At 34.9% G+C, this 72,089-nt stretch overlaps 3 protein-coding genes and 1 pseudogene across 3 annotated transcripts in view; 3 read left to right on the top strand and 1 right to left on the bottom strand.

The window, feature by feature from the left end:
* Positions 1-1,872, top strand: part of LOC149821285 (short-chain dehydrogenase TIC 32 B, chloroplastic-like) — a 5,656-nt gene extending 3,784 nt beyond the window's left edge. Inside the window, exons 5-8 of the mRNA XM_089983740.1 lie at positions 14-92; positions 762-846; positions 931-977; positions 1,529-1,872. Of these exons, the coding sequence (XP_089839866.1) occupies positions 14-92; positions 762-846; positions 931-977; positions 1,529-1,693 (376 nt within the window). The 3' untranslated portion in view covers positions 1,694-1,872. The remainder of the gene's footprint in view (positions 1-13; positions 93-761; positions 847-930; positions 978-1,528) is intronic.
* Positions 1,873-43,209: 41,337 nt separating this feature from the next.
* Positions 43,210-43,839, top strand: LOC149821284 (histone H2B-like). Its single transcript, XM_089983004.1, has one exon. The coding sequence runs from the start codon at positions 43,242-43,244 to the stop codon at positions 43,686-43,688; it is 447 nt and encodes a 148-aa protein (XP_089839130.1). The 5' UTR covers positions 43,210-43,241; the 3' UTR covers positions 43,689-43,839.
* Positions 43,840-44,945: 1,106 nt separating this feature from the next.
* On the top strand, positions 44,946-45,486 carry LOC149821283 (14-3-3-like protein 16R pseudogene; annotated as a pseudogene).
* A 22,313-nt stretch (positions 45,487-67,799) lies between these two features.
* Positions 67,800-70,293, bottom strand: LOC149821282 (actin-depolymerizing factor 2-like). Its single transcript, XM_089983741.1, has 3 exons — positions 70,048-70,293; positions 68,478-68,743; positions 67,800-68,340 (listed from the first exon to the last, which is right to left on the bottom strand). Exons 1-3 carry the CDS (start codon positions 70,048-70,050, stop codon positions 68,190-68,192), a joined length of 420 nt encoding a protein of 139 aa, XP_089839867.1. The 5' UTR covers positions 70,051-70,293; the 3' UTR covers positions 67,800-68,189.
* Positions 70,294-72,089: the final 1,796 nt, after the last annotated feature.

The following is a 72,089-nucleotide window of genomic DNA, read 5'->3' as shown; positions in this document are numbered from 1 at the left end:
CTTCCTGGATCAGATATTCTGACAAGAAAGCATATGGGCAATCCAAATTAGCAAATATATTACACGCAAAAGAGCTATCACGCCGTTTACAGGTAAGTAACAAAGTCTTGCTATCTTGATCATAGGTTGGTGGCAGTTGGTCAGAATCCTTTGTTGCCTCTTCTTTATATTTCTAGCTGGATATTTAAATCGGTAAGAACATAGCCAAGAGATTTAACATGAAAAACAAATTTAAGTGCAATTTTGTACAAAAAGAACCAGAAGATCTTCAAACATTATACATCCTTTTAGAAGCATCTCAGATCCACGGTGCTTCATTTATATGGATCCTACCCGGTTGAGATGATAAATGAAAGCGATATTGCCATAACCGTTTTTTCCAATTTATAAAGCTGTTCAAGTGGAATTTTTTTTGGCCTCATGAGTACATCTTAATTGGTTCAATGAATGAGGCACCAAGTTATGTGGGTGAAAATTTTAATTCTCCATATACATCAATCCAATGGTGAGGAATGCTTAATGACCAGTGCAAATGATTTTTTTTTTCGATGAATGACTATTACAAGTGATTGTTTCTCGTCATCCAAAAGTTATAGGACCTTTCTTTCTTCCTATAGCTGAACTATGCCTTGAAATGAGCTGCTTGATTTCAAGCCCAATTATATTTTGGCCATATGCTTAATGCTCTTTGCAACATAAGCCTTGAAAGTGAACTATTTTGTGGTGGAGACGCTTTATTTTATGGTTGTTTTCATGTGCAGGAGGAAGGTGCAAATATTACAGCAAACGCTGTCCATCCAGGTCTGATAATGACAAATTTGATGCGGCATTCTGCCATTTTAATGAGTATGTTATCTAGTCTTGTGAAACTTCATACAATAAATCCATGAAACCTACCAGGTTACTAAGATCAACCAATCTTCCTTGCAGAATTTATAAAATTATTCACGTTTCTCTGGTGGAAGAATGTGCCCCAGGTATCTATCATTCACTTGTAACAGAAAAAAAAGACTATATATATATATATATATATATATATATATATATATACATAGCCTTTTTCCCGAGAGAAAAGGAAACCAAAAGTTATTTCTAGTTCACAATCAACTGTTGCTTTCCTTCAACATAGGAAAGCTTTTCTCACTATTTGTTTTTCCGAGTTTTCCTCCCACAGCCACAGGCTCAAAGTTAAGAGGCCACCTACTCTATACTGGGTCACAATCAATCTGTTTTTCAAGAATTGACTGACTAATCTATGACAGAAAATAGACATTGGAGAGCAAAGCTTTTAAACGTCACGGTTATTTTGTTGCTTGGTCACAATCGATCTGAACTTTCATCCTATTGAATGGATGATGCTTTCATCGATTAATCCGATGGGTAATTTTTATCAGAAAGAAGTGAATTTCTGATAAGCTTAAATGTTGGAAATCTGTTTGCTTGTGAACAATGATCTGGTACAACTGCTAATTGAATTTATGGGGATATCATGGATGAATGGTGATTGAGTTCTCTATATGGTTTTCAGGGAGCAGCCACAACATGCTATGCGGCGTTGCATCCAAGACTGAAAGGAGTAACAGGAAAGTATTTCGTAGACTGTAATGAGATGGTACCAAGTGCCTTTGCAAGAGATGAAGCACTGGCCAAAAAACTGTGGGATTTCAGCAATAAGTTGGTTAAGTCACTGTAAGCTGAACCAGTCCAGTAGCACATGTAAGGAAAGTTAATTAGTGGTGTGTGCCCAGTCAAGAAAAAATTAGAACTACAGAGAATGAAGCATGATCCAAGAACACAGGATCCTTGGACATGTTTCAGTGAAATGTGTTGCTTTCTATTGTAAGCTTCTTAGTAATAATCTGTCCACTTCTCCTCTCCTTGTCTTGGCCAGCCTTTTTCCCAAACTTTGTTCAACCACACTACAACATGTGAAACAATAACATAGAAAGTTCTCTAAACAAATTCATCAATATAAGAGGTATCAAGGAGCAGAATACACAGGCTGCAAAAAAAGGAATATATCATGCAACATCCATGTTCCAGTAATTCTGGATCAAAGAAAACTTATTGAGAGGGTAAGTAATATTTGCAGCAAAATATCAAGACATGTTTAGATGGAAAAAATTCCAAAAGAACAAAAATGAGTGTCTCACACACTAGGGTTGTACTAACCGACTCCTAGACACCAAGATGATGAAAGAATCTTCTTAACCAACTGGGATTACATCCCTTAGATGCAAACCCAACCTTTTAGACACCAAGAGAGTCTCGGCTTTTAATTGGAGCCTATAAAACTAGCAACACAGCAATTTTTCCACCATAGTGTTGTTCTTGGGAAAGTGATGCTCCAAGCGGAGGTATGTGAAAAATAGAGCTCTTTGGACATAGCATTTTGCAACCCTGGTTTTCCATCTACCTATACCAAAAATAGTCTAAAGAATTCAAAAAAGAACCTAATGCTAAGGAATGTATAGAATCACATGAAACAAACAAAGATAAGGATGAGAACAGTGATGTGCGCAAGGGATGTATGTCAACCGAGTTGAGAGGAAAAGAAGCCATTTCAGGACAGGTATTGTTCTCATGGTCTGTAATTGACTCATTGTTGTCAATTGCTAAAACTTTGCTAGGACAAGTTTTCTCTTGAAAGATAGAAATAATTCAAGTCTCAGATCAACAAAAAGCTAGAAGAGGTGAAATGCAAAAGGGTGGTGTAAAAGTTGCTGTCTTTGAGGACCTACTAAAAATTTCTTGAGAGAGAGAATCTGTCTTCATTCATTGTCCTCTGATTTGGTGTCACAAAATTTAAAAATACAAAATATCCCCCACATTGCATTCTATCAGTAATTGCTGATCACTGTTTTAATGCACTAGGGGGGAGACAGCTCAGGAAACTAGTTTAGGCTCATAAGTTGATCACAATAACACAATGGATAAAGACGAGGAATGATAACGATGTTGGTATTTCACTCAAAACATTTAAACCTTTTATGCTCCAACAATGATGGAAATAACCATTATTATTAGAATTATAATGCTTACAATAATAACAAGCAATTTCTGGATTATAAGAAAGGATACCAGAACTTGAACCTCTAGAACAGGTTATAACATTCATCAGTGCATTCTCAAGCAAATGCATTTTGAATGATGAGAAACTATGATAGAATAATAACTTCTGTGGAGCATGTTTCCTCATTAGGGAAAAAAGAATGAGACACTGCTTTAGAGAACTGATTGTGTCTGTCTCTATGTCAGGGTGAAACTGTAACATGGAAAGTTCATATAGTACAGTTACGGTTCTCCCAAGCAAATCAGGACAAACATTTTTTGCGCAATAGTTGGGTTCATAAAATCACACTATTTTAGCCAAGTCAAGAAAACAAACTTGCTCGTATTTACACTTTCGATCTCATGGATCCACTTTAATATTCAGAAAGAATACAAGTAATATATTACATACAGTCTGAAGGTAGCATAATGTCACGCTTGTTTGGAGATATGGGAGTAAGAATTGAAAATCACTTTCCAAAAGAAAAAGATTTTTCTACCTCAAGTATGAGTACCATAAGCCCACCTAGGGCCACACATAAGTAACCGTTATAACCAACATGGTGTGAAAAGAAATATACGGGCTCAGCAAAAAAAATGATTGCTGTCTAAGCACTCTGCCACATCTTTAACTGAGCAAAAGCTGCTTCCTGTACCACAGTTCATGTGTTAAAATGCAATCTTCTGCGTAATGCAATTCTCACAGCAACCCCAAGAAAATCAATGTGGGAAATTAGCATAGATTTTTATGAAGAAACAGGTGAAATATGATACAATGTCAAAAAGCATACAAATCAAAGACAACATAAGCCAAAAACAAAAGACGTCACAAACATTTAGGGAAAAAAAAAGATGATACACATACCTGGTTTTAATTCAGTGAAATGAGACAAGCTGCACATATTACAGCGGTGAAAAGTAAAAACAGAAAACATTACTGCATGTATCAGTGAACATGTTTCATTCTCAATTACATAATCTAACACAAGAAACTGAAATCCTATGGATTTGTGGAATATACAAATTTCAATAGCAGGCATTCTTGAGCTTTTGACATATGAACAAGAATTGTCAAGATGTGAGGAGTTGCAGTCTTGGGAGTTGTGATCTAGATGACGTGAGGAAGAAAGGAGGAGAAGGATGGCAGCAAGTTGGGTTGTTACTCAAATCTCTCATGAGAGGGCGCCCCAAGTATCATTAAATATAAACTTTGTGGACAAAAATTCCAAATACAAAGAAAATGCAACGTGGAAAAGGATTAAACTGCCCTTAACAATGTGAAAAATATAAACTGACCGACACCGATCTCCCTCAAACTGCAGTGACTGTTTGTTTTTCAGTTTCAAATATGGAGATAAGGACAATGGCTTAGTGAAAAGATATGCAAGATGATTCTCTCCTGAAACAAACTATAAAGAAAGAAAGCCTTCAAACAAGAGCAAATGTCCACCAAATAAGCTAAAATGGACAAGCACAAAGAGCCCCTATGGGCACACAATAATACAACAACAACTACGCCTTCATCCCAAAATAATTGGGGTCGGCGATATGAACCAAAAAAGAAAATCATTATGGGTCTTCCACATGAATCCTTCTCCTCCAAAACGCACACAATAATGCTCAATATAAAATAATATTTTATTAACTTCACAAAATCTGCAAGCATACATTACAGATGGGGAGATCATAAATGGGACAATCCATAAGCCAATCAATGGCAAACACATGAGATCATAAAAGACATCAAAGAGCATACACAAAACAACATATAAAACATAAAAAAAACATTAACTTTATTGACATAGAATGCTTATGAAAGCATTACATTTAATGGTACAAGAGGTCCCTATTTATATACAAACAAGAGGGTCAAAATGACCCATATAGTTGGGAAAAACTGCAACAACTAAAAATATAGTTGTTGGAGATTTTCAACAACTATATTCACTAAAAGACTAACCTGAATATAGTTGTTGAAGATTCTCAGTAAAGGATAAAATAAAAAAGGTCAGTTATGCCCCTAAAGGTCAACGCCTATTATATGTATAAAATTACCATTCTATCTCTAATGGACAGAGCCTATTATATATACAAAATTACCACAATACCTTTAATAAGTATTACCTATTACAAAAGGAATTCAGTGAAGAATCCTTGAAGACTAGTGTGCAAATGTTTAATTCATTAAAAGTCTTAGATTCATGTAAGAGCCTTACTTAGAGTGCATATTTAGGTTGCATTTCACATTAAAAGTCTTTAGAAAAACTTTTCTAAAAGAAACTCTTTTGAAAATCTTTTTAGAAAACTCTTTTCTTAAATTTTCATGTTTATTAGTCGACCAATCGATTTATCAGTCGACTAATCCTTTCGCACCATATTTTCTAAAAAGTCATTTTTGTCAAATTAGTCGACCGAAGGTTTTATCAGTCGACTGGACAGAATGTCTGTTTTCTGGAAAATTAGCAGCAGTCGACTAATGGTTTTTCAGTCGACTGAACAAAACATGTGTTTTCTGAAAAAATTTAGCAGCAGTCGACTAATGCTTTTTATCAGTCGACCGAACAGAATGTTTGTTTTTCAGAAGTTTTTAGCAGCAGTCGACTAAAAGGTTTTTTCAATCTACTGATGATATTATCAGTCGACTAACTTTTCTCAAGTCGACTAAGTTTCAAAAGTTCAGATTTTCAAATGGCTCGATTAACAGATAAGTCGACCGACGATAACTGTCAGTCTACTAATAACTAACTATTAGTCGACTAACTGATGTTTCAGTCGACTAATTTTGCCATTTTCCTGAAACTTCAAAAAGGCGTGTCTTTTCATTTTTTCAAACGTTTTGATCGTTCAAAATAGACAGTTTTGACACCCTTTCATACTCTCAACGTATGAAATATTTTAACTATAAATATGAGTGCATTCTACACTCAAAAACATCAAATTCAATAGAATTATATTGAATTACTTCTTGCTTTTCACTCCTATTCATTCAAGTATTTGTTTTCTCACTCACGTGATATTTTCACTTCAGTTTTTCACTCAAATCACTTTGAGAGATAGTGAATTCGTGAGTAGAGTGTTTCAACAACCTCAAAAGCCAATTGCATCTCATTTGCATTCAAAAGGAAGGCTCATAGGTTGTATTGTAAGTTGTTATTTATTTTCTGTAAAAAGAAGGACTCCTTAGTGTAAAGGAGTTGTTTGCTTTCAGTGGGATTGTTACTGAAAGTGAGGCCGGTTATGGTCTGTGTGATCTTGTAGTTTACAAGGTTGATAGTGGAAAATCTCAAGCGGGTTTTGCTTGGGGACTGGATGTAGGTCGGGTTTGACCGAACCAGGATAAAATCTTGTGTTCTTTGTGTGTTTGCTTTGAGATTTGCAAAATCATTCAATATTCCGCAGAAAGTTTTAAAAGCACTATTCACCCCCCCTCTAGTGCTCGTTGCCTCGATCCTAGTGCACTTTCATTTGGTATCAGAGCACAAGTTTGCTATTACTTTGATTTGACCATCATCTAGCATGTCAACTACAACATCTCAGCACAAAGAAGGAAGCTTCTCTGTTTGTCCTCCTCTCTTCGACGGAATAAACTATGGATACTGGAAAGTAAGAATGACAATATTCCTGCAATCCATGGATCTCGATATCTGGAGAGTTGTTTCAGAAAAGTACCAAACTCCATCAACTGATTTCAGCCGATGGACCGATGATGAAAAGAAGACTGCTTCGCTTAATGTCAAGGCAATGAATGCCTTATATTGTGGCGTTGACAAGGTAGAGTTCAATCGCATCTCTCAATGCTCTACAGCTAATGAAATCTGGCATACTCTTCTCGTAACCCACGAAGGTACGTCAAAGGTAAAGGAATCTAAATTTGCTTCTTTAGTTCATAAATTTGAATTGTTCAAAATGAAGCAAAATGAATCTATATCAGACATGGTAACTAGAATGACCGATATAACTAATACTTTGAAATCCCTTGGAAAAGAATATTCACAAGTGGATTTAGTCAGAAAGATTCTAAAGTGTTTAACTTCTGAATGGGAGAGAAAAACCATTGCTATTGAAGAAGCAAATGATCTCAATACTCTCACTCTTGAAGACTTAGTTGGTAACCTAATGGCATATGAGGTCCAACTTCAAGACAGACAAGAAGAAGAGTCTAAAAAGAAGTCTCTTGCTTTTAAGGCTACTTCTGACTCAGAAAATTCTAAAGAAAATGAAGATGAAGATATTGCCCTCATCACAAGGCAATTCAGAAGATTCATCAAAAAGAGAAGATTTCAAAGAAAGCAGATTCTTCCATTCCCAATGAAGTAAAGTGCTTTAACTGCAAAAAGGCAGGACATATCAAGAAAGATTGTCCTCTTCTCAAATTCAAGCCCAAGGACCAATTCAAAAAGAAAAAGGCATTTCAAGCATGTTGGGATGATAGTGACTCCTCTTTCGATGAAGAATCAAATGAAGAAGTCGCCAACATGTGTTTTGTAGCATAAGAGAATTCGGTAAGTCAATTTGACTATGATGAGTTATTTGAAGCATTTAATGATTTATATGCTAAATTTAAGAGTCTTAGTTCTAAAAATAAAGAGTTAAAAACTGAAAATTTAACTCTTGACTCTCAAAATAAAGTGTTACTTCAAGAAATAGAAGATCTCAAGAAGGAAAATTCTTGCCAAGCAATTAAGATAAAAGAAATTGGAGTTAGAACCAATCTCTTACAAAAGGAAATATCTAGTCTTAAAGAAAAGTCAAATGATCTTCTTTCTATAGTAACCAAATTCACAAATGGTCAAGAGAATCTAGAAAAACTTCTTGGTTCTCAAAGATGCTCGGTTAATAAAACCGGATTGGGATATAGCTTCTTTGATACTCAAAATAGACCAAACTATATGGTGAAAAATCAAAGACATTATTCTCAACCTTTTGTTTATAAAACTAAACTTTCTAGTTCTAATAGAAATGCATCTAGAAATGATTATTCTAGACATGTTTATTCTAAATCCTTTTATAGAAAGAATATTTATTATCAAAGGAAACCAAAATCCAAATGGATATAGGTTTCTAAGACTAACTCTCATGGACCCGAAAATAGAAAGGGGTCAAATGCTCTGTTTTCTGATTTTGTTATAGGTACAGAACATAAGGAGCAAATGGATATTGGACAGCGGCTGTTCCAAACATATGACTGGAAGGCCAAAGTTATTTTCCACCCTCCAAAATAAGGATGGAGGAACCGTCACCTTTGGTGACAATAACAAGAGAAAAGTGATAGGTATTGGTAATATTTGTAATCCAAAATTTCCCTTGATAGAAAATGTTCTTTTAGTATATGGTTTAATGCATAATTTAATATCTATTAGTCAATTATGTGATAAAGGTTTTCATGTTTCTTTTGAAAATGATTTATGCTTAATTTCTGATTTTCAATCTAAAAAGATCATTTTTAAAGGTAAAAGAAGAAACAATGTGTATGAACCATATCTAGATGAATTACCCTCTTTTAATGAAAAATGTCTTATTGTTTCAAATGAAATTCAATGGTTATGGCATAAGAGACTTGGACATGTTAATTTTAAAATTATTTTAAAATTATCCAAGAATGATCTTGTAAGAGGCCTACCTAGAATACCATATAAAAAGGATCACTTATGTGATGCTTGTCAAAGGGGTAAACAAATCAAGAGTTTTTGAACAAATTCTTCTTCCAGAAGCACCTCACTGCCCTCCTTTCAAAAATACTAATCTTCAAACTCGTGCACGCATTGTTGGACGAATCCTTACCTACAATGTTTTACCCAAAACTGGTTCTTTTGATTATTATTCCACAGATCTATCTACGGCTCTTTATGTTTTATTTGGAAATATTTCTGTCAACTGGGCCAATGTGTATTTTACAAACTTGTGGAAACAAAAACCATTTCTTCCTTATGGTTGTCTTTTAACCCGTATTTTTAGACATTTTAAAGTTCCTTTAACAAATGAAAAGTACATTGAGCAAAAAGAGTTCTTTGATCAAACAATTTTTAAAAGAATGAAAATTAAATATCTGCCTCCCTTAAATGTTGATCAAACTGAACCATCTGATCCTAATGAACCATCTATTTCTAAACCTTCACCTTCTGCGACACCTTCATCTCATGCAAAAAGAAAGAAATTTTCGACAAATCAAGACCATGATGAAGTTATGCAGAGACTGGAAGCTTTGGAGCTGCATCAACACACCTTTCGTGAAGATGTGACTCAACAACTTGCTTTAATTCAGAAGGATGTAACTGCCATTAAGGATTTGCTAAACTCTCTTTTCTGATCTTTGATCTTTGAAAAACATACTTTATGGGTTGTAATATTTTAAACTTATCTCTATTTCTGCTTATGCTATTTTTGCCCTTACTCTTTTTTATTCTGACAAAGGGGGAGAAAAAGATAAAGATAGCATTACTTTGAAATTGCAAGGAGATCTTGAGAAAAAGATGATAGCAATTACATTACAGGAGATCTTGCATGAGAAATGCAAAATTAAGAGAAAAAAAAAGCTTTGAATGAATGTATTTCTAAATACATGAATACATGATGAATGGAAATGCAAACCAATCAATATGTGATATATGTGCTTTAAATGTGCTAACTTTTAATGTTTTGCAGCATATTGATAGGGGGAGTAAAATCTCCATCTATGCATCTAAATGCTTCATCTTTGATTAAGTTTGTCATCATAAAAAAGGAGGAGATTGTTACGACAATGAAGCCATACATGATACTTCAAGTACAAGGTTTTGATGATGAGCAAGTGAAATCAACTGCATTTCAGCTAAGGCTATAAAAAAATTGAAGAATTCAATGAAGATTAATCCTTGAAGACTAGTGTGTAAATGTTTAATTCATTAAAAGTCTTAGATTCTTGTAAGAGCCTTACTTAGAGTGCATATTTAGGTTGCATTTCACCTTAAAAGTCTTTAGAAAAACTTTTCTAAAAGAAACTCTTTTGAAAATCTTTTTAGAAAACTCTTTTCTTAAATTTTCATGTTTATTAGTCGACCAATCGATTTATCAGTTGACTAATCCTTTCGCACCATATTTTCTAAAAAGTCATTTTTGTCAAATTAGTCGACCAAAGGTTTTATCAGTCGACTGGACAGAATGTCTGTTTTTTGGAAAATTAGCAGCAGTCGACTAATGGTTTTTCAGTCGACTGAACAGAACATGTGTTTTCTGAAAAAATTTAGCAGCAGTCGACTAATGCTTTTTATCAGTCGACCGAACAGAATGTTTGTTTTTCAGAAGTTTTTAGCAGCAGTCGACTAAAAGGTTTTTTCAATCTACTGATGATATTATCAGTCGACTAACTTTTCTCAAGTCGACTAAGTTTCAAAAGTTCAGATTTTCAAACGGCTCGATTAACAGATCAGTCGACCGACGATAACTGTCAGTCTACTAATAACTAACTATTAGTCGACTAACTGATGTTTCAGTCGACTAATTTTGCCGTTTTCCTGAAACTTCAAAAAGGCATGTCTTTTCATTTTTTCAAACGTTTTGATCGTTCAAAATGGACAGTTTTGACACCCTTTCATATTCTCAACGTATGGAATATTTTAACTATAAATATGAGTGCATTCTACACTCAAAAACATCAAATTCAATAGAATTATATTGAATTACTTCTTGCTTTTCACTTTTATTCATTCAAGTATTTGTTTTCTCACTCACGTGATATTTTCACTTCAGTTTTTCACTCAAATCACTTTGAGAGATAGTGAATTCGTGAGTAGAGTGTTTCAACAACCTCAAAAGCCAATTGCATCTCATTTGCATTCAAAAGGAAGGCTCATAGGTTGTATTGTAAGTTGTTATTTATTTTCTGTAAAAAGAAGGACTCCTTGGTGTAAAGGAGTTGTTTGCTTTCAGTGGGATTGTTACTGAAAGTGGGACCGGTTATGGTCTGTGTGATCTTGTAGTTTACAAGGTTGATAGTGGAAAATCTCAAGCGGGTTTTGCTTGGGGACTGGATGTAGATCGGGTTTGACCGAACCAGGATAAAATCTTGTGTTCTTTGTGTGTTTGCTTTGAGATTTGCAAAATCATTCAATATTCCGGAGAAAGTTTTAAAAGCACTATTCACCCCCCTTCTAGTGCTCGTTCCCTCGATCCTAGTGCACTTTCAATCCCGATGACATATAATGTTATAGTGAAAACAACTATTGCCGGCGATATGTTATCGTCTCTCTTATCCCATCGGTAATATAAATAGGAAGACACAGAAGATGGTAGAAAAGAGATATTGTTGATGATATTATCATTGACTTGAAATTATGACAATAATTAATTATTGCCAAAAATCTTTTATAATTACGATGGTAATTAATCATCATCAATTATCAGACGACGTTCATTATCGTCGAGTTTAAACTAACATAGCCGATGGATATTTATCACCGGTATTAAGAATATAGCCGGCGGATTTTATCATTGGTTATGTCCACTATTTTTTTTTTGAAACTAACATAGCCGACGATCAATTATTGTCACTCTAAGAAAAATAACTAACAATTTTTATTGTCAGTTATATCCATTTTTTTATTTTGAAACTAGCATAGCCGGTGCTAAATTATTATCGGTATAAGGAAAATAGCTGACAATTTTTATTGTCAGCTATGTTAGTTTCAAAATAACAAAAAAAAAATTGCATATAGCCGACAATAAAAATCATCGGCTATATTTCTAATAACGACAATAATGAATCATCAGCTATGTTAGTTTCAGAATTAAAAAAATGAATATAGCCAATGATAAACATCTTTGGCTATATTTCTTATATCGATGATAAATTATCGTTGACTTAAAATCATATTGATAACAATATTTATCATTAGTTTTAAACCAATATAGCCATCCATAGATTACATATAATCAGCATATGGATGATGATAATTATCATTTTCAATTGATTATAAATAATCAACATAATTTATTTCATTAAGTAACTAAGAGTAATTTTAAATGGAAAATGACTGTATTATATGACAAATATCACTAAAATAATATGCACACAATGTTTCTATAGAAATCACTAATTTCACATGATATCCAATGAAAAACTCTCGACAATCCTTGCAAAAATCCCTCACGTGTTTCACAAATATAGTACTAAAATTATGATAATCATTGTGAAAATCCTTTATATGTGAATTCCATCAAGAGTTTCACATTAGTAGTTGCGAAAGTGTACTTTTGATGCTGAAATCATGAAAAAATTACAAAATTGATGAACTTTTTGCATGCATTCGACTTTAAGAGATTTGTAATTCTGTTTTAGCATGTGAATTTACTTGTATATAAGGTTTGTGTTCATTTTTTTTCATTTGTATATGGAAAGAGTGGTAATGCTTTCTATCTAGAACTCTATCCCTTTTAATTGTACACTTGTAGCGATTTTTGTGAGTTTTTTTGCTCCATTCCATCGTTGATCGACTTCTGATTATTTTTTCACTCTATTCTAACGTTGATTAACTTTCTCGGTTAGTTTTTTTGCTTTATTTCTGCAATTTCCTTTGTTTCTAAACTTTTTTCTGTAGATATAAGCAATTAATGGCCCTGTAGTGCTTTTGTTTGGTTGTTGTTGTAGATGTATTGTGCATGTTTCTCTGTTGTGAATGTTTTATTTATTTAAACCTATGTTTTATTTAATATTTGACACATGAAAATTATGTCCACCTGCATAGATGGTATCTTGGTGAGTTATATCCCTCAATTAAATTCACCTGCATTCCACCATTTTAGAAATAAACCTAGTTATAACAAAAAAAATAGATCCATACAAAAAGAGAAAATAAAGTATAAGGGTCTAAGAAGAGAGTCCTTGCATGCATGAGTGAGCCATCAAAGAGGGCAGAATCCCTCCTCAACATCCTCTGGGTCTTTGAAAGCCTTCCTGACCTCCATGATATCCTCAGTATTTAGCTATTACTTTTTAATGAGTATTCTATTACAAAATTGCTTTGTAATTTATTTAGGGTTTTCTAATGAGCTTCTCCAATGTCTTATATATGTTGTGTATATCTTAGGTATCTCACAATGTCTATTACATATAGACGTGGCACAAGAAAGGCCTACAAGCGTAGCTCACCAGCCCAAATGCCACCCCCAAGCAAAGTTTTAATTGAGGTGGCTAAGGTATAATTATTAACGTCTCGAGTTATGTATATATACAACCACTAGTACATGCATGTAGGTGATGAAAGTGAAAAAGGTATGCAAAAGCCAAAAATTAGTGAAGTGCTTTTGTTAGGATAAGAAACATTATTGGTCAGTGAAGTTACTATATCACATGTTGTTTGGTTATTTGTTATGTTTGTATGTGGATTCATTTAAATCTAACATCAATGTATTACTTATTTTAATGATGTAGCACCAAAAAAGTTTTATAAAGAGAATCCAAAAGTTGCACATGGAGAATTCTAAAAATGATGCACGACTACCAAAGACCATTTACCTTACCCCATATTTCTTTGCCAGTCTCGAAAGTGATATTTCTATTGTTTTTTTTTATTGTCTAATAGAAACTAATCGATAAACATTGAAATTTACAGCAAATGCTGAAGAAAACAAAAAATCAAGAAGGGGCTCGCAATTGTTTGAAGACTGGCCATTTGTCGTGTCCATTTTGTTAATGTGATAAGGTATGCTTAACGTTTACGTTTACATAATATAAAATTTTAACTACACAATGACCTTAAACTCAATTTATGTTGCAGATCTTGATTTCTTCAATAGGGGCAATTATCATTAAGATATTTAGAAAATGTATATGAATGCAAAAGAGTTTAGGTTGTATAATTTCACTGGGTCTATAGATCTTGTTGATCAGAACCTTAGAGATATTATACAATAATATTACTTATTTAATAATGTGCTTATGTTTCTCAAGTACTCATCGAGTTAAATGTTGTATTGCATATTCATTTTTTTACAAGGTGGTTTGGCAACGACGTTTACACGGATTGAAAGGCTACTGTCGTACAAGATATGCCTAAGCAAACAAACTCGTAATAACTTTGCACATGTTTGTTAACTCATTGGATATGTGCTCATGTTATTGACTTGCTATATGATTGTTACAATTATGATTGTAGAATATTTGTCCTCATGTACATGCAATACTTGGACTTTTGCAAAGAATTAAATTTCACCCCAGGTTGCTAATAACTCTTATTTTATTGTGGCTTATGCACTGATTGTGAAATATTTGTTGTTTTATTTTATGTTTTAAGTTATTGTTAGAAAGTTACTAATATAACTTTTATAGTAGACTGATGCACACATATAGGAAGTGGATGATGAAATTTTATAAACGTGAGAGGAAGAAGGTCTGACAACCAGTAAGCCAAAGTGATGGCTGAGATAGAGGAAAATAAGAAAGGCAACAATTGTAAGGAAGATCATGTTGAGGAGGAAGAGAGGGCCGATGGGAAGGAAAAGAAGGTAGACACCAACCTTAATGAAGATCATGCTCAGGGAGATGAAGAGAGGTCACGTAATACCTGCAATTTTTTGACAATTATTAAATTGTTATTTATATATTATATTTTAGAAATTATAAATTTATCTTATTTCCAAATTGAGATTTAAATTATAAATTGAATTGATTAAGTAGTTGAAATAGAATTTAATATTGAATTTTAATTCACATGAAATGAGAATTTAATAATACGTAAGAATTTAAATTCATTTAAAAGAAATTTAAGATGGATTTAGACCCTCATTAGGATGTGGGTTTTACTAATTAAACATGGATATGGATCTGATATGCTTTACTCTTATTGGATCAGATCTTAATTGGATTTAAAATCTAGTAAGAAAATCCAATAAATATTAAATTAAGGATAAAGAATAAATTCTAATTAAAAAATAAAATTGATATAATTATGGATTTGGAGTCTCATAAGTTGGACATCCAATGTGGACTCCACATAGGGTCACGCCACTTGGGAGGAGGATAAATGCAAAAAAAAATTTATGATAACAAAAAAAATAAAGAGATAAAGAAAGAAAGAAAGTAGAAAATTAGTTTTTTAGTTAATAGAAGATAAAGGAGGGTGAAAGTCCAAATGACTTGGACTTTTTGAGAAGCCTAGATACCTAAGGACTCTAGAGGGGTGTCACCTTCTTATAGACCTAATTAAATAAATTAAAAAGAAAAAGAAAAAGAATGTGAGAAAGAAGAAGAAGAGAGAGTTACATTTTCCCTTCTTCTTCGTGACATCTCCTTCCTCTAAGCCATTAGGGAAATCCAAACCTTCATTAGAGACTTGCAACCACCTTGGTGAAGGTCTAATCCAACCCAAAATAAGGTGCGATTGGAGGAAGCAGTGATGGTGTCATTGCGGTAAGCGTGTTTTCAGTAGGAAATCTCTATTTTTATGATGGTCTATTTTGGGATGCATTAGCTTACCCTTTTTTTATTCAGGACTTGGATCTATATGTAATTTAGGCCTAGAACATCTATGGCTATTAGATCTATATAAAAAAGATTTTTGAAAACCCAAAATGATGTTTTGGAAGATCAATTTTGAGAAAATGATTTGAAAAAGACTAGATTCAAAACTCTCAAAAGTGAAAATCATGTGAATAGATAGATTTGTACTTCATTGAATTGTTCAACATGTATAATGAATATAAAAGCATGTTTTGAGTACTTTTTCATAGATCTTGATGCTATAAATATGTCTCTTGCATAGATCTTGGTTAAAAATACATGAAAATTATTTTGAAGGTCTTTGCCAAAAATACTTTAGAGTTTTAATGTTTTATGATAAAGAAAACTACATGATATTGCATAAATAATCTATGATTTCATATTTTTCTATGTCTCTTGAGATTCTTGCATAGATGAAATTGTATTTGAGATATTTCATGACGGTTTTGTGATTTTTGAATTATAAATGTTAATGTTTTAGCAAGATTGACATAAATATGATCAAATATGCATTGTATGATGTTGTATATATGATTAGAGCATAAAAAGTCATGATTATATAAATTTTACCATGATTCTTGTTCTTGCTTAATAGATCTTGCATGAGTTTGAATCTTGGTTATTCTGTCATCGTTTCTAATTTTGACTAGTTTCTGAAAAAAAAATGTATATTTATATGAAAATAAGGTCAATAAATAAAATAAAAATATTAGAGTATTTTACACATCTAGGGCTTGAATTTAGAATCATGTTTCATCCCATTTGATTTAGTTTTGAAACCAAAACATCTATTGCAATATTGCACAGGTTTTCTGCCCTATCAATAGGACTGTTTCGACCAAAGATTTTTAATGCTCTAAAACCCTAATCAAAACTTATCAAAATAAATTATGAAAAAAATGAGTGAAAGGTAACATGTATAACAAGATTCTGTAAAAAGAATTTTGTCAAAATATTTTTTTATAAATCTTGAGAAATTCCTCAAACGAGATTAAATTTCTATAATTAACATGATCTGACGATATTTTTTTTAATAGGGTTTAGTCTTAGAATTTTTTTTATTTTATTACAACAAATTTTGAAATTTTGTTTTTGGACAATGTTCCTAAGATGATGGGGCAATCCTAATAAAAGTTTGAGAGTTAAATTCGGTTCCTGTATTTTTTATGGGTTTTCTAAAATCATGTTAATAGAGATCTCAACTACACAATATGACATGCATTGATGGCGGGTTATATTTTACTTTGTGCAGTGTGTTTGTTGATGCTTAAATAAAATATTTGGCTGATATGCACATTAATTGAATGTATTTCATTATTGATTGAATCAGATATGCATAAATATTAATGATTAGCCTACCTTGACCATGTAAATGTATAGTGATTACATTACTATATTGATTTTATGCTACAGACTAATCAAAAGCATGCATAGTGTGCCATGAATATTGTTGCATATGAATCCTGAATGTGGTTGCATGTTTGTATTGGCATGATTAACAAGAGAGTTAACTAAGAAATTACAATAAAATTAATTCTCTTGGGACTTATTGATAGAGTAAGCATGATACTGACGGTTATGTGGGATATTTGGCTTAGCATAGAAGGTTGTTTTTGTCTCCCATCCGTAGAACCAATAATCAGAGGAACTATCATGATTTGTCTGTGGTATGGTAGGTAAGACTCATGAGAAAAATCTAATATATCGAGATTGCAGGAGTTGAGAACTCTCTCTATAAAATTATATTTCATCTCCAAAGTATGCATATTTGGGGTGTCACGCAAGTTAATAAGACATAATTGTTTAAAAATACAAGCCTAACTCATAGAGTCTTTGTTGTACCCCCAGACATATATTGGCAAGTGAAACAAGATTATGAATTTCATGTAGATAGAATATAGCATACATCATTTATACAAGAAAATAATAAGTGAAGATAAGAAGTTATTCATGCATGAAGGAGTTACAACACTAGAATGGTAAGTTCAAGCATCTTGTATATGTTCTGGCATTTGGTAAATATTCATGTGGGTGCATAAATTATTGTATTGATGAAAATCTTGGCATGAATAAATGTGCATTAAATTGAACTATTATTTTGTTGATAGCATGATTTTATGTTATTGCTTACTATGATATGTGTTACATGATTGATATATGAGGTTGTGTTTGAATGTATTCTGATATCATACATTATGCAAGTATGTTATTGCCTACTCAAACTCAGGTTGTATGATCCCTTCACTTGAATAACTTTTAGGTTATGAGGAACTGAGTGATCCTACATTATTCAATTGTTCATGGACTTTGCATACTGCCTGTCGAGGTGGTGGTTTTGGTTTTTTGTGTTATAAGGGTTTGGTTGGCTTCGACATTGAATTTTAGGAATGGTTCCATAACTGAACAAATAGATAATATGAACTTTATTTTAATTCAATTCAATTGATATTGATATACTCTGATTTTTACAATTTAGTTAAGTGTATGGTTTGATATAGTAACTGTGACAATCTCAAATTGTATATTCTGTTGTTTTAAAAAAATATGAGAAAATTTGACTAATAAATCAAAGTTGTTACAAGTTTTGGTATCAGAGCCATCCTAAATTTGATCAATGTCAAGCTGAACAAGTCAGTCAAATTCCAGTAGACAGTTGAGGATCCATAAACTGAACAAAATTATTAATTTTAATTTTATAGATGGCCAAACATCAGTCTCAGAATTAGACTGCATAGAGAGACTTTATGATGGGAGATCTCCACACACTGACACAGACGTGCCAAAACCTTGCCAATAATGGAGTGAATGGAAAAAGACGTGGTCATAACAGGGGAAACGAGAACCCTAGTAAAGGGGTGAACTTCAATCATGGACATGGACCCTCCGTTATTCATGGGTAAGGAGGATTCAAACACTGTTGAAGGTTGGATCTGACAACTGATCGAGATCTTTGAGATCTTGGAGGTTCTAGAGACCAGAAAAGTTAGGTTTAGTGCTTATCGACTGAAGGATGATGCCAAGAGTTGGTGGGACACAGTCTGGAAGGTTCGTTACACCCCAGAGGAACTACAAGCGTTGATATGAGAGCAATTTACAAAGGTCTTTATGGATACCTATTTTTCTCAGTTTACCCAAGACCAAAAGATATAAGAGTTCTTGGATCTGAAGTAGAGTGGATCGTCAGTTACATAATACACCACGAGATTCAGGCATCTTGAAAAGTATTGTCTGAATACTTATACCACTAACGTAGCCCGTGCCAAAAAGTATGTGCAGGGACCCAGAGATGGACTCAGGAGTAGAGTGCTTGGGAGTAGACTCGAGAGTTTGAACCAAGCAATTGAGATGACGAATTTGCTACAAGCAGATTGGGAGGCTCAAAGAATAGCCAGCCTTTAAGATCCTAGAAGAAGAGCGACGACGAAAATGACATTTGTAGAGTGACTGGAGGTTAGAACTGAGAACCAACTGCCAAAAAGCCATGATACCAGCAGGAAGGCAATGCACGCCAACAACAATAGCAGCAACAACCGCCGCAACAAAGAGCAAAAGTATGCCCTAGATGCGGGAGATTGCATGGGAAGACCAAGTGCAGGATGGATACCAGAGCATGCTTAGTTTGCGGCGAGTTTGGACACTTCATCAAGGATTGTCCCAGACAGGTGGTGCAGTATGGATAGAACAATACACCCAGAGCACCGCAGCATCCACAACGGGGAAAGAAGAAGGCCACAAGACAAGTCTATGCTATGACCACGGTAGAGCTAGAGCAGGATGATGATGTTATTGAAGGTACTATTTCTATCGCAGGATATAATACAAAGGTGTTGTTTGATACTAGAACCACACACTCTTTTGTGGTTACTTGTTTTGCTAAAATGATTGTATCATCCTCTCTTACCTTAGATTATATCTTAGAGATAGTGATACCTTCAGAAGGTAGAACTATTGTTCGTACCTATTTACCAGAGCTAGTGGTCTAGATTTTAGGGCAAAACCTATATGCTAATCTAATTATACTAGATATGGTCAGGTATGATGTTATCTTGGGTATGGACTAGCACCATGCCTGTGTGAAGTGTCATGCACATCGGATTCAGTTCAATTGTCCAAACTAACCTATATTGGAGTATCGCGCCACAAAATTAGACAAGAACAGAAAGATGGTATCGGCTTTAAAGGCCCAATGCCTTGTAAAAAAGGGATGTGAAGGCATTTTGGCTAGTGTATTCCTAGTGAAGCTTGAAGTAACTCCGTTGAAGGACCTCAAAGTGGTGAAAGGGTTCCCAAATGTGTTTTTTTAGGAGCTTCCTAGAATTCTCCCTGCGCGGAAGATTGATTTTGCTATAGACTTGGTGCCTAGAATGGCTCCAATATCTAAAGCTTCATATCGGATGGCACCAGCAGAGTTTGAGGAGTTAAAAAAGCAACTTTAGGAACTATTGGACAAAGGGTTTATTCGGCCTAGTGTTTCTTTATGGAGTGCACCTGTTCTTTTTGTGAAGAAGAAGGATGGATCGATGTGTCTATGCATTGATTATCGGATATTGAATCAAGCAATGATTAAAAACAAATACTCCCTGTCATGCATTGATGACTTATTCGACCAGCTAAGAGCGGCCAATGTAAATATTGATTTGGGTATGATTAGATTCATACTTTGAGATTTGAATCTCGTGTTAAATAGATTTTCTAACTTAATTTGGCAATTTATTGAAGGTATTTTCTAAGATAGATCTCAGATTGGGCTATCACAAGTTGAGGATTAAGGAGTCTAACATCCAAAAGACAACATTTTGGACTCAATACAGACACTATGAATTTTTGGTTATGCCTTTTGAGTTGACCAATGCTCTGACAACTTTCATTGATTTGATGAATAGGATCTTTCGACCTTATCTAAATCTCTTTGTGATCGTTTTTATTGATGATATTCTGATCTATTTAGAAAGCATAGAAGATCATAGTGTTCATCTCTGAATCATTTTAGAAATCCTCAAAGTGCATGAGCTAGTTGCCAAATTCTTTAAGTGTGAATTTTGGTTGGATCAGATAATGTTTCTATGTTATGTAATCTCTAAGGATGGGATCTCTGTAGATCTGGCTAAGGTGAGCAATTTTTTCAATAAAATGATAATGTTTGGTTATGAAATTATAAATTTCATTGAAAGTTGATAAATGAAATTTGGTGGAGGCTGTATTAAATTGGAAGCAACCGAAGAGTGTCACAAACATTCGTATTTTCTTAGGACTTGGTGGATATTACAGGCGGTTTATCCAGGATTTTTCTAAGATTGTCATACCATTGACCAAGCTACTTTGGAAGGGTGTGAAGTTTGTGTGGACACAACAGTGCGAGGAGAGTTTTCAGGAGCTTAAAAGAAGGCTTACTACAACTCTAGTGCTTACTCTTTCTTCAAGACACGAAGACTTTGTTGTTTATAGTAATACTTTAGGAGTAGGTCTGGGATGTGTCTTAATGCAATATGAGAAGGTAATTGCTTATGCATCTCGCCAGTTGAATGCTCATGAGCGAAACTATCTCACTCATAATTTAGAACTAGCAATAGTTGTTTTTTGCTCTAAAAATATGCAAATATTATCTATATGAGGAGCAATTTGAAGTCTTATTGGACCACAAGAGCCTTAAGTATATCTTCTTTCAGAAGAAAGTCAATATAAGGCAACGTAGGTGGTTGGAACTTCTTAAGGAGTATGATTTTTTTATCTCTTATCATCTTGTTAAAGCTAATGTAGTTGCAGATGCCCTAAGCAGGAAAGAGAATAGCATATCATGTCTTATAAGCAGCGAGTGGAAGCTTTTAGAAGACTTCATTCAATGGAGTCCTTTTAGATCGGAGCAAGGCAAGATCATGATCGCCAATATAGTTGTTAGAACGGACCTCATGGGCTGTATCATTGATAAACAGAAGGACGATCCACAATTTAGCAAGATGATAGCAGTTTGTTAACAGGATGAGTCGAATCTGCACCTAGAAGAAGAAGACATCATATGGTATGGACAAAGATTATGGGTGCAAGATGATCCAAAATTAAAGAGCTTTTTGACGAAGCCCACCAATCTAAGTATACCATTCATCCAGGCAACACCAAAATGTTCAAAAATATGCAGAGGAATTTTTGGTGAAATAGGATAAAAGGAGAGATTACAGAATATGTTGCTAGATAATTAGTGTGCCAACAGGTGAAGATTGAGCATCAAAAACCTGAAGGACCGATGCATGCCATAATGATATCCCAATGGAAGTGGGAGAATATCACCATGGATTTTGTGGTGGGATTACCTAAGACTCAACATCAGTACGATGATATATGGGTGATTATAGACCGCCTTACGAAGTCAGCACACTTCTTACTAGTAAAAGTCATTCATACCTTAGAGAGCCTCGCATATCTATATATAGATGAGATCATCAGGTTACATGGCGTACCTGTATCAATCATTTCTGACAGAGATCCAATGTTTACTTTGAAGTTCTCGTGACAGTTGTAAAAGGCTTTGGGGACAAAGCTAAGGTTTAGTACGACCTTTTATCCTCAAACAGATGGGCAATCTGAGAGGATGATCCAAACATTAGAAGATATGTTGTGGGCCTGTGCATTAGACTGAAAAGGTGATTGGAGCAAACATTTAAAGTTAGCGAAATTTGTATATAACAATAGCTATCACTCAAGTATAGGTATGGCTCAGTATGAGGCATTGTATAGATGACCCTGCATATCGCGTGTTTGTTAGAGTGAGGTTGGTGATCGATATGTCGAATCTCTGATTGTTCTACAACATCATACCGATCAGGTACAAATGATTTGCAAGAGGCTTTTGACTACTCAAAGTCATCAGAAGAATTATATAGATATGAAGTGACGTGAGCTTACTTTCAAAGTTGGAGATCATGTATTCATCAAGGCTTCTCAAACCAAGAGTGTATTCCAGATCGACAAGAAAGGAAAGCTTAGCCCAAGGTACGTTGGACCATTTATGGTTCTCGAGAAGGTTGGAGGAGCGGCATACAGATTGACACTTTCTCTTCAGTTCTCAAATATTCATAATATATTTCATGTGTCTATGTTGAGAAAGTATGTGTCAAATCCAACGCATATTATATAGTATGAGGATTTGGAAGTGCAGAATGACCTCATGATTGAGGAGCGCCCGATAGAGATTCTAGATCGGAGAGAACAAGTGTTGCGAACGAAGGTTATCCCCTTGGTGAAAGTGCATTGGCAACACCATGAAATCGAGGAATACACTTGGAAACCAAAAGAAGCTATAAAGAAGAATTATTTGAGCTTGTTCAGAGAGTAACCCTAGTTAATTTTATAAACAATTTTTTTTAAGGAGGGTGGCATGTAATACATATGATTTTTTTATAATTATTAAATCATTATTTATATATTATATTGATGAAAATAGGAATTTATATGATTTCCTGTTTGAGATTGAAATTATAAATTGAATTGAGTCAGTAGTTGAAATGAAATTTAATATTGAATTTAATTAGGCATGAAATGAGAATTTAGTAATACAAAAGAATTTAAATTCATTTGATAGAAATTTAAGGTGGATTTGGACCTTTATTAGGATGTGAGTTTTACTAATTAAACATGGATATGGATATGATATGGTTTACTCTTATCAGATCGGATCTTAATTGGATTTAAAATCCAGTAAATATCTAATTAAGGATAAATCATGAATTTTAATTAAAAAATAAAATTGATATAATTATGGATTTGGAGTCCCATGAGTTGGACATCTAATGTGGACCCCACATAGGGTCACGCCACTTGGGAGGAGGATAAATACAAAATATATATATAATAACAAAAAAAAGAGATAAAGAAAAAAAGAAAGCAAAAAATTAGTTTTTTAGTTAATAGAAGATAAAGGAGGGTGGAAGTTCAAATGACTTGGACTTTTTGAGAGACCTAGCTACCTAAGGACTCTAGAGGGGGATCACCCCTTTCTAGACCTAATTAAATAAATTAAAAAAAAAAGAAAAAGAAGGAGAGAAGAAAAAAAAGAGAGAAGTGAGAGTTACCTTTTCCCTTCTTTTTCCTCCAAACCATTAGGAAAGTCCAGACCTCAATTAGAGACCTGCAACCACCTTGGTGAAGGTCTAATCCAGCCTGAAATGAGATGCGAGTGGATGAAACAGTGATGGTGTCATTGCGGTAAGTGTGTTTTCAGTAGAAAATCTCTACTTTATAATGTTCAATTTTGGCATTCATTATCATACCCTCTTTTTTATTTAGGGCTTGAATATACATGTAATTTAGGCCTAGAACATCTATGGCTATTAGATTTACATAAAAAAGATTTTTGAAAACCCAAAATGGTGTTTTAGAAGATCAATTTTAAGAAAATGATTTGGAAAGTACTAGATTCAAAACCCTCAAATGCAAAAATCGTGTGAATAGATAGATTTGTACTTCATTGAATTGTTCAGCATGTATAATGAATATAAAAGCATACTTTTGAATGTTTTTCCATATAACTTGATATTGTAAATATGTCTCTTAGATAGGTGATCATGCATAAGTTTTGCATTTTATTCATTCCTTTTTATGCATGATCTATCAAAAATTTGCATTAAAAACTCATTCTTATCGGTGTTTTTGAGAAACTGCTTTAAATTAAAAATAAAGAAAAAAATCACATATTTCAAGTTCTTTCCTGCATTTTTCAATATTTGGTTTTGTTTAAAACTTTCTAATTCTTAGTCTAATTAGTTTAGAAGTGTTTAATTAGTATTTCATTCGATTTAGAAGAGTCCCTTTTGCGAAACACATTTTTTTAGAAGTACTATTTTAAAAATTTTGAAAATTATGTAACCTAATTTTTTTTACTATAAATAGTATATTTTCAGCCATGGAATACATTTTTTCTTTTGAGAAAATGCAGAACTCTTCTCCCAATTCTATTCACTTCCCTCTCCTTATTCCCAACCAGTTCTTTCTTGTTCTCTTCCTTTATCCCTTGTTTTCATCTTGCTTCTAACCTTTTTATGGTGTCAGTTCTTCTTACCCTCTCTCGATGGAGACACGTGCAACTCAAAGGTAAGACCACTTTTTTCTCCTCGACCCCTCCATCGAAAATGGATTGTGAGATGCATTTCTTCTTCCCCCTCTCTTCGTAGTTTTGTAGTTGTATTTGTTATATTTTCTTCATAAAATACATACATCATATCATTGCATATAATTTTATTTATTCATTGTATATAGTTTAGTTGAGTTTCATTTTTTTTATTATCTGAAAATATAAAAAGGAAAAATAAAATAGCTTAATTTAGTTTAGCCAATTTTCTTGATTTTTGCATAGAATAATATTATTTTATTTAAATCGATAGATTTAGCATAAAGTACTTTTTTTGTAATTTCCAATTCGGTTTAGATTCAAATTTAGGTTTAGATCAGATTCTTTATTTTCGATATTTGTTAAATTAATTAATTAAAAAATTATAGGTGAGTCGATTAGGTTTTGTTTGTGCTATTTTTTGTTTCTTTTAATATCGTATAGTAGAATAGATTGCTTTCTTATTTAATTGGTTAATAGATTAGTTTAGTCAATGGTTATTCATGTTTTTTTTTAATTCTTTTCCCAGCCTATTAGCTAGTTCCTATTAATTTTAATTAGCCTTCATTGTGTTAATAAATTGGATCAATCATTAGAGTAGGTTAGTGAATAAGTCATTTTAGTTTTTTTTAAAGAATAATCATTTTTGTTTTCCTTTATTAATTAAATCTCAGTTATTTGATTTCCAGAATTTAATTTGTAAGTAGTTAAATCAATTGCTAATTAATTATCTCATGTTATTTAATTGTGTTTATATATAGCCGATTTAGGGTATTATTGGTTATTCCTTTTATTTATTGTTATTTTTTTACTTCAATTCCTGTTTTTTTAAGTTGATTAGATCAGTCTTAGTTAGTTGACTTTAATTAGATTAGTTTGCTTAAATTAGATTAGATAAATAATTTAGCCAAATTTCCTTTTCCATATTCAATTATCGGTTTAGCATAGTTAATATTATCTTTCATTAAATCGTATTTTCTGTAGTTAATTCTAGATTGGATTAGTTAATTAGGTAGTTTAGATTAAGTTAAATTATGTTAGTTTAGCTTCAGATTTAATTATTAGTTCAACTTTAGCTTCAATCTTGTTTAGTTTTGTTAAAATAGAAGTAGTTGATTATTCTTTTTAGCGTTAATTCATTGCTATTTAGTTAGAATAAATAGAATAAATTAGGCAGTTTAGTTAGTTCCAGAATTAGATAGGTTAGTTTTTATTGTTTTATGTTTGAATTTGTTTCTTACTTAATTTGTTAAAGAAGTTTGTAAACGTTTGTAGCTCGCATTTTGTTTTATTAGTTAGTTAGTTTTAACTAAGTCATGTAAATTAAGTTCAATTCAAAATTTTATTTTTAATCTTGAAAAACTAGTTTATATTCCATAATTTAATGATTAGTTGATTCTAGTTTCTTGTTTTTGTTCATTACGAGTTAAGTAGATTAGATAGTTAGATAGTTAATTTGTTAGTAGTTTATTACATTAGTTAGTTTCTTGATTGTTAGTTAGTTTTGCTATTTTGCTATTTAGTGCTTTAGTTTGTTATATGTTAGTTCATAATGATTACATGTAGTTAATTTGTTATTAATAGTTAATTTCTTGTTTTTTTGTTATTTTTCTTTGAATTAACATTGAATTTTTGTCTAGTTCGTCTGTGTTTTATTCTTGTTCGATGTTTTTATTTTGCAAAAAAGTGGTTAAACAAGCAGTGAGCTCTTGAAAGAGCCCTCTATGGTCCCCAAAAAGTTCTCTCAAAAGGTTCATTTGAGGCCGTCAGAGATCCCTCAATAGCAAGTAAGAAGCAGTAGAAGATAAGAGGGACTAGAAGCTCAAGCACTTAAAAACCCTATTTTTCTTTTATCTTAGGTTTATTTATTTTATTAATTTAAATTTATAAAAGGCTTGTAACTAATTATTATTCGTTTAAGCCCTCCGCATAGAACCGTACTCTCATTTGATTGATTAATTAATTATTTTATTTTCTAAGGCAATAAAGATTAGATTTCTGTGGAATACAAAGTTTTCTCTCGTTCCCTGAGTTTGACCCGGACTTCACCCTAGTGTCAGCCGATTTTATTATTTAGTGTATGGCTTTCACAAAACCGTTTTTATCAAAAATATCTTTTAAAAATCTATTTCATAAAACTTACACCAAATTTTTTGCACCGTTGCTGGGGAACGGCGAAGGAAACGAGTATTCACTTTATTGCCTCTGTGTGTTCTCATTTTACTTAGGATTGTTAGTTTTCTTTCTGCATAATATTTAGGATTGTTAGTTTATTTTCACTATTCATTAACTAGGATTGTTAGTTTGTTTTTGTATTTAGGATTTTTAGAACCACATTGCTTGTGAGCCCTAGAGACCAGTTTACTTTTCCTACATGACACACCTATTAGGCTACCCTCTTAGCAAGTGAATGTCATGATTGGTACTATGCCCATAGTTTGCTTTTTTGCAAAATATTTGTTTGGGTGCAAGTGTGTGGTGCATGTTTATTGTTTTTCTACTTTATTTTATCTTGCTCGCTTCGTGATTTGTTGTGGTTTGATCATGTTTGCACATTAGGTAGGTAAAAAACCCATCTTTAAGATAGTTGTTACACTGGTCTACCCTCAGGTGTATGCAAGGGCGACACTCGCTTGACCTCGAGCTTGTGGGCACTTTAGAAGACCCCAAGTCTCTCGTAAGAAAAGCCCGCAGACCCAGCCCCATGGCTGAGGATCAGCAATTGACTCGCCTTCTCAGGGAGTACTTCATTCCCAATGCTTACACTCCCGCCTCTTGCATCATGATACCTGATGTAGGAGCAAACAAATTTGAAATCAAGGCCAGTGTCATTCAAATGATGTCCTCTTTTTACGGCCTTAACAACGAGAACCCATATTGTCACCTTGATAAAATTTTTGAGATCTGCTCCACGATGCAAATCTACAATTTTGGAGATGATTCATTAAGGCTCACGGTGTTCCCATTCTCACTTATGGATAAAGCCAAGTGACTTATGGCTTTAGATATGGTTAAGATTACTACTTGAGACCGAATACAGAGAGAGTTTTTGAAGAAGTATTTCTCAATTGGTAAGACAAACCAATTTCAAAAGCCCATAACCAGTTTCTTACAAATTGATGGAGAACAATTTCATGAGACTTGGGCGAAGATGAAAGATCTTGTCTGACAGTGCCTCCACCACCAGGTGCCCTGTTGGCAACAGGTGCAATACTTTTATGATGGTTTGACTGAGAAAGACAAGCAAATGGTTGATTCTTCGTGTGGGGGCACATTCATGCTCAAGAGCGTGGATGAGGCATGAGCCCTATTCAAAATATTGAGTGAAAATTCTATGCACCATTCCCTATCTTCGAGACTTGATAGAACCATATCTTGTTCAAGTGGTCCTAAAAAAGGAGGGTTTTTTGAAGTTGAGTACAATCACAAATTGCAAATCAAAGTGGACCAGTTAACTAAGTGGACTAACTGCTAGCCAACCAAACTTCAACAAATCAAGTGAGTAAAGTGTGCGAGCTATGTGCTAACCATGCATAATATATTTCTGACTGTTCGACAACACCACTCTATTCTGAATTCATTTAGGAGCAAATGAATGTTGCCTAAGGTTTCGCCAGACCGGTGCATGATCTTTATGCACCAATATATAATCCAAGCTGGCAAAATCACCCCAACTTTGCTTGGAAAAATCCACCAGACCAATCCCATCTACCTTCCCAGACAAAGGTCTCACCAGGTAATTGTCAACAAGGTTACCCAAGACCTACATTCTCACAGGCCCTTGCCCAGCTTAGCTTGCCTTCTTTCCAAGATTCCATAGCGAGTTAGTCCTTTCAGAAGAAGCTTCTCAAAGTCTTCTCTGACTTAAAGGCCAACCTTAGCTCCCACACATAGTCGATAGCGAAGCTAGAGACCCAAATGAGACAATTGGTTGAGGCCTTGAGTAAGCGTAGCGAGGAAAGCCTACCAAGTTAGTCTGTTGTCAACCCAAGGGGTAAAGAACCCATGCACCATGGCCTGCACCTCACAGAGTCACATCAAGAGCAGGCTACCTCTATTATCACCCTTAAAAGTGAGAGAGGATGCAGAAGAAAGAGAGAGATCAAGTAAAAAGCTGTCAGTCCCTTGTAGGATGCCCCAGAAAAGCGGGAGGGCTCCCCCATCTAAGCCTTCAAAATCCTACATACCTAAAGCCTCCTTTCCTGAAGCGCTTGAAAAACTGAGGTCATTCGGCAGGCAAGGGATAGAGATATAAAAAGAAAAAAATAGCTTAATTTAGTTTAGCCGATTTTCTTGATTTTTGCATAGAATAATATTATTTTATTTAAATTGATAGATTTAGCATAGAGTATTTTTTTCATGATTTCTAATTCAGTTTAGTTCCAGATTTAGGTTTAAATCAGATTCTTTATTTTTGGTATTTGTTAAATTAATTAATTAGAAAACTATAGGTTAGCCAATTAGGTTTTGTTTGTGCTATTTTTGGTTCTTTTAATATCGTATAGTAGAACATATTGCTTTCTTGTTTAAATTCTTAATAGATTAGTTTAGTCAATGGTCATTCACATTTTTTTTATTTCTTTTCCCAGCATATTAGCTAGTTCCTATTAATTTTAATTAGCCTTCATTGTGTTAATAAATTGGATCAATCATTAGAGTAGGTTAGTGAATAAGTCATTTTAGTTTTTTTAAAAGAATAATCATTTTTGTTTTCCTTTATTAATTAAATCTCAGTTATTTGATTTCCAGAATTTAATTTGTAAGTAGTTAAATCAATTGCTAATTAATTATCTCATGTTATTTAATTGTGTTTATATATAGCCGATTTAGGGTATTATTGGTTATTCCTTTTATTTATTGTTATTTTTTTACTTCAATTCCTGTTTTTTTAAGTTGATTAGATCAGTCTTAGTTAGTTGACTTTAATTAGATTAGTTTGCTTAAATTAGATTAGATAAATAATTTAGCCAAATTTCCTTTTCCATATTCAATTATCGGTTTAGCATAGTTAATATTATCTTTCATTAAATCGTATTTTTTGTAGTTAATTCTAGATTGGATTAGTTAATTAGGTAGTTTAGATTAAGCTAAATTACGTTAGTTTAGCTTCAGATTTAATTATTCGTTCAACTTTAGCTTCAATCTTGTTTAGTTTTGTTAAAATAGAAGTAGCTGATTATTCTTTTTAGTGTTAATTCATAGCTATTTAGTTAGAATAGATAGAATAAATTAGGCAGTTTAGTTATTTCTAGAATTAGATAGGTTAGTTTTTATTGTTTCATGTTTGAATTTGTTTCTTACTTAATTTGTTAAAGAAGTTTGTAAATGTTCGTACCTCACATTTTATTTTAGTAGTTAGTTAGTTTTAACTTAGTCACGTTAATTTAGTTCAATTCAAAATTTTATTTTTAATCTTGAAAAACTAGTTTATATTACATGATTTAATGATTAGCTGATTCTAGTTTCTTGTTTTTGTTCATTACTAGTTAAGTAGATTAGATAGATAGTTAATTTGTTAGTAGTTTATTACATTAGTTAGTTTCTTGATTGTTAGTTAGCTTTACTATTTTGTCATTTAGTGTTTTAGTCAGTTATATGTTAGTTCATAATGATTACATGTAGTTAATTTGTTATTAATAGTTAATTTTTTTTTTGTTATTTTTCTTTGAATTAACATTGAATTTTTGTCTAGTTCGTCTATGTTTTGTTCTTGTTTGGTATTTTTATTTCTCAAAAAAGTGGTTAAACGTGCAGTGAGCCCTTTAATGAGCCCCCGAAGAGCCCTCCAAGGTCCCCTCAAAAGGTCCCTTTGAGCCCTTTATGGAGCCCTCAATAGCAAGCAATAAAAAGTAGAAGATAAGAGGGACTAGAAGCTCAAGCACTGAAGATCCTATTTTTCTTTTATTTTAGATTAGGTTTATTTATTGTATTAATTTAAATTTGTAAAAGTCCTTTTACTAATTATTATTTGTTTAAGCCCTTTGCAGAGGGTCATACTCTCATTGGATTAATTAATTAATTATTTTTATTTTCTAAGGCAATAAAGAGTAGATTTCCGTGGAATAGAAAGTTTTCTTCAGTTCTCTGAGTTCGACCTGGACTTCACCCTAGTGTGAGACGATTTTTATTATTTGGTGTCTGACTTTCACAAAACTATTTTTTTATCAAAAATATCTTTCAAAAATCTATTTCATAAAACTTACACCAATAGAACTTAGTTAAAAATACAAGAAAATCATTTTAAATAATATCTTTGCCAAAAACATTTTAGGGTTTTGATTTTTTATGATAAAGAAAGATAATCTGATCATATATAGTAGATTAGAATATGCATAGCATGATTAAACAACATGTTATTGCATAAATAATCCATGATTGCATGTTTTTATGTCTTTTGAGATTATTTTGTAGATAAAATTATATTTAAGATATTCCATGAAGGTTTTATGATTTTTGAATTATGGATGTTAATATTTTAGCAAGATTAGCATAAATATGATCAAATATGTGTTGTATAATGTTGTATATATGAGTAGAGCATCAAAAATCTTGATTATATGAATTTCACCATGATTGTTGTTCTTACATAATAGATCTTGCATTAGTTTAAATCTTGATTATTCTGTCCTCATTTTTAGTTTTGACTAGTTTCAAAAAAAAATTGATATCTCTATGAAAATGAAATCAATAAATAAAATAAAAAATATTGAAGTGTTCTACACATCAAGGGATTGAATTTAGAATCTTTTTTCATCCCGTTTGGTATAGTTTTGAGGCTGAAACATCTATTGCAACAAAGCACAGGTTTTCGGCCCTATCAAGATGATTGTTCCAATCAAAGATTTTGAAAGCTCTGAAACCCTAATAAAAAACAATCAAAATAAATTATGAAAAGTCTTGGTGAAAGGTACCATGTATAACAAGATTTTATAAAAAGGATTTTTTCAAAAGATTTTTTTGTAAGTCTTGTAAAATTCCTCAAACCAGATTAAATTTCTACAGTTAACATGATCTGTCTGATCTTTTTTCTGAACAGGGTTCAGTCTCAGAAATTTTTTTATTTTATTATAATGAGTTTTGAAATTCTATTTCTTTGACTGTGTATCTAAGATGATGGGGCAATCCTAGTAAAAGTTTGAGAGTTAAATTCAGTACCTGTGATTTTTAGTGGGTTTTCCAAAATTAGGTTAATAGGGATCTGAACTGCACAATATGGCATGTGTTGATGTCAAGTTGTATTTTACGTTGTGTAGAATGTTTGTTGATGGTTAAATGGGATATTGGATTGATATACATTATGTATTTCATTATTGATTGAATTGGGCATGCATAATTGTCAATGATTACCATATCTTGACTGTGTTAATAAGACACAACTCTTTGAAAATACAAACTTGGTCCATGAATTATATTCCATCTGGGAGAATCTGTGTTGTACCCACAGACAGATATTGGCAAGTGAAACAAGATTATGAATTTCATATATATAGATTATGGTATGCATTATTTAAGAAAGAAAATAATAAGTGAAAATAAGAAGTTATTCATTCATGAAAGGACTCACGATACAGGAATGGTAAGTTCATGCATCTTGTATATGTTCATGCATTTGGTAAATGATCATGCATGTGCATAAATTATTGTACTGATGCAAATTTTAGAATAAATGAATGTGCATTAAATTGAACTGCTATTTTGTTGATAGCATGATTTTATGTTATTGCCTCTTAAAATATGTGTGACATAATTGATATATGAGGTTGTGTTTGAATGCATTCTGATATCATGCATTTATTGCAAGTATGTTATTTTCTACCAGGCTTTCACGAGTCTGAACCATTTTATGGGGTTTCAGGTAGATTATGATATGGTACTGTAGAGCGGATACAGAATGCTTAGGCAACATCGAGAACTAGCCTTTTCCTTTCTCATGGATAGTTTTGGAAAAATCATTATTGTTTTCAAAATACTCTGATATGTATTTTAAATTATTGAAAATAAATTAAATCTTAATGTTCACATTTTAATTTAGTTATAATGATTGATTGTACTGTAACCCGCCCAAAATGTTTAACCCAAAGAAAAAGGTTGTTTTTACTATTTTAAAAAGAAAAAAAAGTTTCCAATTTTGCGGCATTACAGGTCATCAAACGATGACTTGCTGGATTACAAGAAAAACTTAGTTGAGCTCTGAACAGTCCTGGAGACAATTTGATATACAATGGATGTAATGTTGATGTAAACTTCATTCATGCATAGTTGTATTTTAAAACTTGGTTATAATTTTAATGTAAACTCTATTCATGGTTAAAATTTATAGTTGTTTATTTATGTTTGTTTATCAATTTTAGTTTTAAATGTCAGATTTTTTGTTTCATATATTGAATTTGGATGTAAAGTTTATTCTTAATTATGTTATTCTGAAAATTTTGGATGTATGTTAAATGGATCTGCTTTGTAACAGTTAAATTGCTAAATAGGCAAATATAAAAAAAAATGCATAGTTTGAGGAAATTCATACAATTAGAAGGAAATTTGCATGGTGCCATGCAAATTTATGTAGAAATTTGCATAGATTTTTGGAAATTCGTACATTTAAAAGCAAATGACGCATGGAATAGTGCAAATTTGTATAAAACTTTCAAATAGATTGATGGAAATTCACTCTATTTGAAGAAAATGCACATACAATTATGTAAATTTGCATAGAATTTTTGCATAGTTTGATAAGAAATCGCTTAATTAAAAGAAAATATACATGAAATTGTGCAAATTTGCATAGAATTTTTGCATAGTTATATGAAAAGTCACACAATGCTTGGGAAATTTGCATAAAATCATGCAAATTTCTTTATTATAAAAAAATATAATACTTCAAACTCTACTATTATAGAATACTTCTAACACATTTCAAAGAAACCTCAAACTCTGGTATTACAAAACACTTTAAACACACTTCAAGCTTCAATTCAAATTTTAGATTCAATTCAAATTTTAGATTTCCCTGTTATTATTGAAACTGCTCTTTAAGTCAAATAACAAGGTATATACAATTGAAAACAGTCCATAACAATAAATATTATAATAATTTTATACATAATTCATTAGTTAGTATATAAATTATTATACAAAAATATACACAATAGTCCAAAACAGTTCAACAATTTAATTAAAACTTCATATACAAAACAAGAACCATAAGAGTCCAATATAGTCAAACAAATTAATTACAACTTCAAAATCACTCTTGTAGGTGCGACCTTAACTCGTTGTTCATCTTCATGTTTTTTATAATGGTAGTTTAGGCTATTATTACAACATCCTTTTCTATAAGCAACTTCCTTAAGCTTTGGTTTTCTTTTCTTAAAAGGGCTATCTCTATAGGAATGTTAGAACTCCTTACCCCAACTTCCTCCTCCTTCTCCTCAGTCTAGATCTTAACTTTCTCATCATCAAGTACCATGGTGTTGATGTCTTCTCCGTTATTGTACCAATCTTTAAGTTAGAATTCCAAAAGTATTGAGTAATCCTTCTTTTGATCCTTGTATGTGCCATGGACAGTTTTGCTTACTACACCAGGGCGATTGGGTGGTTGCTGCCGAACATAGCCAAATTGTCGGACCACTCAGTTGGCTAGTTGGCATTTAACTTCATTAATGTTGTGTAACCAAATATCTCTCTTCGTGAGACCCTTCAATTACACAACTACATCATGGTTATTCTCATCTACAATGTTCACATAGGGGCACCACGTTACCTAGGATAACATTTCATTCATAGTTGGTCCTATATCACATTATAGCAAAAAATATAAGTAATTGTTTCAAGAATACTTACACGTGTTATGGTAATCTTGTGCAATTTTGCATCTCTAGCTTCCCTACGGATATGATGACTCAACACTTTTTTCTCATTTATACTCTCATCTTTGCAAACATGTCTCCATATTACAATATGAAAAAATTATGATAAAAACTAAAGTTTTAGGGGCCTTCCGATGTATATGTGCTCCCATATCCAGACCTGCAAGGATCAATACAAGAATTAATTAACACATAAGTACATCAACAATTTCTATATAATGTTTAAATATAAATCAAAAGCTAATGAAAAATGAAAGAATGAATACCTTGAGCAACACCAAAAATCTAGTGAGGTTTTTCTGCCATTCTTTCACTCATTCAAACTTGCATATAGATGTGCAAGTGTGGTAGCTCCCCATGCATACCATCGACCTAATCTAGTGATTGCAGGTATTTCAAGTATGATGCATGGATCATCTTTCCACTAGTGTGGATGAATAATCATGTGTCAAAAAAGTAAAGCAAAAATGCTCTCACATCCTTGTCCAGACTATAGCCCTTCTCTCAAAAAACAAGGCAGCTTTACACTCAAACCCAGTAAATTGGCAGGGTCATAATGGCTCCTACGAACGCATCGTCGCCCGCATTTAGGAGCAGTTTACTGACTGCTTGAAATCTTCCCACCGATGTCCTGTCACTGGCTACTTGTGTCACTTAAATCCAGTGATTTGTGCAATACTCTCCATTATAATGGCCATTTCATTGCTTCCAAACTTGAATGTATTTGTTGATGGATTTCAAAATTTGACAACGGACTCTAGGAGATTGTGACCAGTGTACCACCGTTTTATCTCCAAGAATTTTTAAAACTGCATCTAATCCAGCTAGTCCTTTGTGTTCTCCGTTAGTGTTCAAAACCAAGAGTGGGCTTGGAACCAGTATAATTGGTGCATGAGCGATACTGGACCCTTCGAATCTTTTGGGCCCTGTGAATCCTGCATTCACAATTACTTTTGTCATGTTTAGAGTATAAATAACAGTATGTTTGGGTATCTATGCTTACATAAACCAATATAATATTTTAAATATTCAAATTCATAAGTATTAAAATAATCAAAATTTGTGCAACAATTGATGTATAATAACATATATTATAATTCTAAGAAACTTCAACCAAGCCTAACAATATAATCATCTATTATACGATACCTTTAAATAATACGAAATGTACAAGAATGGTCAATATATATATATATATATATATATATATATATATATATATATATATATATATATATATATGTGTGTGTGTGTGTGTGTGTGTGTGTGTGTGTGTGTGTGTGTCATATGCTAACAAAACATCTAACAACATACATCTAATTATGTATTACTAAAACTTTTATATTAATGTAGGTATAAATATAGTAATTATAATATAATAAAGTTGCATATAAGGTACATAAAATCTACTGAGTTATGCCGAAAGTAATACAAATTTGGTTGATAAGCCATTTTTCTTCTGTTCAATAATTTAGCAATCAAAATAATAGATTAAAGTCAAAGTCATGTGCTTACACACAATAGAAGAACATACCTCTAGATGAGCACCAAACCTTATTGGCCACTGTGATCTCTTCCTCGGAGCTACACTCTTCCTCGAAGCCCCACTCTCCTCTACTACTGGGTCCTAGAAATGAGGAACTTCCTATGCACTCACATCCAATTTTGGGTCTGACCTCTCTTCCACTCTGTTCTCCACCCTCGCATTCTCCTAGGGAGGAGAAACCTCCTATGCACTCTGCAGCCCAGCCACACTCTTATCCACTTTTAGGCCCTTACTCTCCTCCACTCTGCTCTCCACCCTTTCATCCTCTTGAGAAGGCTGAACTTTTTGTACACTCTGCAACTTAGCCTCACTCTCATCCAATTTTCGGCCCTTACTCTCATCCACTTTGCTCCCCACCCTCACATCCTTCTGGGAAGGATGAACCTCTTATGCACTCTGCAACCCAACCTCACTATCATTCGCTTTCAGACCCTTACTCTCCTCCACTTTGCTCCCTACCCTCGCATCCTTTTAGAGAGGCGGGACCTTCTATGCACTCTATAGCTCAGCCTCACTCTTATCCAATATTTTGACAATAACCTTGTCAACCCTTTTTTAAGCTTCAACTACATCTTTGGGTCATTCTAAAACTAGTCATTGTTATGTTGTTGGAAGTGCTACCAACTGTTGGGTTGAGCAAAGACTTTTATGTTTGAGCCTAGCGAGGGTGCCTTTTTTATGCATTACATGTGATACCTATATTGTTGGCCACAGAGCAGGCTTCCTCAGTACTCAGATGGCAAGCTTATTGTATGTTTCTATATAGAAACTATGACCCACTGTGTAACGATCATCAAGTACTCCACGCTTTGTGTTTGAAGTATGTTTACTTTTCTTTGTGAAGCCTATTTTAGGATGCGAGTTTTTCCTCTTCTTTGGTGCCATGTTGCAATTCTCAGAATAAGAAATTTCTACAATAACAAAAATGAGGAATAGTCAACTGAAAATGCATGACAAACAATATTGAAATAAACATAATTTCATTCTTGCTTACGTGACAAAGAATAATGAAATAAACAAAATGCAATGAAGTTTACTATGTATGCAGGGAAATATCTGACCTATGATACATTTCAAAACAGATCATGTATCAAAATGGTTAAAGACTAATGACCTGTTATTGAATAACTTTCACTCGTATTTTGTATAAACAACTACTACAAAATTTCATTTAGAATGGTTTGTATAAGCAAGTTATGTTTTGCAATTCCTTTTTAAAACATGGTTATGTTGTTTAGTGCTTCTATAAACTATCAGTTTATATAAACATGTACTAACATAATTAACTAAGAATTTATATCATCTTGCAGAAAATGTTACACACACAAAACCCTAATTTCTACGAACATTCATGGATTACAAACATAAAAAATCTATGTTTATGCTTTACATAGTTTCTATACCAAAATGTCATAATTATGCTTGCATGCTAATTGATAAAAATAACTCTTAATATTCTAACCAAAATAAAATCACACAATATTCAAGGATTTATGCCTAATGGTAATTAGAAAAAAACAAAAAATTCCGAAATCCAACAAACATAAAAAATTATGCATTGATGTTAATTAATAAAAAACTTAAATATTCTAACCAAAATCAAATCACACAATATTCATCGATTTGTGCTTAATGGTAATTAAAAAATACACCAAAAAATTAGAACCATAAACTAACCATTTATGTCATTCTAAAAACATCACATTAAAACCCTAAATTCGAAAAAAATAACCTTACCCACAAAAATACCACATCAAAACCTTAGAACCATTTATGCAAATATTAGCACAGTACCAAAAAAACTCAAAGGATTCCACCGGTTGGGGACCACAAGATGAAGTGCAGACAATTTCCAATCAAGTGCCATCAAAAGTAGCCGTCGCTCAAAATAATCGTCAAAAAATTTGCAGGAGAGGAAGAGGTTTGGGGACCACCGGTTTGCGCAGTTTGCTTTATATATATATAATATATAATATATAATATATATATATATATATATATATATATATATATATATATATATAGAATTGGGCATCTTTATAAGTCGACAACATGCAAAAACCTTGACAAATTTTGCAGAAAATGTTTTAAGAAAGGAAACAACACACTTATTGTTTTTAGAATTCTCATGAAGAAAATAAATTTTGCATCAACTCATGCAAAATTTAGCAATTTTTGCAAATATTCATTGTTAATAAGCTAATTATTTGTAATCTATTAATAACAATAATTATTGTAATCAATATTTTGATTATTTGTAATCTATTAACGACGATTATTATCATCATCAATATGCTGATTATTTCTGAGTTGTTGGTTTTTATGTCGTAGAAGATGTAATACTTGTAAATTTTCTATAGTTATTAAACAAGTAAATTAAAAATAAAACAAAACATCTAGAACTGTGTCGATAAATAACCCTAGTTAAATTTTGAGAATAATTTTTTTTAAGGAGGAAAGAATATAAAACATGCAATTTTTTATATTCTATAAGAAATAATAGTGAATTTAAGGCTAAAATATTATTTTAAGTTAAAATTAAATTAAATTATAATTTGAGCATTTATCAGGATTTAGAACAAATTTCAAGTTAAGAATTTATTCTATATCAAGGTTTTTCAATCGAATTTAATAAATATATCTTGAATATTATAATTAGATTCGAGTTTGATTTGAATATAAATCATGACTTAATCAAATGTCAATTCTAGTTTGAATTGTATAATAATTTGATTTTTTGTTGAAATTGAGTTTGGTGTCTTAAATCAAATTTATAAGTAATACATGTGATTCTTTAGAGTATTTCTAATAAATAAAATAATAATTAATGATGAACTTTACGAGAAAAAAGTATAAAAATATAAATTTGCCTAAGATGAATTGTAAGAAACATCTTATAAAAAAATCAAAGTTGATTTTAGTGAAATTCACATTCATAATTGAATTTATGAATAAGATGGAATTTAATAAAATAATTGGTAAATTTTATCAAAATAAAGTCGAATAGGATTTTAGACGAATTTAGGATAAGTTGATATGTATGTAATATAAATTTAAATTTAGTTTCTTGAGTTGGAATCTAATTCAAAAATAAAATAAAATAAAATACTCAGAACAACAACGGGTCCTGTCGACCCTACTGGAAGTCGCTTTTGGGGTTCATTTATGAGAAAATGATATTTTTAGAAAAGAAATTATATAATCTAGATAAATTGAATATGATAATTTGAACTAAGTATCATACCATTGTTTATGAGAAAATGATGTTTTTAGAAAAGAAATTATATAATCTAGATAAATTGAATATGATAATTTGAACTAAGTATCATACCATAGTTTATGTAAGATTTAGAAAAAAAACTTTAAATGCATAAGATACACCCACACGCCTAAAGGTTCTATCTACCCAAGTGAATTCCCTTTTTCAGAAATTATTTCTAAAGAATTTGAAAATCTTTAATAAAGAAAAATCTATAATAAATAACTAATATATATTTGAGATTTCAATAGGATGATATGCATTTACCTTTGAACCTAATTTAATTTTATTTAGTGTCATTTCACTTAACTCTATATTTTAGTTTTGAAAGAATTGAATTTCAATTTCAAGTGAATTAATTAAGAATTTATTTAGTGGAATGAAACTTGTAATTTAATTAAATTTAATGAGAGTGTAGGAGTATATAGGTGGGCCATCCCATCCTATGTGGCACTCCATTTTAAACTTTAAAAATGCTAGAATAAAACTCAAGCTTTAAAAACTAAGTTAAAATAAAATTTATCAAATTACAAGACAAGTTTTGAAAAGTCAAAGCTTGCCTTTTTACAATTTGGAGTTTCCTTAGAGAGGGGTGTCCCCTCCTAGATGATTCTAAGAGGGGGATGGCCGGACCAAAAAGACAAAAATAGTAACTCAAAGGAAAAAAGAAAGAAAGAAAGAAAGTAAAGAATATATATATATATATATATATATATATATATATATATATATATATATGAGACTAGTCAAACTTGCTTGCCAAGCAAGCATGTTTGACATTTTCAAACTTGAAAAGATCTTGGATCCTAGGGGTCGACCATCCCATGTGGCTAACCTTACATATAGTGTATAATATGTATATTATATCATATATGAAATATATGTTATATCCTAAGTTAACTAAATATGACAACAAAAATAATAATAAAAAAAAATTAAAGGAAGGTAGAATTCTTAGAAATTTGAAAGAGGACCTTGATTTAGATCAAGGGTTGAGATTAACTCAGCCCTTGACCTTCACTCAAACCCTATATAAGCATGGGAGGGGCTCATGCCCTCACCCTATTTGCTACTTTAAAGTTTTTTTCCCTCTTTGCTCCGTTTTTCTCCCTTATTTTCCTTCTTTGCTCTCTTTTCCTCCTTTATTCCCTTATCTTCCCTCTTTGCTCTCTTTTTCTCCTTTTACTCTCTTATTTTCTCTCTTTTCCTCCTTTTCTTTCCTAAGTATTCCTTATGCATTCTCTCTTGGCCCAACAAGGAGTACACCCACATGCATGTGAGGAGTGGAAGGAGTTCATTTGCGTGGCCATCACACGTGTTGGGTGGTCGGTTTATATTCAAACTTATATTCTCTACACGTAAATCGAAACTCGCAGGCATGAGTTCCTCCAATTTTTTATAAGGACAGACCCTAAACCATGCCTCCCATATGTGGGTTTGGCTTAGGGTTGTTGAAATATAAGATGAAGAGGGTTTTCGAAATAAAATCTTCTCTAAAAATCGATTTCTCTATAATCACTCTTCCACAAACTTATTCTGACTCACAAACATCTGCTCTGGTAGTCACCCCAGACCGGGAAAGAGGAAATTTCCTAAATATGTGTGGCGGAGGTACAGGGGGAAGAGGTAGATTTCAGTGCACCTACTGTGGCAAATTGGGACATCTTGAGGATAGGTGTTGGGATAAAAATGGTAGACCGCCTACTTCTTCTCAGATATCAAATGTGTCCAAGGCTCAAATTGCAAAGCTTGACATGGAGGTTCCCACTGGATCCTCCAATGACTTGGTCACTATAAGTCACACTGAGTATGAAGAAAGGCTTTGCTTTTGCGCAAAACCATTTTTTCATAAAAACCTAAGTCACTTGCGCATGGCCTGTCTATGGTCCAAGGTTCCAGCGAACCTTGATGGATGCAAAGTATGCACAACGGTGCACATCCATCCCTGAGTTAAAGCGTAATGATTTTTCCGTCAAAGTGGGGAGATGCTGCTAAATTTTTAAAAAAAATGCTCACCGAGCTTAAAAAGAAACACACACTTCCTCCATCAAAGAGAAGGAGTATTGTTGGTGGGCCTGTGCGGTAAATCGTGATGGCAACGAGGTGGAGAGGACTCAGAGGGGAGGTCTCTAACTCTTCGGCTCTCGGCTGCGGCTGAGTAGGAAGGAAGGATTACACTTTAGGAAATTAGGGTTAGATAATGAAACATATACGGGTTGCGGGTGGTCGGGTTTGGGTAAACGGGTTGACCCGCCCGCCTAACCCGTTTATTAAACGGGTCAGCCGGGTTGGCATACCCCTAACACGAACTCGACCCGTTTAATAAACGGGTTAGGCAGGTCAAGCTGTTTATGACACGAACCCGTTTAAGCCAAACCCGAACCCGCCTAAGAGGTGGGTTGGCGGGTCGGGTCAGGTTTTGCCACCCCTATACAAAAGAACGGAAACCGTATTATTTACATGCAAAAAAGCATGAATGGATTCAATTAGTTATGGATCCCAACATAGAGCAAATGGTAAAATTATAACCCAAATCCATATCTGAGTCTATAAACATTCAATTGGGTGAATTTAAATCTGATAACATTTATGTGACTAGTGCTTGCTACCCTCGTGGGTAAGGAAACCCTTGGGGTACTTTTGGTTCGATCATATGAGATTCACTTTTCTTAATAAACTATATAAAGTGCATTTGAACATTACTCTAAAACAACCAGACATAAAACTTTTTTTGATACAAAAGTTCATTCACCAAAAGTGAGATTTAGCAAGTGATTTTTATTTATGTGAAATTCACTTTTTCATGAGGTCTCATGAGATCATGAGATTTCGAAAGTGAAACACTTTTTGAATAATATTCACTTTTCATAAAACACAACCAAATATACATTAGTGAATTTTTGTAACTTTTTAAAAAAAAATATTTTGGTACATTTGTTCTATGATTCTACCTATTAAGTTTAGTAGAGGCTGACCTTTTGGATCAGGTTTTTTGGATGTAGGTGCCAGATTTTATGAGGGAATGAAATTCAATGGCTTACGATGTACTAAATTTTCAATCCTAAAAAAACACATATTTTTTCTTGAAAAAATTATGATCCAAGGGTCGATCCCTACTATTTTGACCATGTTGAACACATCCATGAGGTCAGATTTATTTACTCAAAACCGGTGTTGTAGTATTGGCTTGAATACTAACCTGAATCGGTTTTTTTTTTAATAAATATAGAAAATAGCTTATAATTAAATTTTAATAATATTTTAATACTATTTAAACATTTTTTAATAATGTTTCAACACTTGATATTTTTTAATTATGTTTTGACCGATTCAGAACGATTCAATTGATAATCAATATCAACTAATTTACCTGAATCGTTGGCCAAACTATACAGATCCGATTCCGAAACTGACAATTAAATCCGTTTATTCACGGGGACAGCAAATGCCATCTCCGATTTATACGTTTGTTCTTATCTTAAGCGCCCCATATGGTCCAAATCTGAACACAGGACCTCAGATCCGACTTCAGAGTCGGTTCGAACCCGATTCATTAAACCCCAAAAAAAAACTTCCAATGGCAACATCGTAATATATAAAATGGCATCTCCGCAATTTGTCGCTTTACTTCGCATCAGAAATTCTCGCGCGTCTCCATCTTCGAACGACGCGGATCGATGATGATGGCACCATCCACAGCCGTCCATAGCAACAAAAAAAAAGGTGTCCAGTAGATCAACCGCCATACGTTCACCACGTCATCGATCTGCGCCAAAATTTTCTCCTTCAATTAAATCCTTCTCTCCCACCTATAAATAAGATTACAAACCTCCTTCTCTCGTTACTAAATCTTTCTGTTTTCCCTCCAATTTCCTCTCTACAATCTTTGTTTCGTTCCCGGTCTAGCGTCTTCGTTTTTGCCCCCCTCCTTTTCTTTCTCTTCAACCGCATCGATGGCACCAAAGGCCGAGAAGAAGCCGGCGGAGAAGAAGCCGGCGGAGGAGAAGAAGACAGTGGCGGAAAAGACTCCGGCTGAGAAGAAGCTGAAGGCGGAGAAGAAGCCGAAGCCGGAGAAAGGCGGTGCTTCCGGCGATAAGAAGAAGAAGAAGAGGGTGAAGAAGAGTGGAGAGACCTACAAGATCTATATCTTCAAGGTGCTGAAGCAGGTTCACCCTGATATAGGCATATCGAGCAAGGCCATGGGGATCATGAACTCCTTCATCAACGATATCTTTGAGAAGCTCGCCCAGGAGGCCTCCCGTCTCGCTCGATACAACAAAAAGCATACGATCAGTTCTCGGGAGATCCAGACCTCCGTCCGGCTCGTCCTCCCTGGCGAACTCTCCAAACACGCCGTCTCCGAGGGTACCAAGGCGGTGACCAAGTTCACGAGCTCTTAGGGTTTCCTGCGTTTTCTCGTAGACTAGTGGCTTCTTTAGATTTTCAAAAGTAATGGGAATGTCATCCTTTGGTTGTTTCTTTTGTGGTGGAATTTGACTTTGTATTTGGTCTTGAAGTAATGTAAAGGAACGATCTTGCTATTTGCTGAAATTGTGTTCATATGTTGATGCTTCTTTTTATTTGGGTTGGGTTCGCGCAAGCAGCTAGTAGTGTGGGTTCAAATTGTGAAATTGTATTCAAATTGGCGTTTTTTCCCTTTTTTGAATGAAAATAATTAAATCTGTTTTGATAGGTGCTCTTCCTTTTTCAAGCTTGTTTTGGATCGCTTGTTACTTGAGAGGTTCTAATCTTTTCCAGCATATTAAGGTACTTTTATTGAGTCCGACCTATGTTCAAAAAGAAAAAAAGCTCGATCTAATAAGATATTGGCTGTTCAAATTCAGATGCAAAATAAGATGTGTTACTTCCTTTGATACAAGCCATTTACTGAACCCCTTTTCAAGCTTTTCGTTGTTCATCTTCCTTTGCGCACATTACGGTCCGAGTTTCATCAGTACTATCAGAGCTAAGATACGGTGGGCATTGTGGTTACTGGAGAGTTGTTTGAACCCCCCCTGCCAAGCTAGGATACGAACACTAGTGAGGCAGACGGACGACCAGAGGAAGCACGATCGAAAAGAGGCCGCCGAGGAATCATCGACGGAGCGCTTGGTGCGGATGGTGAACCACGCAATGTTGAGGGCCTCAACCGTGCTAATGCACCTCATCTCCTTGATGAGGTCGTTCGATCGCGATAACTGCCTCGCTGGGTACACACTCAGGAGCCGCAAGTCAGCGTGTCTCGTCGACGCTGACTGCCTCACAGATCCATCACCCTCTTCAAGAAATCCCCAAACACCAAACCCTCATTTTCTCAGACCCAAAACTCCATCCAACTTCGCTAGTTTGATATTATATTATATGAATCTCATATCATCACCGAAAGAAAAGCTAAGAAAAAGGAGAGAAGGCCTATATGTTTTGACGGCAAGGGGATGGGAAATAAGAAGAGCAGCATGCTGTTCTCGCTCTCGAACACCCTCCCCACCGCTTGGCTCCCCAAGCTCAGGCGAGCGGAGTGGGTCGGCAGCCAGTCGGCGTCCATTACGTGCGGCTATGCGAACCTCAGCACCGGCGGGAAGTCTAACTTAGAGCTCTCCTATGTTTCATCTTCTTCCTCGTTATGTCCTGAGAGAGAGAGAGAGAGAGAGAGAGAGATGGTGTCCTCGGGGTCTCGAGAGGAGAACGCGTACATGGCGAAGCTAGCAGAGCAGGCAGAGCGCTACGAGGAGATGGTGGAGTTCATGGAAAAGGTGGTGGCGACGAGCACGGAGAAGGGGGAGGAGCTCACGATGGAAGACCGCAATCTCCTCTCTGTCGCCTAGAAGAACGTCACCGGCGCCCACCGTGCCTCGTGGCACATCCTCTCCTTCATCGAGCAGAAGGAGGAGAGCTGTGGAAACGGCAGCCACGTCGCAGCCATCTGCGGCTACCGCGCCAGGGTCGAATCGGAGCTCTCCTCCATCTGCAGCGGAATCCTCCGCCTCTCCCGACTCCAAGGTCTTCTACCTCAAGATGAAGGGCGCCTACCACCGCTACCTCGCCGAGTTCAAGAACGGCGCCGATCGGAAGGAGGCCGCCGAGAACACCCTCGCCGCCTACAAGTCCCCTCAGGGGATGCGCGCTACCAGGGCATGGACGAGCATCTGCGTTACCTGCCCGACCAATATTTTATCCAGAGTTCCTCTGAGCGATTGATGAAATGTTGCCTTCCCTATGCCTAAGCGAGGATGCCAAACTTCGCTCGTGCGCGATCAAGCGTCGCCTTCATCGATCTTGAGACCTACAATCGATCGTTTGCAAGAGTCCGACCATGGAAGCTCAGTTCGATCCCTTTCTCCAGGTTTTCATCGTGTTTTCTGGGTTTAGTTCTGAGGGACAAAATTTGGGGTTATGGCGGTAGAGCATTGTCCGATGATTTAGCGAATGTGATGGTTCTGTTTGCGAGCGCTGGAGTCAATGAGTGCAAATCCGACGTCGTAGCTATGTCGTTGGAGCTGCAGTCTCCCGTGGAGAAGTTCTTAAACAGTGTACTGCAGAACCAACGCCATTTTTTTTTTGCTGCTGCTGCTGCCGAGCAACTGGAACAATTGGCAGAAGATAGAGATGGAGCTCTCGCTCGCAAGAGGAGTAGTGAGGGCACGTTCGAGTGGGGCCTTCACAGAAAATCCTCTGCTGCGGCATCAGGGTGCCTAAGATACCGACGAGCAATAGGGCTCCAGCTGGTTGACCGCCGGGAGGTGGTGGTGATCCCCCCGTCGTCAAGTGGTGGCACCGAAATCCATGGCGACGACCATGGATTAAACGAAAAAAATGAACGAAGACTCAAAACTGAAAAAGGGGAAGAAAAGTTAGGGTTTCCTCCTTCTGCTCCCTTCGGTTTCCCATTTATTTTTATTTGCTACTTTTTTTCATTTGTTTAATTTTTTTTCTTTTACTTAGTTGGTCCATAATAGTCTTGATATTATTTTCCAGGATTTTTTATTTTTTCAGAATATAGGATTTGTTTCTAGAATTTTCAGAAACAAGTCTGTCCTCTAATACCCAGGAATGAGTTTTCTCTTTTAACTCAAAGATTTCTGGATATTATCCGAAACAAAGTTGTTATTTTTGTTTTTGTTCAGAACAGCCCCAAATCTTTATGAATTTACAGAAAGTCACCTAAAGTTTTATGTTTAACCTAAAGATTTCAGAATATTATTCGAAATAGAGTTGTTATTTTGGTTTTTGTTTAGAAATGTTGGACTTTTTGAAAATTTCATAAAGCCTTTTGAGTTTTTCTATTTAACTCAATTTTTTTTGGATATTATATTTTAGTGTTATGAAATGTTGATTTTACCATAAACTGTTTTTTGACTTTTTTGATTTTACATAAAAGTGTTTCTGGTTAGCAAAATACCATTGGTTCAAGTAGTTTTATAAAAACCTGGTTGGACCTGGTAAAACTTTTTGGATCATGAAATTTTGAGTTATTATATTTTTTTATACTTAGTATTTTGTTCATGTTAATATCTGGATTCAGTATGGTTTATATTGATTCAATTTTTATATAAATCAAGTTTAATTGTAAGATCTATTAAATATAATGTTTGGTTCAAGATTACATTTGATCGTTATTAGATCAGATGTTTGAATCTAGTAAGGTGTCACTGACCTTGATTTGATCCAGTAAAATATTATATATATGGTTAAATCTGGATATATGAAAATGAGAATAAGATCAAGCTGATTGAATACAACAACAACAACAACAACTACGCCTTCATCCCAAAACAATTGGGGTCAGCGATATGAACCAAAAAAGAAATTCATTTTGGGTCTTCCACATGAATCCTTTTCCTCCAATCATTTCTATCCAACGCCATGTCCTCGGTGAGGTTCAAAGCATTCATATCCTTTCCTATCATCTCCATCCAAGTCTTCCTAGGCCTACCCCGACCTCTTTTAACTAATATATTTTCCCATTTCTCCAACCTTCTAACTGGAGCATCATTAGGCCTTCGCCGAATATGTCCAAACCACCGTAAACGATTCTCTCGCATCTTATTTTCAATGGGTGCAACACCTACCTTCTTACGTATCTCTTCGTTCCGAATCTTATCTTTTATTGTATTTCCACACATCCATCTAAGCATCCGCATCTCAGCTACACTCATTTTTTGAATATGATGTCTCTTGGCAGCCCAACATTCCGTACCATATAGTAAAGCGGGTCTAATAGTCGTCCTATAAAACTTTCCCTTCAACCGCAATGGCATTCTACGATCGCACAACACTCCAGTAGCACTTTTCCATTTCATCCACCCAACCTTTATCCTATGATTTACATCTCCATCAATTTCTCCATACTTTTGAATGATGGATCCCAAATATTTGAAATAATCATTCACCGGTATATCTTGCTCACCAAGCTTCACTACACTCCCATCACTACTTTGTTGCTTACTAAACCGACATTCCATATATTCAGTCTTACTCTTACTCAACTTAAAACCTCTAGCTTCCAATGTCTGTCTCCATAATTCTAACTTAGCATTAACCCCAGCTCTAGACTTATCAATCAAAACAATATCATCAGCAAACAACATACACCACGGTACATTTTCTTGAATTGATCTCGTAAGCTCATCCATCACTATCGCAAATAGGAAAGGGCTTAAAGCAGATCCTTGATGTAACCCAACCGTTATCGGAAAATTGGTTGTCACCCCTCCACAAGTGCGGACATTGGTTACTACTCCTTTATACATATCTTTAATTATACTAATGTACTTGAGAGAAACAGCTTTCTTCATCATTGTCCACCAGAGAACGTCCCTAGGTACTCTATCGTATGCCTTTTCTAAATCAATAAAAACCATATGCAAATCTTTGTTCCTCTCTCTATATCTTTCAATAAGTTGTCTAAGAAGATGTATAGCTTCCATAGTTGATCTTCCAGGCATAAAACCAAATTGATTCTCCGATATCATGACAACCTTCCTCAACCTAGACTCAATCACCCTCTCCCAAAGTTTCATAGTATGACTCATGAGTTTTATACCACGATAGTTTGTGCAATCTTGTATATCACCCTTATTCTTATATAAAGGCACCAAAGTACTCTTCCTCCACTCATTAGGCATCTTATTTGTTCGCCAAATCAAGTTAAAAAGATTTGTCAACCATTCTAAACCTTTCTCTCCCAAGCATTTCCAAGCCTCGATAGGTATACCATCTGGGCCAACTGCCCTTCTTGATTTCATTTTCTTCAAAGCCTCTGCAATTTCTTTCTTTTGAATCTTGCGCATGAAGTCACGATTTATCTCATGAAAAGGAATGAGGAAGTCTCCAAGATCTTGAGCATGACTATCATTAAATAGCTTATCAAAATAATCTTTCCATCTCTCCTTAATCTCCTCATCTTTGACTAAAACCCTTTGCGTTTCATCTTTGATACATCTAACCATACCCAAATCCTTCGATTTCCTATCTCTCATCTTTGCAAGCCTATAAATATCCTTCTCGCCTTCTTTGGTATCCAACTTGTCATAAACCTCCTTATATACCTTAGCCCTCGCGTTTCGAACAACTTTTTTAGCTTCCTTCTTTGCTATCATATACTTCTCCAAATTCTCATTATCACGACTCTTACTTAGATTTCTATAACACTCTCTTTTAACCTTAATAGCTAATTTGACATCCTCGTTCCACCATGATGTATCCTTACCTAGTGGTGCACCGCCTTTAGACTCACCCAATACCTCCTTAGCTACTTTTCTCATACCACCCGCTATCTTATTCCACATTGATTCTGAATCCTCCTCGAGACACCAATCAACTTCCTTAACTACCTGCTCTACAAACATTCCTTGTTTAGCTCCTTTCAGTGCCCACCACTTAATTCTAGGATCTATCCTATGTCTATCCCTTTTGCGGCATTGTCTAATTCTAAGATCTAAAATTAAGACTCTATGTTGTGTAGCTACACTTTCTCCTGGTATAACCTTACAATCGATGCAACAACCCCTATCTCTCTTTCTAAGTAGGAAAAAATCTATCTGACTCGTATTAACCCCACTTTTAAATGTTACTAGGTGAGACTCCCTCTTCCTAAACCAAGTGTTTGCTAAGATCATATCATAGGACAAACAAAAATCTAAAATCCTTTCTCCACTTTCATTTTTTTTCCTATACCATAGCCTCCATGGATATTCTCAAATCCATCCCTACTAATGCCTACATGTCCATTAAGGTCACCGCCGATGAAAAGCTTTTCTCCATAAGATGTCTCTTGTACTACTCCATCTAAATCTTCCCAAAATTGATGCTTAATGGAATCATCTAAACCTACTTGAGGTGCATAAACACTAATAATATTAATAATATCCGTACCTAATACTAATTTAATAAGTAAAATTCTATCACCCTTCCTACGGACCTCAACTACATTATCTATAAACTGACGACTCATAACAATCCCTACTCCATTCCTATTCCTATTTATTCCTGTATACCAAATCTTATATCCCCAAGGTTCTATCACTTTAGCTTTCTCACCTACCCATTTGGTCTCTTGAAGACATAAAATATCAATCTTTCTCCTACACATAACATCTACTAACTCTACCAACTTACCAGTTAAAGACCCTATGTTCCAAGTGGCTAACCTAATTTTATGGTCTTGGACTAACTTCTTTACCCCCACCCGTCCAACAAAGTGAGGGAACCCTTGCCTATTTGACACCACACCCGGGCGCTGATTGAATATAGATCAAATTAAATGAATTTTAGATCCAGGCTATACTATTGAATTCTCTTATTGTACGGATCTCGTGTTGAGTCTAGATGCCCGTATATGGGATATGGATCTAGTTTGATTTAGTTTTGTGATTGAATTCGGATAAGTGTTATACTCAGATATGGGATACAGATCCAGTTTGATCTAGACACACACACACACACACATATATATATATATATCTGATAATATATATATATATATATATATATATATATATATATATTATCAGATATATTGTATGGATCTAGATTTGATCCAAGTTTTATGTTGAATCTGGATAGTATCAGGCTAGACATTTGGACCTAATAATGATATATATTTTTTATGGGTTTGAGTTTGATACGGTTAGATCTAGATTAGTAGAATATAAGATGTGTAATATGAATATATTTGTATTTTGAAATATATGGTTTTGGATATGAATTTGGATTATGGTCAAATCTTGTATGATTTATGGTTCTATTTAAGCTTGTACGGAGATCCATTTTAATATGAATCGTGTTGGACTTGATAGATAATATCTGAAGTCAGATTTGGATATGAAATCCTATAAATCCAATAAATTTGATTATATATGGATCCGATAATGAATTTGAACTTGAATGTTCAATTTTGTGCTTTGATTAAAGCTTTGAAATTGGTTTATCATGCTTGACATATCCAAATGATAATGGGATAACTCTCATTGGATATGAATCTAATACATATCTAAATTAAATTTGGATATAGAGATTTATGCTTTACTTCACGATAAAAAATCAACTTAATGTGTGAATATCTTCATGATGATGATATATCATGAAGAAAAAGTCCAGCTAGTTTATGCAAAACCTCATGATATCATGGCTTAATGCAAATATTTCTTAAATGCAATATATTGAAAAAGTGGGATTTGTATTATAATTTTACACATGCATGTGAGGATATTTATTAGTATATGATAATAAATAATCATTATAAATAATGCTTCCTATAGTATGCTTGTTTGAATACATGAAAAGATATCTTTTATGTTTTCTAAGTTTTTGAATGAAATACAACATGGTCAGTCACATATATAACTATCTAAATATACTGATGTAAAATGAGTAGGTGGTGACAAACATGTGACAATACATATGAATAGTAAGAGTATAAACTATGAAAAAAGTTTTTGAAAGTGACACTAATTGCTATGTTTTGGCAACTCATAGATTTATGAATTTTATAGTACTCCACTAGAATGCATGGTTATGGTATGGTCATGGAAGATCTACAATAATGCCATGACTATGTGAAACCCACATTATATTCTATTCACTTTTAAAACTTTGGACTACATGACTCAGTATGCAGTGGATGGTGAATACTTGAAATAAACTATTACACATTAAAGGTTATGATAAAATTTATGACATGATGGAAAAATAACTTAGTTTATGAACAACCTCATGATAGGGATATATCATGAACGAGAAATCCAACTAGTGTATATAAAACCTTATGATGTCATATAGTTATGAGTGCAATATATATTACACCGATCATAATATAATGTGGATGTTCGACCTCTATGACTAAGTGAGAGATGTTAGATTCAGAAAATGGATCTAGTATAAGAACTAAATCTAGTGTAGGATCCAGTTTTCCTGTAGCCATAGGGTCTCACGCATGAACTAAATTGACATTTTTTTTAGACTTAATTAGTGGGTTATGAGAGGTTACAACTCCACATTCTTGGTCAGTTACAGAATGTGGAGTGCCCATAACTTGGGGTTTGTTATGTTGAAAAGGTAACAACTAATCCAAGGGAAGCTATAAGAGCCCAGCACTTACGCACAAGCGAAACAGGAAGAAAATAAGATGTGGGTTATCTCCCTTGATGCATGTTGTTTACCGAAAACTCCTTTTCAACCTCTTCGTTGTTCCTCCTCCTTTACGCACACGGTTCGAGTTTCATCAAAGAGGGCCTACAACAGGGAGTAATTGTGTGGGAAGAACATGGAGTGGGGGAGGCAGCATATATATATATATATATATATATATATATATATATATATATATATATATATATATATATATATATATATATATATATATAGAGAGAGAGAGAGAGAGAGAGAGTCACTTGTTACTAATGGTGACGGTTGCTCGTCATAGATGAACCAAATGAGCGTAGTGTGGGTAAGGGTGGAGAGACAATCAAGCTGTTTTCACTTTTCTCTTGGTAGGAAACATATGGAATGTTTCTTATAAAAAAAGTACTTTATATAAGAGAAAGTTTCTTTCTCGTTTGGAATGGTAAAAAAATCTGTACATTTTCATTCATACCTTAATTTTTCTTACGTCTCTCTCTAACTTCCAGGTCTGGAATTTTATCTGATTTTCAATCTGAATCCAATTCTTAATAGTCACCAAAAAGCCACATCAGATTAACAATCAGATGTGGATGTGGTTTTAGGTTTTTGTTACTGAATATCTGAATCTGATTGGGTAAAATTTTGGATTTGATAAAATGCCTGGATTTGAATTCGACTCTAAATCTGAATTGTGTAAAATCTTGAGTAAAAATTGGTCAGAAGTATTTTTTATGTGACCGTGTCTATGACTTCGATTCTGAATTCCGTGAAGGGTACTTCTGACCCGAATTTGAGCGGTTTTATATTGCTAACCTCAGCTGTTTGAAGCTCAAAACGCACTCTTGATTAAATCTGGGCAATAGATGTTTTCGATCGAGAAAGCTGGGGTTAGGCAGACCCTTATCAGTTATACAACTATATCATAGGGATTTTAACTTGCAACGTCTCAACACAAGGTGACGTGCACTAACTGCTCCGGCCACCCAAGGGTAAAATCCGAGCAACAGCTCGGATGCAATTCTGATGGTATACCGTCAGAGCTGCCTTGGATTCTATTTCTTCTTTTTGATGAACGACAGCCTGAAGACCATCTGTGGTTTCTTTCTGTTTCAGCCATTCATTTCTTGATTGGAGTGGTAAATGTTAAAGAGAAAAACTAAAACTTGGGATTACCTTTTATCAATTCCAATTCTTCATGTCAGCTATCACCAGGGTGAGATGGTAGTTGCCAAATGCTGTACCAGTGACACTACTGACATTACCAGTTCATTTTTTTTAGGGTAAACACAGAATCCCAGATAACAAAATGGTGAAAGTGAGGAATCCTCAGTGGATTTTAAGCTCTTTCTGAGCCAGAGATGGGGAGTCAATAATAAAATGCTACCAATTGTTGCTTGGAAACAAGGTTTTGGGAGATGAGAATGGTGATGGAAGTAGAGAAAGAGAGTCTAGTTAATAACTTTACTCTTATCACCCATTTTCTTCTCCACTTTCATCTCACATTTTCTTCTCCACTCAACACCAGCTCCAAGTAGAGCCTTAAAAAATGCTCCAAAACAGTCGTTCATGTTTGAGAACCAGTGTTGGAGGGATTTTAAAAGAGATTAGAAAAATACAAATATTTGCCTTCAAGAAAAATGAAATTCAAAAGAGTTATTGATTCTCTATATTATTTTTGGAAGCATAAGTAACTCTTTCAAGGATTCAGGGCACCATACTTCACTGTAGTGAGTGTAGTTGTAAGCCTCTTGACTGGACTATTATTGTAGTCAATAATAGGGTAAAATTGGTGAATATAGTGTTGGTGTTCATGAAAACGAAACTGGAATGTAATAGCAAGAATACATACCGGTAGACATCATGGATGAAACTAGCGTATGTGGCGTTCTCCTCAGCCTATCGATGTCTACGATGAGCTCAGGCCGTCAAGTCGATGGTGTGCAAGATCCTAGACCCAAAATGAGAAAAAAGAGAATACTCCTTTGTTGTTCTCATCAAGCAATAACACTTCTTTTTATAGATTTTTTAGAGAAGTTTCTAGCCATGCTACAAAAGCATACTGGTAACCCATGTTGCATTGCATGTGGAAAGGGGAAAGCCAAGAAAGCTAGCCCAAAATCATCTTCATATTGTGCACACACCCTTAAATTCACATATATATCAAACAAGTATTCAACTTAACATGGTGATTCTAGCTGAAGTTGTTTTTATGGTTTACTACAGGGTCTTCAGTCATATGCCAATAGACACGGTTCTTGTACTCAACATGATTCCATCACCAAGTCAAGAAGAAAGCAGTGGAAGCAGTATATTCTGACACCGAGGGAACAACCAACGATATATTTAAAAGGGCCCTTGCAAAACAATAACTTAAGGGGTTGTTTGATCCCTTGTCCGCCCACGATTTTGGACAGAAATAGAGCTGGGAACACGGGATATAACAAACTAAGGATGCGCGGAACAGGTTTGCCATGTCCTTTTAATCTAATAATTTTTGTTTCACCTCTTGTTATGGTTAGAACGAGGACAGGGAGAACGTTTTAAAAAAAAAGTTGAGAGGTCCTCTCTCTCTCTCTCTTAGCCAAGCGGTGAGAGGTGTTCTTCTTTTCGTTCTTCGTTCTTTTTCACTCTTTTTCTTCTTCTTAGGGATTGAATCAAATTTCTTAAATTGGGACCTTTTGTAGTTAATTTGATTAGGTTTTTATTTTTATTTTCTTTGAACAGAGCCTTGAATTAATTTTTTTAATTAGTGTTTTTTATAGTTAATTTGATTAGAATTTTCTTTGATTTGTTTGATTTTTTATTTATTTAGGAATTTGAATCAAAATTTTTAAATTAGGGCACTTTCTAGTTAATTTGATTAAGATTTTTTATTTGGTTTTCTTTGTTTAGGGCTTTGAATCCAAATTTTTTAAATTAAGCCATTTTACAATTAATTTGATTAGGGTTTTCTTTGATTTGCTTGCAATTTTTCTTTATTTTCTATGATTTGGGCTTTGAAACAAATTTTTTTAATTAAGGCTTTTTATTGAAACAAACTCCGCCTGTGTATAACTGTTTAGTTATACATTGCCGGTCCCAAGCCCGGATAAAGGAGGAGGGTTGCGGTAGGCCTGTGACAGCCACCATAAAAACTTAGTCATACCCTATGAATATGAACCAATATGAGAATTGCGTTAGGGAGTTCCCTACTGAGCGACGCGTTGTACTCTATAGGCCCGGAGGCAGTGATAAATGGGCAAGGGTTGCTAGGTCGTCGCCCGGAAGCGACGCGTCACACCGGCGCCCGGGTGTGGTGTCAAATAGGCAAGGGTTCCCTCACTTTGTTGGACGGGTGGGGGTAAAGAAGTTAGTCCAAGACCATAAAATTAGGTTAGCCACTTGGAACATAGGGTCTTTAACTGGTAAGTTGGTAGAGTTAGTAGATGTTATGTGTAGGAGAAAGATTGATATTTTATGTCTACAAGAGTCCAAATGGGTAGGTGAGAAAGCAAAAGTGATAGAACCTTGGGGATATAAGACTTGGTATACAGGAATAAATAGGAATAGGAATGGAGTAGGGATTGTTATGAGTCGTGAGTTTATAGGTAATGTAGTTGAGGTCCGTAAGAAAGGTGATAGGATTTTACTTATTAAATTAGTATTAGGTACATATATTATTAATATTATTAGTGTTTATGCACATTAAGTAGGTTTAGATGATTCCACTAAGCGTCAATTTTGGGAAGATTTAGATGGAGTAGTACAAGGGATATCTTATGAAGAAAGGCTTTTCATCGACGGTGACCTTAATGGGTATGTAGGCATTAGTAGAGATAGATTTGAGAGTATCCATTGAGGCTATGGTATAGGAGAAAGAAACGATAGTGGAGAAAGGATTTTATATTTTGGTTTGTCCTATGATATGATCTTAGCAAACACTTGGTTTAGGAAGAGGGAGTCTCACCTAGTAACATTTAAAAGTGGGGTTAATACGAGTCAGATAGATTTTTTCCTACTTAGAAAGAGAGATAGGGGTTGTTGCATCGATTGTAAGGTTATACCGGGAGAAAGTGTAGCTACACAACATAGAGTCTTAATTTTAGATCTTAGAATTAGACAATGTCGCAAAAGGGATAGACATAGGATAGATCATAGAATTAAGTGGTGGGCACTGAAAGGAGCTAAGCAAGGAATGTTTGTAGAGCGGGTAGTTAAGGAAGTTGATTGGTGTCTCGAGGAGGATTCAGAATCTATGTGGAATAAGATAGCGGGTGGCATGAGAAAGGTGGCTAAGGAGGTATTGGGTGAGTCTAAAGGCGGTGCACCGCTAGGTAAGGATACATCGTGGTGGAACGAGGATGTCAAATTAGCTATTAAGGTTAAAAGAGAGTGTTATAGAAATCTAAGTAAAAGTCGTGATAATGAGAATTTGGAGAAGTATATGATAGCAAAGAAGGAAGCTAAAAAAGTAGTTCGGAACGCGAGGGATAAGGTATATAAGGAGGTTTATGACAAGTTGGATACCAAAGAGGGTGAGAAGGATATTTATAGGATTGCAAAAATGAGAGATAGGAAATCGAGGGATCTGAGTATGGTTAGATGTATCAAAGATGAAACGCAAAGGGTTTTAGTCAAAGATGAGGAGATTACGAAGAGATGCTCAGGATCTTGGAGACTTTTCCATTCCTTTTCATGAGATGAATCGTGACTTCATGCGCAAGATTCAAAAGAAAGAAATTGCAGAGGCTTTGAAGAAAATGAAATCAAGAAGGGCAGTTGGCCGAGATGGTATACCTATCGAGGCTTGGAAATGCTTAAGAGAGAAAGGTTTAGAATGGTTGACAAATCTTTTTAACAAGATTTGGCGGACAAATAAGATGCCTAATGAGTGGAGGAAGAATACTTTGGTGCCTCTATATAAGAATAAGGGTGATATACAAGATTGCACAAACTATCGTGGTATAAAACTCATGAGTCATACTATGAAACTTTGGGAGAGGGTGATTGAGTCTAGGTTGAGGAAGGTTGTCATGATATCGGAGAATCAATTTGGTTTTATGCCTGGAAGATCTACTATGGAAGCTATACATCTTCTTAGACAACTTATTGAGAGAAATAGAGAGAAGAACAAAGATTTGCATATGGTTTTTATTGATTTGGAGAAGGTTTATGATAGAGTACCTAGGGACGTTCTCTGGTGGACAATGATAAAAAAAGGTGTTTCTCTCAAGTACATTAGTATAATTAAAGATATGTATGAAGGAGTAGTAACCAATGTCCGCACTTGTGGAGGGATGACAACCAATTTTCCTATAACGGTTGGGTTACATCAAGAATCTGCTTTAAGCCCTTTCCTATTTGCTACAGTGATGGATGAGCTTACGAGATCAATTCAAGAAAATGTGCCATGGTGTATGTTGTTTGCTGATGATATTGTTTTGATTGATGAGTCTAGAGCTGGGGTTAATGCTAAGTTAGAATTATGGAGACAGACATTGGAAGCAAGAGGTTTTAAGTTGAGTAAGAGTAAAACAAAATACATGGAATGTCGATTTAGTAAGCAACGAAATAGAGATGGGAGTGTAGTGAAGCTTGGTGAGCAAGAAATACCGGTGGATGATTCTTTCAAATATTTGGGATCTATCATTCAAAAGTATGGAGAAATTGATGGAGATGTAAATCATAGAATAAAGGTTGGGTGGATGAAATGGAAGAGTGCAACTGGAGTGTTGTGTGATCGTAGAATGCCATTGCGGTTGAAGGGAAAGTTTTATAGGATGACTATTAGGCCCGCTTTACTATATGGTACGAAATGTTGGGATGCCAAGAGACATCATATTAAAAAAATGAGTAGCTGAGATGCGTATGCTGAGATGGATGTGTGGAAATACAATAAAAGATAAGATTCGGAACGAGGAGATATGTAAGAAGGTAGGCGTTGCACCCATTGAAAATAAGATGAGAGAGAATCGTTTACGGTGGTTTGGACATATTCAACGAAGGCCTAATGATGCTCCAGTTAAAAGGATGGAGAAATGGGAAAATATATTAGTTAAAAGAGATCGAGGTAGGCCTAGGAAGACATGGATGGAGGTGATAGGAAAGGATATGAATGCTTTGAACCTCACCGAGGACATGGCATTGGATAGAAATGAATGGAGGAGAAGGATTCATGTGGAAGACCCAAAATGATTTTCTTTGTTGGTTCATATCGCCAACCCCAATTGTTTTGGGATGAAGGCGTAGTTGTTGTTGTTGTTGTAAGGCTTTTTATTGTTAATTTGATTAGGATTGTTTTTTTAGTAGGGTTTGAATTAAACTTTTTTGTCTAATTTTATGGTTTATTTGTTTTATAGTTCAGGTTTTTTTGGTTTATTTATGATTTATTTTCTTGCATTTTGAGGTTTTATGATTTAATAGGGTTTGACAATTTGATTTTTATAGTTAATTTGATTTTAGGGTTTGATATTTTTATGATAAACTTTCATAATTAGATGTAATATGACATTGACTAAATCATTTATATCCAAAAAATATTAATGCCTCTTTTTTCTCAAATTACTCTAATTATAAATATTTCTTAGTTTTTAGATCCAATCCGAGATCCATATCTAAGGCTAAAATCTATAATGTATTTGTTAAAACACACATATGGTAGGGAGGATTGAGCTATACAATTCAAAACTAAGTTATCTGACCCATTATCCATGTATGTTCACATTGTTCGCACATAATGTCACGCAGATGAATGACATAGTGAACTCACTTTTTCGGTTGAAGACAAGGTTTTTGTTAGGGTCTCTCCAACTAAAAGTGTTTTTCATTTTGGAAAGGAGAAATTAAGTCTCAAATTTGTTGGTCCCTTCAAGATCTTGAGCAGAATCGGAGAGACAACATACCATATAGCATTGCCACCCCCATATGCTCAAATACACATGTTTTACATGTCAATGCTTAGAAAATACGTTCATAACCCTTTTCATATCATTCAAAACGGGGATATTAACATTAGGAAGGACATGGACATGGAAGAAAGATCTATAGAGATCATGGACCGTTAGAAACAAGTGCTTAGATCAAAGGTCATCCCACTTGTTAAAGTGAGATGACAATACAATGAGTTAGACGGTTACACCTGAGAACCTGAATCTAATATATGAGAGAAATATCTTTAGCTATTCACATAGTACCCATAACGCAGTTTCGAGGATAAAATTCTTTTAAGGGGTAATGATGTAAGATCCATAATTTTTCAATAAATTTTTTAATAAAATAAGAGGTATTTTTTATATAAATTTATCGTATTAACCTGAAATATGAAACAAGAGATTTTTGCATAGCCAATTATACTTAGGATGTATATATCATCAGGAATATACACTCAAACAGTCAAGGGACTGTATCTCACTCACTGGGCAAAATTAGAGAATTTCGCAAAACCAATCCCCTTTGTCTCGTCAAGATGAAGAGAATGGCATACTTACTTTTTTTCTTTAAAAATATCGACGAAACCTGAAAAATATGCGGGCTTCACAAAAATATCTCATGGGTTCCACATAAAATATCTCACAAAAATATCTTGTGGGCCCCATAGGGATATGCGTGTCATTTTATTACTTTAGCCTTAAGTTTGGATCTGGATCAAATGGTCTCAATAGATCAAATCTAGTTTTTACCCACACCCAAGATCCATATTTGTTGGCTATAAATAAGAGAACCCCTTTTAGAAAAATAGTCCCTTCCCCATTCTCTCTTACCTCTCTCTCTCCTCTCTCATCTTTCTCTCTCTTAGTTCTAGCCTTGACCAAGCCCATTAGAAGTGAGCTTAGACCTTCCTGACCTAGCCTGAGCCCACTCGGGTCAAGTCTACTTGACTTTCTAGGTTAGCTTTTCTCTCTCTTCCATTATTTTTTGTCTTAGTCTCGGTCAAGCTCACTTGACCTAGACGTATCCTACTTGAGGTGAGTTTGGACCCACCTGACCTAGAATGAACCCAATTGGGTCAAGACCCCTTGGCCTTGATAATTTGACCTCATATATCTTTTTCTTGACTAGGTCCAACCTAACCAAGTTAGACCTAAAGTAGGTCCAATCTTTTTTTGGCCTATACATCTTTGTTTTGTCGTGTCGACAAGTTCTGCACGAAACAATCTTAGTTGTGATCATACCGAACGTAAGGACGTGTTGGCCACAACCTAGGAGCTCTTGTACCCCACCGCTGCCAAATTTTTGTAGGTTTGCAAGTTGTTCTCTCTCTTTCAAGTTATTTATTGGATTAACTATCATGTAAGAAAAGATTTTCCTTACCGTACACCTTTCTAAAATAATATATGGTCCTAGTCCTTGGTCCATGCTCTCTAAAATAACACAAGTTTGCTTTGGTGTTCATGTGTGTGCCCTTGCGACTATCTCTTAATATTTATGGTGAATTATGTGTCATAGGGTCTTACTCCTTTGTTTACACCCTTTATGCCTCTGCAAGCTTACTTCGATATCAATGCACATATCTTTACAACTACTTCTCTATTTGCTATATATGTAAATATATATATCTATATACATTGCTTTATGCATTTTACTTAACCCAATGTGTGGTTTCATTCACCAGGCCCTACTTTATGCACTTTACTTTGCCATTGTACTATTATATACATAGACCCCTACTTTACGTAATTTACTTAGCCCAATACGTGGTTTCATTCACTAGACCCTGCTTATGCACTTTACTTAACCCAAATGTGTGGTTTCATTCACGAGACCCTGCTTATGCACTTTACTTAGCCCGATGAGTGGTTTCATTCACCGAGCCCTACTTTACACACTTTACTTTATCGTTGCGCTATTATGTGCATAGGTTTTTGCATTTACTAAATATAATTGTATTATCATAAGCATACAAATGGTGGTTGATACCTATCGCCCAAAGCGATTCAAAAAAATTTGTCTCGTTCAACACAACATTTTGGTGAAGAAACCCCTATTGAAAAGGTTTTAGATTTCTGCAAAATCGTGTTTAAGTAAACATCTAAGTCACCAACATAAATCCTAAATAAGGCCTAGTTTTTTGATAAACCATGAGAGATGCAAAGTATGCACAACGATGCACATCTATGTAAAAATGAATGTAGCAATTTTTTCGTTAAACAAGGGAGACACTGTCAAATTTTTTGATAATGTAATCTTCGAGATAAAAAAGAACGTCGTGTTTTTTCATTAAACAGGGAAGATGCTACCAAATTTTTTGGCAAAATACTCACCTAAGCTAGTATAGATGGCAGAATGATGCCCTCGAGGTTGGAACTCTGTCTTGATGGTTCGTTCCATTTCTGCCTTCAAGGGCACCGTACTCATAAGAGCCGCTTCGCTAGAGTAGTTGTTGCACCTTGTTATGCCAATGCTCGTTGTAGCTAAACATGTCGAGCAATCATTCCAAAGTGATCCTTGATTATGCATGTCTCTATAAAAACATTGTACAAGAATAATACTCATAAGCATTGTTGTACCAGAGTTGATTATCCACCAGCAAGGGATAAAGTGCTCGTGAAGGCCATAGAGGCCAAGAGTGATGTTTGCATGCATATAAATAAAATATAATGGTAGTTTTTGTTCACACGAGAATCAACCTGTGCTTCAAAAAACTGATTGGGGTTAGGTTCATATTCCCTTTGTGTAGAATGCATTGGATTGCTATATGGCACTCAACGTTCTAATAAGAAAGATTATGTTGTCAAACCCCTTCAGGACTTTATGCTCATCGAGGTAGACAATGATGGTACCACCTCGAGTGACATACATTATCTTATGAAACAAACAGTTCAGGCGGTTTTTTAGTCACTCGAAGGTTTGAAGGTCAGGTTATCCCTAAGATCTATAGAAAAATGCATCTGAAACGATATGGCAGAGTTTATCCTTACATGAAAATTGTCATTCCGCTACAGACAAGTTCACTCAAGCTTCTAGGCATACAAAAATACATAGCATAATAAACACCTAGACGACTTCATTTGACACCAAAGTTAAGTTCTCCTGCGTACAGGAGGGTGAACTTGTAATTATTGAAACAATGCATTATCTATAGGTACACTGATTAATGAATGAATGAATGTACATTAGTACTACTCATGCATCAACTTGTGTAAGGTACTAATCTCGGTATATTGTTAGACCGATCAGGCGAAGGGCCCAAATTGTATCTGCATAGTTAAGCTAAGCTCGAGGAGCTCGTGATTCGATTCATGGGATAAGGATATGCTAAGTCATGAAGACTTGAGATATGATGTTTTTAGCTATAACCATGAAGTGGCTTGTTATGTCTTTAAAGTTTTATACTTACTAGAATTTAAATGCTTTTCTACCAGACCATGAATGGTTCTGATCCCGTTTTATGGGGGATGCAGGTATTGAACCTGCGATGTAATATGTAGAGAAAGGCGGCATTAAGATTCAGAGTTTCTCTAGATTGTATTGAACATTTTGTTTATAAACCTAGTTTATCTACTACTACTTTACCAAGTAGTATTGTTTATAATAAATGATTCGTTTTGGTGTGCTTAAATAAAATATTTTGGTTGACAATAAGAGATTGGCCACATACCTGTGACTTGTCCGACATCTTATAAAACTGATGACTAATTATCATCTATTTTCATTGCTAGAGTATTTTTCAATTCCGCTGCAAAGAAAAAAAATATCCATAAAATTTGGACAAAGTTTTGTTTTGAAAATTTGGAGCGTTACAGTTATTCTCATTTGTTCTATCCAATCTTGGATGAGCCATCAAACAAGCCCTAAATGTGTGTTTGAATCACAAGATATACTCGAGCAGGATTGAACCCTTTGTATTTAAAAGGGGTGGGATTATACCAGTGCATCTCACCCCTTGCACCCCAATGGGTGCGACTCACTGGTCCTGGACAAATGCCACCTTTCATGTCTAGGCGGCATTTGTCTAGTGAAGCAAACATGCCCTAAAACCACAAAACATTGTGATCTTAATGGACATATAACCATTCGAAGTCATAGATGGGAGTGCACACGAGCCAAGCTCAAGATAAAAAAGCTTGGTTCGATATGAGCCAAGCTTGAAAGGACTGTTTACAGCTGAACTCGAGTCTAGCTCGGCTCGAGTCACATTGTCTTACATTAAAAAGTAAGGGTTTGAGTGTGTAGAGGTAAGATTTGAACCTAAGACGTCTCACATATATGGTGAACACCCTACTCACTTAGCTAAAACCTATTTTTATCATTAGCAAATGACTTTTTGATTGCTCTCCTGTATACACATGAAAAGGCGGTAACTCTAGGTGGGCTTCTTGTCCTTCCTTTGGGTCTTGACTTCTTTTGCAACGATAAAGTCAATTCCATTCCTTTTTGCTTCTTTGGTCCTAAGCTCTACGTATCCTAAAACTAGCCCCCATATCATAGTTTGAAAAGTCACTGGGTCAACTCGAATTGCCCAGGGTAAAAAAAATGAGTACAAATTTATTTTGTACAAAACTCGGCCCAGTCACCGAGTTGACCCGATCGAGTCATGCATATATATATTTAATATATTTTATATATAATTGCATATATTATATAATATATAATATAAATATTATGTATATTGTATATAAAAATATGGTTATACATGTATTAATAAAATTATACATTAAATCTATTATAAAAATATCATATAATGCATATTATATATAATATACTAATAAAATGCTATAAAACATACATATATTTATATCTTTTATATAAAATACAAAGACCATGACCCCGCTGATTCAAGAGTCACTCAAGGAGGATCCGAGTGATGAGTCACTAGCTTTTAAAACCATGCCCTATATGACTCTATTACCCGAGCTTAATTGGGTAAGCTCGAACATTTGATGAAGCTCTGCTCATTTACTTACTTGGTCAAGTCCAAATCAGGTTTAAACAAGTCTAGCTAGCTCGGCTCATTGTGCAGCCCTAGTCAAAGACATGGTTAAGTTGCCCATCCTTCTCTTCATGCTGGCGTCTCCTGTCAATTCACAGTGCTACCCTAGCCACACATGTAGACAGCATTTGATGTGTTTAGGAAGGGACACTACTGGAATGCCTTTTTCATGCTCATCTTTCCAATAGGTCTTGATGTTCAGTAACTGCACTTGGCATCACCGTACGAACTTTGTACTGCAAGAGCAGCTCAACTAACAACCACAATGGTACCAACAGGGTTGTATAACTGGTAAGGGTCTGCCTAACCCCAGCTTGCCTTTCAAAAAAAAAACTTACAATGGTACAATAAAGCAGCGAACAGACATACTCTGAACGCAGCTCAACTACGGCTTTTGACTCTGGGATTAAAAATAAAAAAAGGGAAAAAAACCTAATCTACAACTAACACAAGTTGGCTAAAAAAAGTTTTAAAAGAAAAAAAGCTAAGTGACAGCCATAAAATAAGCAAGATTCTTTCCCAGAAATCAACGTTAAGTGTAGAAACATTTATACTTTTCCTCATCGTTCCTATGTAAATGAAAGGCTTGAGAATGAATATGAATTCCTAAAAAATCCTGCCACCTCAGCCCATGTGAAAGCTTTTTCTTAGTGAGGAGACATGAATGAATTTACACGGTGGAAAAAATTAATACCCACTTGATGACTTGATGTTCCACTCATGGTGAAAATGATAAAATCAGGATTCAGCTGTCCCATGTAATCAGTGTGACAAATATCGCGAGAAATTGCCTGAAAGTTTAAAACGGCAATTTCTCCCGAGATTTTCAAAATATCGCACGATTTATGAAAAAACATAAATATCATGATTTAAACACGACATTTACGTTTTAAATGACTATTTATCACAAAAAAATGCTATATAAACATCAACAATGCTGATCAAAAGTTCCATGCAGACAGGACGGGCTGCAAAGAGTGGGCGGGCCGGAGTCTGTGTGTGTGTGTGAAACTGATCAAATAAATTTGGAAATAAACCACAACCACTTCAAGCAGAGAGCCTCACTGCACATTGCCAAACTTTACGCTTATATCTATAAATTCTCCAGTTCCATTCTGATGATTATCAACTTGAATATGGACACCATAAGGCCTGAGTTAATCATTCTTGTACTGTAAGACTATTACAGCACAGAGAGAACAAAAAAGAGAAAAACAAACACCAATCCAAGAGCATTCAAGGGTAGTGCACATAGACATAGCTATCAGCAATGACACCAAACAATGATTGCTGCCAAATCCCCACATGTTATCCACACCTACACATACGGCAACTGAACAAACATTCACTCTGCTTCGTATAGTATGGATACCACACTGGAATAAAATATCTAGGCATACACTTGATACTATAACAAATTTAAATATGCCTATCGACTAAGCAACAGATTCAAAGAACCCAATCCTTGACAAATAGGTATCATGAGGTTGCAGCCAAGAGTCCTAACAGGAAGAAAACCTACTAAGCAGCTGGAACACCCGCTGCAGCCTATTTGACCTTGTAGTACACAGACCTTTCCAATATAGTACTGAAGCATATGTATGTTTTTCTTCAAAGTCAAATTCGTATCATAGATATAGTACTCAAAGTCTAAATTTATAAAAATTAAGATTTTTTGTTTTTGGAAAATGGCTGATCAATGCCAATTGACTAGCATAATCAAGTGTCAGATAAACTCGAGTACTTCCCATGACAGTAGTACAATTGTCTCTTTTCAAATGTGGATTCAGTTTAGAGGTGCCTAGCCAAAAAAATACAGCCCAGTCCAACGGCCTCTAAATTCATTCCACAATTTTATTCAGGTCAGCCTGTATACATTATTTTGATACCAACCACCCTGTACACTCTCCACACTAAGAGTCCCAAAACCACTGATTGCTTGCTTGCACATACTGCACAAACTAAAATGCCACCATCCTCGAAAAAGAAACTGAGCAGCCTCTAGATAGCTGTCTAATAGGCTATAACTTTGTAATCTCCTGGTTACTTCTCAGCATTCCTAATTCTGTCCTAAGCCAGAGTTTTTATGATGATTTTCTCACGTAGATGTATCTGTAGAGAGAATCCTATTGCTCTCTTAGAGCTTGCGAGCTTGGTGACAGTATTCATATAATTTTTGTCCCCATAGTGACCTGATACGGTTGTCCCATGAAGATCTGACTTGGGAGAGAACCCAATATACCTACAGGTGATTTAGATGCAGTAGTATGACGAGATCGTTATCATAGGAGGGTGATATTTGGGCCAACTCATAATTGCACTTTGTACTCAAGGTATAGTGTTGACACTGTAGCTGCAAAAGCAGCAGAACAAATCCCCGCCTTCCCTTGTTCATATAGAATAACACTTACCTTGAACGTTGGCACCTTCCCTAAGGATGCCTAGATATACATGTTAGGATGACTTCATGTACCTGAAAGATATGGGGCGTAGAATAACCTAAATGGAAAACAATACCAAGTATATAAAGTTAATGCATAAGTCACCTATTTAAGTGCCTGCATAAGTGGAAGCACACCCTATAACATCTAAAAGGCTAATTCCATAACAAACAAGCCTGAAACCAGACAGACAAATGACCAGATCATAAGAATAAAAAGATGAAAGCACATAAAAGGACAAAGGTTAGTCATTAGACAAATATCCAAGGGTCATGCAATGAGACTATATTTAACAAGTTTTCCAATGCAAAGATATTGGATAAATGTTAAAAGCCATTGTTTCAACCTTCACTTGAACTTCCCAAGTATCCCTGATTCTGCTGTATCGTTTTCAGCATATCATACAGGGTTCCTGCTGGTTCTAAACTCAAAGTTTCATGTGGTTTCTGCCTACAAAACCAGTGAAATTATAAAGTTTGCAAGTTACCGAATCCTGAAGTTGTCAAAACATTTATGAGCTACCAAAAGAAGAGAAAAGGGGAAATAAAAATTTGGGTGACTTCACACCATAGTTTAAAAACTCGCCGAATCAACCCAGTGACTTGGTTGACTCAGCACTGGGTCAAAAAATGAGTACAAACTAGTTTCGTACAAAACTAGGCCAAGTCACAGAGTTGACCCAGCCAAATCATGGATGGGTCAGCTGAGTCATGCATATATATAGAAATATGGTTATACATATATTAATAAAATTATACATTAAATATATTATAAAAAATATCATATAATGCATATTATATATAATATATTGATAAAATACTATAAAATATACATAGTATATACATATATTTATATATTTTATATAAAATATAAAGTTAACATGACCCGACTGAGTCACCGAGTTGACCCGGACGAGTCGCGGGTCACTCAAGGACGAGCCGAGTGATGAGTCAACGAGTTTTAAAACCATACTTCACACTACTACAGATTAAAAATATGTTTGTAGGAATGATGATGATTCAATTAAAGGGAATTGATTATAAATAGAAGCTCAGAATGTACAAAGGGTATTCAACATAAGAAGCCCTAAAAGGAAAAGATTCTGCTAGCCTTGAGACATAGAAAGCATACCGTACATCCAAATTCTATGTGATATAGTTTATGCAGGATTTTGCAGAAGGTAGAGGAGAATGTTAACTTAGAGAAGGCAGTGGGAAACAAAAAGGATTCATTGAAAGCCTTGCACTTGGAACAATAAATATAACTAAGCACATTGTTGCTGCAGACAACTAACCAGCGTGTAAAAAGTCAGCATCACACAGTAATAAGCAAAGGAAACAAAAGAAACATTCGATAACAGAAGCTTACAATCTAGACAACCTTGAATCCACATTGTCATAACCTTTTGATTCAGCATGAACTCCAAAACAACTGGATTTTAAGTGTCATAACCAACTTAAAAACAGGGTGCCATAGCAATGGCTAATTGCAACTTAGAGCCCTGCAAATAACCCACAAAAGAAATAGAAAATTTTTAAATACAAGTCCCAATCCAAATTCAAAATAAAAGAATAATAAATCGCTAAAACATCCATTTGAACCCTGTCAAAACAAACTATAGGTGTGTCCAAGTCCACAAAGAACTACAGAGCATCAAGTTCTAACAACCAAGTGCAAGTGGCATCCCACAAAGGAGGCCGACTTTCATGTATGAGCCACAAATACTAAATCATAAGATGTATGAGAACTGTCAACATGTTTGGTAACATACACAAGAAGAACTGTAATTTAAATCCGACCAATGAGAAAACATATCCAGCAAATCGACGTCCCACAGAGCTATTAACATTTCACTTAAAGCATCCAAACTGTATGAAGGTAACCACCACTGCATGGCCTACAGTACATAGTCAGAAGCCACTGCAACAAGTCTAATTGGCTCGGCCTCTAATAACATCAAGGCCCATCTCAGTGGGATCTGTTGCTTGCAATTCAATCTGGATTCCGTCAAGTTCTCTCTTGAATCTCTCCTTTGAGCTAGCATACAGCATCTTACTCCTTACTCTCGACATATCTGGAGACCTGCAAAATAAATGGTTAAACCACAGCAACACGTTTTAACACTGAACATGTCCAATTGAGACAATAATCTCATTCAACAAAAAATAATTAACAGCTATTCAAGTTGCATTTTTTGGCAGAAAGATGTATATCATTACCACGCAATGAAGAATATCTTGCTCTTCTGGCAATTCTCTTCAGTTACAAAATCAAAATCATAAACAGCATATCGACACTCATCTGTTGGGAGGCTTGCAGTGAAATCCTCGTAACTTTGGGTTGGCTCTCCAAGCTTTTCAACAATAACCTGCTTTTGTTTCTCCTCAATCTTGAAAACTATGAAGCGGTAAGTTCTTTTAGCCTTCAATTCCAAGAATTTCAGTTTGCAGTCATCATTGACTGCCATTCCTGATGCTGCATTGGCCTACATTGTGAAAAGGAACAATTATAGAAAGAAGAATTACTAGAAGAATTAATAGCATCAAGAGAAAACATTCACATAAGCATCCTCAAGTGCAAAATATATAAAAGAAGTTACGTTTGGCAGAGAAAGTACATCAATGGTGAAAAGACAATATGAATGCCAGAGCACCAACCTACTTCGGGACAAATTTATTGTATCAAGCAGCTTTAACCATTTCCAGAACAAACCAATAAACCATGCACCAATGTAAAAAACAAAATCGAGGAAGGAACACAAAAACCATAACCTGCCCACCTTTTTTACAGCAAAATAACCAGCTCTACAAACCAAGGTTTAATCAAATTACCGAGACTCACTGGAAACATACAACAGACAACCAAGAATAACGTCCAAAAGTAAGTGCATCTTGCACCGTGCTAGCCTGCATCATCTAGTGGGAGACAGATTGAACAACGCAAGGTCAAAATTGATAAATGGAAAATGTGCAAAAAATGCATAATGTGGGGATATCGTGCATGTTATTGTGTTGCTGCAGATACAAAAGGATCGAATCAAAGACATTCCTCGTGCATCAAATGATCAGACATCTCGATACATTTTTACCCAATTTATCATCCGCATAGGAATCTCCCGTTCAACCTCAAGCAAGTTTAGGCCATCAAATAAAATGAAGACAAATTGTTGACATTTCACCATTATTTTCGTCATCCACATAATCACGAACCACCTGATCCGAATTATCTTCCAAAAATATAACACGGACACGAAACACAAAAGAAATGATCTGAACCAGCCATCGGTGAAAGCAAGGCAACAAGCTAAGGAAAACATACTCTCTCCAAATAATGGAAAGCCGAAGATCGTATGAACCAACCATGCAAAGAGCAACCACCCAAAAGAGAGCAAGACCATCTCAATTCCGACCAAAACAAGATCCAGTACGACTACATCGGGCAACAGCAACAAAATCCATTTGATATCGCGAGAACCTGACCCTAGAAAATAGATCACCAACAAAAAACCCCAAATTCGACCCGTAAAACATCATTCAATAGAGTGACGCCATGGGATCAAAAGCGAGAACTCATACCGATCAAATCCGATCCACACGAAACCATGCCGCGACTAAGACGACACGATCGATCGATCATATGAATCGGATCCCGCAAAGATCATAATCAAAATCAAAATCATCATCATCCACAGATCGACCTAAAAACTAGAGAGATAGAGAGAGGGGGCAAAAAGAGAAGCCAATGGAGAAGATGAAAATCGAAACCTTAGAAAGAGTCCGGGAAACTCACCATCTCGTTCTCGTTTCTCAGTCGTTCAGATGGTCTTCAGGGCGAAAGACCGGTGATTTTCCGGCGTAGATTCTGAAGAAGAAAAAGTACTCTCTCTCTCTCTCTCGTTCCTGCAGAAAATCTAGGGATCAGAAACAGAGATCACGACGGCAACAGCAAACCCTAAACCGGCTCCCCTTATCTCTCTCTCAAATATCAGAGTCTGCGGATGCGGCCCACACGTCTTCTTCCCCTTGTATATCTCGCTAGCGTCGGGAGCCACGCCTAGTTGAGTATCTGCCAGACCCTTCTGGAGTGGGACCCACAGCACACAAACCCACGAATGAAAAGAAAAGCTGCCACGTCGTGAAAAGCGGTACACGCCACCGCACCGCTCCTCCTTCTTTCCCCCACCTCAGACGCGGTCACCAGTCGCCGCTCACCGCCACGGTGTAATTCTAAAAAAGCGGGGAAATGCGGGAAGTGATGGCGTGAGGTTCGTGCTCACCTTATCTTAGGTGAGTTTTCTTCACTGGGCTGCCTAAAGGCTCTCGGTATAATGTGGGTACGCCACGAATATCGCCGATATTTTTGAGAAAAGATATTTTATCGTGATATTTCCAGACGCTGATATTATCTTGACGATTTAAAAATAACACTACCTTAAAGTAGTGTTACCCCGATATTAACGAGATATTTTAAAATAACATCTATTTTTTGAAAAATATTATGATGTTAGTCAAACATTTATCCAAATTAAGCTGCTTCTGATGAACCCTTTAAATTTTTTATATTTTCTTTCCTATTATTTATATTGTTTCAAACCTATACTTGTCATAGTAACAAATATTCGAGAATTTGGCTGCCCAATAATTGCCAATAAAAAAATTTGGGGAATTAAAATGGTCAAAATAATTTATTTTAAAATTTTCCTTTATAACAATTATTATAAATTACTTTTTTATTTGTTTTTCATTTTTTGCAAAAAAAAAACGGTGAGAAAATAAAGATTTCAATTTATCACGCTCCCCCCTCCCCACCTCAAAAAAAAAAATTCTGCCTCTATGGCACATGTTAGTTCCTCGAAAACAAAAAAAGTTTTAATTTCACACAAGATTGGTAATATGGGTATGTGATTTTGGTTGAACCACATTCGGGCGACCCACGAGTAGTGGTCGGCATCGAGCCGAGCTACGGCCTATAAATTAGGTCCAAACTTGGCTCGAACCTAACGTTTGGCCGGATCATTATATACATAGTATAATATAATATAATGTAATATATATATAAATATATGTCATATAGGCCTGCGAGATTAGGCCCACGAGCTTAGGGGCGAGCCGTGGGCTAGGGTTTTTCCAACGAGCCAGCCAAAATTGGGCTTTATGTCACTAAGTGGGCGCTAGATTCTTGAAATATAATGTAAAAACAAAGTTTTGTACTCAATTGGTATGCCATTTCACATAGTATGCTGACTATGGGTGTCGACGGGTCGGGTTTGGTTCGGACCTAGGTGGAATCAGGTCCCAATTTTTGGGTATAGTATCGGGTTCAGACTCAGGTGTAATCGAACCCACTATAAGAGAAACCATACCGAGAATCGTTAAAAACTACGTGAACCAGACCAAGGCCACACCAGGTAAAATACTATTTTTAATCATATTTACATTGAAATTTTGCGGGTCTTAATCAAAACTCAGGTTGGGCCAGGGTCTGATATAAAATTTTATAAATTATACCAAATCCGTATATTAATCGGACCTTTGGGTCCGGACCCTAGTCTTAATTGGGTCTTCTTATTTATCACCATACCCGAATCCTATAGAGATTGGTATGGGTCGGGTCATGGTAAACCTGACCCATTGACACCCCTAGTTGTTGTAACCATCACTCATCTTGGCATTTCTCCATACGGGTGTGGTGTCCATCTCGATAAATGTTGAGATGGATGGTCAGCACTGCAGCATAAAAATTGACCTCTTGGCATGTGGTCTTCACGGCAGACCTTGCAACGGTCTATTTGCCTGTTGGCGAAAGCCCTTGCTTGTGACCAAGTCTGAGCT

The sequence above is a fragment of the Nuphar pumila genome, chromosome 12 (genome assembly GCF_984573655.1).
Source record: "Nuphar pumila chromosome 12, dmNupPumi1.hap1.1, whole genome shotgun sequence".
In the NCBI taxonomy this organism is placed as follows: Eukaryota; Viridiplantae; Streptophyta; class Magnoliopsida; order Nymphaeales; family Nymphaeaceae; genus Nuphar; species Nuphar pumila.
The sequence above is the reverse complement of the archived record's forward strand: the minus strand, read 5'-3'. Positions and strand labels throughout refer to the sequence as shown.

Excerpts from the sequence above, each read along its gene's own strand:
- LOC149821284 (XM_089983004.1), top strand. The coding sequence starts at position 43,242 with ATGGCACCAAAGGCCGAGAAGAAGCCGGCGGAGAAGAAGCCGGCGGAG.
- LOC149821282 (XM_089983741.1), bottom strand. Across the intron at positions 68,341-68,477 it reads AAGATATTCTTCATTGCGTG|GTCTCCAGATATGTCGAGAG; the intron begins GTAATGATATAC and ends TTTATTTTGCAG.